This window comes from Pelodiscus sinensis, chromosome 3, assembly GCF_052426305.1.
Source record: "Pelodiscus sinensis isolate ZL-2025 chromosome 3, ASM5242630v1, whole genome shotgun sequence".
In the NCBI taxonomy this organism is placed as follows: Eukaryota; Metazoa; Chordata; order Testudines; family Trionychidae; genus Pelodiscus; species Pelodiscus sinensis.
The window spans coordinates 154,167,732-154,239,820 of NC_143054.1; the positions used below are offsets into that span (position 1 = coordinate 154,167,732).

General features: G+C 41.3%; 1 long non-coding RNA gene across 1 annotated transcript; it reads left to right on the top strand.

Moving 5' to 3' along the window:
* Positions 1–30,902: 30,902 nt before the first annotated feature.
* LOC142827669 (uncharacterized) lies at positions 30,903–37,330 on the top strand. Its single transcript, XR_012902376.2, has 3 exons — positions 30,903–31,053; positions 32,030–32,114; positions 37,188–37,330. It is a non-coding gene; the product is annotated as an uncharacterized LOC142827669 (long non-coding RNA).
* The last annotated feature ends 34,759 nt before the right edge of the window (positions 37,331–72,089 follow it).

Consider the following 72,089-nt stretch of genomic DNA (forward strand, 5'->3'; position numbering starts at 1 on the left):
TTTTCTCCCCTTCTCTCTGTGACACCCTTTTAGGTACCTGAAATCCTCTATTATGTCCCCTCTCAGTCTTCTCTTTTCCAAACTAAACAAGCCCAGTTCCTTCAGCCTTGCCTCATAGCTCATGTTTTCTAGACCTTTAATCATTTTTGTACCTCTTCTCTGGACCTTCTCCAGTTTCTCCACATCCTTCTTGAAATGTGGTGCTCAGAACTGGACAGAATACTCCAACTGAGACCTAATCAGCGTAGAGTAGAGCAGAAGAATGACTTCTCATGTCTTGCTCACAAACTCCTGTTAATGCATCCCAGAAACATGTTTGCTTTTTTTGCAACAGCATCATACTGTTGGCTCATATTTAGCTTGTGGTCCACTATGACCCCTAGATCTTTCTGTAGTACTCCTTCCTAGACAGTAGCTTTCCATTCTTTATGTGTGGAACATATTGTTCCTTCCTAAGTGGTATACTTTGCATTTTTCCTTATTAAACTTCATCTTATTTACCTCAGACCATTTCTCCAGTTTGTCCAGATCATTTTGAATTATGAACCTATCATAATTCATGAACATCCCCCAAAGCAGCTGTAACACCTCCCAGCTTGGTATCATCTACAAACTTAATAAGCATACTCTCTGGGTACATCTAGACTACAGGCTTACGTTGACAGAAGTTTTGTCGATAGATTCTGTCGACAAAACTTCTGTTGATAAAGAGCGTCCAGACTGCGAGACACTCTGTTGACAGAAGAAGGCACCCAAAAGTGCTTCTGGAAGGTCACAGTAGCAGCCTTAAAGCCTAGGCACTGCTGCATGATCTCTGCAGAGACATGTGCTTAAAGGGATCCTCCTGGAGGGCCGTTGCTCTGCTCCTGGCTTGCCTACCTCATTGAGGGAAAGCAAAGCTGCTTTTGTCGACAAAACCCGGTAGTCTAGACACACCTTCTATGCCATCATCTAAATCACTGAAGAAATTGAATAGAAAGCCATCCCAAAACAGACCCGTTTTGCTCTTCCAGCATGACTGTGAACCATTATTAACTACTTTCTGAGAACTGTTATCCAACCAGTTATCCACCTACAATAGAGTAGCCAGATCTAGGTTGTTGTTAAGAAGGTCATGCAAGACCGTATCAAATGTGTTACAGTCTAGATATAACATGTCTATTGCTTCTCCCATATCCACAGGACTTGTTATCCTATTAGAGAAAGCTATCAGATTGGTTTGACATGATTTGTTCTTTACAAATCCATGCTGGCTATTACCCAACACCTTATCTGCCAAATTTGAGACCACTAATAGGGGAACAGATTTAGAGATATTACACAACCATTACTCCCACTCAAGACAATGGGAGATGCAGGTGCTTAGCACTTCCAAAAGTAAGGGACTTTTTTAGATCTAGAGTTCATTGATACCATACCCAGCACCATTTTATTTTAGTGCCTGAGACTCCCGTTTTGAGAATAACAAAAAAAGTCACTGAGAGATTAAAGCATTTTGTAATTTTTTCATTTTAATAAAATATCAGTAAATAGTAAAAAAAAAAAAAAAAAATGGGCTTAAACCAGAAATTGTCTCCAGAATCTACTCTATTCTAGTGATCTCTGCAGTTTGAATAAGAGGGAATTAAATTCAATCCACCCTGACTTTGGCTTTGCACATGAGCACCCTGCCTACACATTTTTAAAAATCAAATCCAAGAGCAACTGTAGAGCTAATTTGGATCATCAAGATTACTATGATATGTAGAATTTCAAGGGGAAAATTTCTGCTTAGGAATTTTCAGTTGACTTAGAAATTATATTGTCTTTTTATTAAAATTCTCTCTTAAGATTAAAATTGAGAGGATAATATTTTCTTAATGAACATTATTTACTGATGTGATTTCTTAAGGCTTTCATAATGACATATGTTACAGTTATTTTTCTAATATGTCTTTGATATGAATGTACCATTGTTTATGAAAGGCACAAAATATTGTGAGAAAACTTGTATTATTCTGAATTCTGCAACACAGTTTGTTAGTAAAACCCACAGTAGTATCTAAAATAGTGTAAATCATCAGTTTTTAATCTGGCAGGAAGTAGATAGTGGCCCATTAAACTTTCATAATTAAATTTCTCCGCACTCCCCCATAGAACCATTATCTTGAGTTTTCTAATTAACACAAGAGGAGGGAGTCAATTCAGAGTGATGGCATCTATAGCCATCCCCTTTCATTTTAATGACCTTTAATAAACTTTTATTACTATTGATATTGATAATTACAATACACCTTTTAATCTGCAATGTGATTCTAAGGGCCTTTACAAAAGTTGAAAAATTCACCCTTAAAGAAAGTTAAAGCAAAACAAACTGTTGTATTGCCAGAGACTCAGAATATGGGGGCTTCAAATGAAAAAGACTGAATACAGGCCAGAGCTGTGCAAACCTGCAGATCTCCATTAATAGACTCTACCATGGTCTTGATCTGCCATGGCCTGGCAACTCTCCAATCTTACAGTGGAACATCCCCCAAACAGACTACCAATAATGCTGAATCATGAGGAGGGTTCATGACAAATAACTAGGAGGAATTATGCAGAGCTCACTAAATGTATTTTACTTTCACCCCACAGAGGTCAGATACTAGAGAAGAGGATTCACCACTGAGACATTTACTCCTTCCCGAGATTTTCCCTCAATGTTTTTAAGAAGCATTTTTACATTAGGGGTATGTCTACACTACAGCGCTATTTCGAATTAATTTATTTCGAATTAGTTAATTCAAATTGAAGAACCTCGCCACACCTCAATGAGGTCCATGATCTCTGCACTAGTCTAGGTGGGTGCATGCCATCTACGGCTCCTGGTTGGTCCGTAGGTGCTAGGGGACTGGGCGGGGGATGGCTGGCTGCCACTGTCTGCCATTGTGCAGCCACTGGGTAAGGGTCTGCGGCTGCTGGCAGGCCTGGCTCTGGCACGTGCCCAGTGGCCAGACTCTACCCCTTTAAGGGCCCCGGGGTTGGAGGAGAGGTGAAGAGTTTTCCTAGTTGTGCCCAGAGTGGCTAACAGGGGAAACTGGGAAGGGCTGGAGGCTCCCTATTTCGAATTAAGTGTCTACACAGCACTTAATTTGAAATAGCTATTTCGAATTTGGCATTATTCCTCATAGAATGAGGTTTACCAAATTCAAAATAAGCGCTCTGCTATTTTGAATTAAATTTGAAATAGCGGTTTGCATGTGTAGACGCTACTGAAGTTAATTTGAAATAACTGCTGTTATTTCGAATTAACTTTGTAGTGTAGACATACCCTGAGTTTTTTTAATACATCCATCAAAACCTTCTCACCTTACAACAGTATGTCTGTGATGCAATTCTGGGCAACACCAGCTGAGCCCATAGCTTGGTCACTGTAGCACCAATGAAACACTGTAGGACAGACCTGGTGTGGTGGGCCCTTCCCGCCTGAGTCCCCAACACCGCTACGATGCAGTTTATAGCTGGCCCTTTAAACAAGGCCTAGGCCCTCTGGCCTGAGTCCACAGCGCAGTCCCAATGCAGTTCAGGAGTTATAGCGGGGCACACCCCCGGGTAGGGGGACCCGGGCCCACCCTACTCCACTGGGTCCCAGCCCAGGGCCCTGTGAGCGACCGGGTAACGGGTCACTTCCTCAGCGGGGCAGTCCGGCTGAAATGCACTGAGGTTCTCTGGGCGGGAGAGGCAGCTCCCGCTCCTGCCCTGGGCCACTTCCTACCCAGTACCTGGGTGTGCCTTCCCCTGTATCTGCCCAGCTGGCTGCGAGCTCCATGCCGGCGTCCCCTCGGTCGGTAGTCCCGGGGTTGCCCCAACTCGCCTCCACATCCTTCTCCGCCTCTCCTGGTGTCCCCAGCAACAGCTGAGAGGGCGCTCCCTGCCCCAGTCCTTCTCCTCCAGCCGTCTCTCCAGACTGAGTCTTTCCCCAGGCTTTTATAGCCCTGCTGCAGCCCGGGCATGCTCGGTAGAGCTGTGAGGGAGGGGCCTCTGCAGCCAGGTAAGCCTGGCTGGGCCCTGTAGGTTCAGTGCGGGGCTGCCTCGCCCCGTCACACCTGGTTAAGCACCCTGACTGGGTACAAAGTTCATATCCATAGCCAAGAAGCTGCAGGGCTCTATCAGAAACTGCAGCAGGCAAAACTAGAAGTACGTTGGGCCACTGATTGAAGGAGCCAGCGATCAGCCTGAACAGCTTTTCTGGCATCACTGTAGCACCCCCAGCCCTGCTCACTGGAGCGGGCACCAAGCTCACCGGAGCTATCCTTGGTCATGGTAGTGTTTGCAAACACTGTACAGGAGACACACGCTGCTAGAAGTGTGTCAAATATCAACCACTTTTTTCATATAATTAATTATGATCCAAGCACTGTTATAGGGATGTGTGTTTCATTGCTTAAGTGGACCACAAGATCTTGGGTCACCCTTTCTTACATTTGTATGTACTTAAACAAAGGTATTCTCCCTTCCTGTATAGGGGAGCCTGTAAAAAAAGGACAAATTCTGCATTCTTTTATACCGTTGTTAACTTCAGGGTAGCTGCACTGGGTAAATGACAGCAGAAATTGGTTCCTTGCTATGAGTTACACATGGGGACAAGGGTGGGGCAGTACTAGTTACAGACTGTATAAAAATGGATGTCTCTACCAAGAAAGAGAAAATTATGTACAGTTACTTGCTTTTGCAAAGAGGTTGTGTACCTAATATAATGCTGCTTGTGGAAATGATCGTGTATGCACACTTCATTTTTCACTAAGTCCTTAGTCCAGCACAGAACTTAAGTATGTGTATGGGTTTATGAATATGCAGCGTCCCAGTGGATATGATGAAGGGATTGCAGCCACAGTGCAGTCTCCATTGGCTGAAGATACAGCCCCACAATTGGTCAATTTTGGCCTTGTCTATATGGGCTTGAAACAAACAGGACTTCATTAACTTGAAAAAGGTACCTTTAGAACAGGTCAGCGGGGTCCGCTAGGGCATGTAGCCTTCATTGTTTAGGCATCTTCGCAACAGAAGTCTCCTGAGCAACACAGTCTGGGAGGAAGCATCAACTATCCTTACTCTGTATACTGGTTTCCCACAAAAATCAAATCAAGTCTAAGGTCTCAGACCTTACCAAAGTTCTCGATGGCCTGAACTTGGGATATCTAAAAACTAAAGCTGCAGGACAAAGACTGTGATGGAGAATTCCAGTCCTCCAAGAACTAAGGTCCATCCATCACAAATCTCACCATCTTTTGCTCCAAATGTCAGGCACACTTCTATCACCAGGCAGGTACATTTATAGTAAACCCCTCCCACATATACTACCAAGAGAAGATGCTCCACTAATGCTCCACAGACTTCCCCAAGATGTGTATTGTAAGGTTGCCAACGTTCTATTTGTACAGAATTGAACACTCCAGCTCCATCTCCGACTGCTCCATCCCCCTCCCTCTGTCACAGGCTGGGGGCAGGGATCTGGAATGTTGGAGGTGAGTGAGGCAGGAGCGCAACCACCAGTGGACCACAGCCAACCCTCTTAGCATCCAGATCTACCCCCAATCCCAGGTTTACTCTGGACCCAGCATTTGCTCCACTCTGCCCATCCACCCCGTGCATTGCTGGGGAGCAAGGTTGGGGACATGCCCTGCTCTTTTAACCCAGTACTCCTGTTGGGTAATGGAGCTGGGGCACAGAGCTTTGCATCGCTCTGCTCAGCTGTCCAGCTGAGGAGAAGGGATGGTGGGATGGCAGCCACTTCTGTTAGGGTATGTCTACTCTACCCTCCTAGTTCGAACTAGGAGGGTAATGTAGGCATACCGCACTTGCAAATGAAGCCCGGGATTTGAATTTCCCGGGCTTCATTTGCATAAGCGGGGCTCCGCCATTTTTAAATCCCCGCTCGTTCGAACCCTGTGCCGCGCGGCTACACGCGGCACAAACTAGGTAGTTCCAACTAGGCTTCCTAGTGGAATGAGGAGTAACGGTAGTTCGAACTAGGAAGCCTAGTTCGAACTACCTAGTTCGTGTCGCGTGTAGCCGTGCGGCACAGGGTTCGAACGAGTGGGGATTTAAAAATGGCGGAGCCCCGCTTATGCAAATGAAGCCCGGGAAATTCAAATCCCGGGCTTCATTTGCAAGTGCGGTATGCCTACATTACCCCGCTAGTTCGAACTAGCGGGGTAGTGTAGACATACCCTTAGAGAGCAGCTTCTCTCCTAGAGCTGAGTGCCATCTGTGGGGAAGTGGGGCTGACCAAAGTGTCCACCCACCGCAAGACTGGCTAGAAGGGGTGGGGGAAGTCAGCCCTAATCTTTTCTGCCCCTCCCCCATCTTCTTGTCATTGCCCATCCACCCAAAGTCATGGCCCACCCAAGTTTCTTGTCCTGGCTATAGCACTGAGGTGAGGGCTCTGGCTGGGTATGTGGGCTCTAGGGTGAGAAGAGGGCTCCAGGCTGGGACAGGAATTTGGGGTAAAGGCTCTAGCTGAAGATATGGGGTGGGGCTGGGAACAAGGAGTTTGGGGAGCAGGAGGAAGCTCAGAGCCGGGGCATGAGTTTGGAGTGTAGGGGCTGGGCTCCGGGAGGGAGTTTGGGTGCAGGAGAGGAACTTGGGCTGGGGGTTGGAGTGTGGGGTCCCAGCAGCGCTTGTCATGGATCCCAGGAAGCAGCCGCCAGGTCCCTGTGGACTTTAGATGCAAAGAGGCTCTGCATGCTGCCCTTGAACCTGCAGGCACCACTTCTACAGCTCACACTGGTGACAGCTCCCAACCAATGGGAGCTGCAAAGATGGTACTCAGGGCAGGAGTAACACATGGGGACCTGATAGCCACATGCAGAGCCAGGGCAGGTAGTGAACCTGCCTCAGCCCTGGACCCCCACTTCTCTGTGAACTTGACTTTTAATGGCCCGGTCAGCAGCCCTAACCAGAGCCACCAGAGTCAAAACCGGATGCCTGGAAAACCTAGTATTGTCATGTATTGGGGGGAGCTCAGATAGTATAGTCTTAAGTGCAGTATAAAAACTTATTGAGTAGAACTGAAGATATGAGCTTCATGTTATGTGCATAGCCCAGGTCTGCCTTATACAAACCTATTTTCATTGGAAATTGCATGTGTGGGGAAGAGGTAGAATGCCCCCACGTATTAAAAAGAGAAGGGTTTTGTCATTCAGAGAGGAGTTGTTAACGGTTCTAAATCCTGCTGGAAAGGGATACCAAGTGGAGTTCCTCAAGGGTCTGTTTTGGGACCTGTACTGTTCAATATCTTCATCAATGATGTAGATATTGGGATAGAGAGTACGCTTATTAAGTTTGCAGATGATACCAAACTGGGTGGGGTTGCAACTTCTTTGGAGGATAGGGACATAATTCAAAATGACCTTAGCAAGTTAGAGAAATGGTCAGAGGTAAACAGGATGAGGTTTAATAAAGAGAAATGCAAAGTGCTCCACTTAGGAAGGAACAATCAGTTCCATACATACAAGATGGGAAGCGACTGTCTAGGAAGGAGCATGGCGGAAAAGGATCTAGGGGTCATAGTGGACCACAAGTTGAATATGAGTCAACAGTGTGATGCTGTTGCAAAAAAAGCAAATATGATTCTAGGTTGTATCAACAGGTGTGTTGTAAGCAAAACTCGTGAAGTCATTCTGCCGCTCTACTCTGCACTAGTTAGGCCTCAGCTGGAGTACTGTGTCCAGTTCTGGGCGCCACATTTCAAGAAAGATGTGGAGAAATTGGAAAGGGTACAGAGAAGAGCGACAAGAATGATTAAAGGTCTAGAGAACATGACCTATAAAGCCAGGCTTCATGAACTGGGCTTGTTTAGTTTGGGAAAAAGAAGATTAAGGGGGGACATGATAGCGGTTTTCAAATATCTAAAAGGGTGTCACAAGGAGGAAGGAGAAAATTTGTTCCTCTTGGTTTCTGAGGACAGGACAAGGAGTAATGGGCTTAAAGTGCAGCAAGGGAGGTTTAAATTGGACATTAGGAAAAAATTCCTAACTGTCAGGGTGGTCAAATATTGGAATAAATTGCCAAGGAAGGTGGTGGAATCTCCCTCTCTGGAGATATTTAAGAACAGGTTAGATAGACATCTGTCAGGGATGGTGTAGACGGAGCTTGGTCCTGCCTTGAGGGCGGGGGGCTGGACTCGATGACCTCTTGAGGTCCCTTCCAGTCCTATTATTCTATGATTCCTGTGCAGGGATGAGATTTGTGTAGATGACTCAAGCTCCAAAGAGAAGTCCCTCTGGTGTCAGAGAATCCACACAAAGGGCTTTCTCCTTCATGGTACTCCTCAGATTCCCCTCTACTTCCATCACAGAAGCTTGGCACCCTTATGAGACCCTTTAGCTCTTCTGCACATTCAGTCTAGGCTGATCCTAGTACATACAGAGCAAGAGTAAATGTTGGAAGAGCACAGTGCAATGTGTGCTATCTTGATCCCCACCTGTAGGGTTAAAGTGTACATCAGATGCATGGTGTTCCAGAGGTAATGGACATGAACCTCATGATTCTCTGTAATAAGCCAAAACCAGAATACTAAAGATGAACGATTTACATATTGAAGAAGTTTGGACATGATCTAATTCTAGAGCTGAGCTTCCTTACTTGTAATTGTCTCCGTTTACTACTAGAATAATTTCTTTATTGCAGATTATGAACATGGAAAAACAACAAACAGTGTTAAATAAAACAAGACTATTTGCCGCCTAGGAAAGTGCAAAGAAGTGCTAGAACATTTATTTATAATTAGCTTATTTTAATTATAATGATGGTCAACATTTTTTGAAGAAATACAGGCAGTCCCCGGGTTACGTACAAGATACGGACTGTAGGTTTGTTCTTAAGTTGAATCTGTATGTAAGTCGGAACTGGCGTCCAGATTCAGCCGCTGCTGAAACTGACCGCCAGTTCTGACTTACATACAGAATCAACTTAAGAAACCCAGGCGTCCCCAAGTCAGCTGCTGCTGAAACTGATCAGCAGCTGATTCCAGGAAGCCGGGGAAGAGCAACTCTGCCTCGGGCTTCCTGTAGTCAGCGCTGGTCAGTTTCAGCAGCAGCTGACTTGGGGACGCCTGGGGCAGAGCAGCTGGGGTGCTGCTGGGTTGCTCCAGTAGCGCCGCTCCTCGGCGCTACTGGACCAACCCAGCAGCACCCCATCTGCTCTGCCTCAGGCGTCCTGATTCAGCCGCTGCTGAAACTGACCAGCAGCGGCTGAATCAGGACGCCTGGGGCAGAGCAGCTGGGGTGCTGCCGGGTTGGTACAGTAGCGCCCAGAGCGGCGCTGCAGGACCAACCGGCAGCGCCCCAGCTGCTCTGCCACAGGCGTCTGGAGAAAAGCCTAGTCTGCTGGAGGGGGGGGGGAACGTACTAGCTGCGCTCCCCCCTCCCCGCCCCCGCCAGACCAGGAAGACGCGGGCGGCGGACCGAGTCGCACCGCGGTCCCGCCACCTGGGTCCTCCGTGGCTTTGCTCCCAGTCTCCCTGGTCTGCCAGGGAGACGGGGAGCAAAGCCTCTGAGGACGCCAGCAGCGGGACAGCCGCGGGGCGTCTGGGCTATCCCACTGCCGGCTTCCCTGAGGCTTTGCAAAGCCGCGGGGGGGCTCGGGCAGCGAGGCAGCCCAGGCATACCTGGGCTGCTCCGCTGTCGGCTTCCCCGCACCTTTGCAAAGCCTCGGGGAAGCCGGCAGCGGAGCAGCCCAGGCGCGCCTGGGCTGCTTCGCTGCCCGAGCCCCCGCTCAGCTTTGCTCCACGTCTTCCTGGTCTGCAGACCAGGGAGACGCGGAGAAAGCCCCGGAGTACACGGGCAGCAGGACCGCGAGGTCCTGCAGTCCGTGTCCTCCGGGGGAGCCCCGTTCGTAACTGCGGATCCGACATAAGTCGGATCCGCGTAAGTCGGGGACTGCCTGTATATATTAAATTTAAGGTGAATACTTGTCTTTTGCACAAAAGCAGTCTTACATTTTATTCAAAGCAAATGCCAGACAAGATATCTTGTTAAAAAAAAAAAAAAGCTTCCTCTCTCACTCTATTAATAGACAAGAGTCACCAGCTGTTAACTGCAAGTAGCTTATGTACTTTATGTTAATATAATTGTAAAATATGATAAGAGTGCATTTGCTGTAAGAGTATCAGCAGAAATCTTTAATTAATAACAACATTCATTCATACCTGGCGGATCTGGCATTTAGATTAGACAAAAGCAGCCATTAAATTGAAGTAGTGATCTTATTAAGGAGCAAAGCTTTTATTTCTGTTGCCTGAATTTACTGGTCTGATGTGCACATTTAAACACAAGAATTCCTAAACACAATAAACAGAATTGGAAACCTTTGCATGCTTATTATTTAATAGTAACTTTACTTCTTTTACTTGATATTTTTGACTGGACTTTGTTTTCCTCTGTGGTATAATAAGGCTAACCAAGTAAATTCCTGGGGTTCAAATCATGAACTCGGATGTGGAAGACATGAACTAGACTAAAGAAAGGGAGAAATTCTCCATGAACAAAGTAGTAAATAAAATTATATTTTGGCATGTGTTGTCAGAGTGATTAAGAATAAGTAAGTTTTGTCTGGCAGGGAAAAGACATGCACAAGAGAGAAAACAGAATCATGGGGCTACGTCTACACTGGCAGTTTCTTGAGCAAGAACTCTTTTGCGGAAGAGTTCCTGTGCAAAAACTGTTCCAGAAGAGAGCGTCTACACTGGCATGTGCTTTTGCACAAGAGATGTGCTTTTGTACAAGAGCATCCTTGCCAGTGTAGATGCTCTCTTGCGCAAAAAAGCTCTGATGGCCATTTTAACCATAGGGCTTTCTTGTGCAAGAAATTTATGTTGCCTGTCTACACTGGCCTCTTGCGCAAGAACAGTTGCGCAAAAGGGCTTATTCCTGAGCAGGACCGTCAGAGTTCTGGCGCAAGAAGCCCTGATTTTATACCTTAGAACGTCAGTTTACTTGCGCAAGAACACGCGGCCAGTGTAGACAGGCAGCAAGTTTTTGTGCAAGAGTGGCCACTTTTGCACAAGATCGTGCCAGTGTAGACACAGCCTTAGTGTAAACACAATACAGGACCCAGTTCCCTGAATTATTGAAAAAATAAACATAATACAAAACACAGGGAGAGATCACCTGTGACTTACAGTGCAGAAGAGTATAACCAGGCATGCTCAAGTGGCCAGAGAATCGTCTGTGAAAGTGCATGTGAAGCTGTTCTGACCAAAGTACTGTCCACTATGTACAGCTCCCATGTAAATTATTGCTATTTGGAGCAGCTTTTTCCAACAGAAAGTAGGGGCAGTCTTAACACTATGCTTCTTTAATGGGTTCAGAAAGAATTTAGCCTAAAAGTAATTAGATACCAATGACTGGTATTATCAAGCAATATTCCAGATGCCCCCATTAAATCCAGTCATGTAGAGCAATGGCAGCACTCCTTCTAACCCAGGACAGAATCACTACCATGATGTTTACTTCAGAATCTGTTTTCTTTATAACCACAAATATTTCTGAGTATGAATAGAGATTTTCAATTTAAAAAGAAATGTCCTGAATTTCCAAAATAGTTGTAATATGGGACATGACACTGTAGAAAAGATTAACAATAGCTCAAATATGGAATGTTCCTTCTAGTAGCTGCCAACACAATACTTCAGAGGAAGACTAAACAAACCCCTCAATTCACTGGGAAGATTAGCTACTATTCAAGCGTGGGCCAACATTTTCCCTTCTGACCCCAACTGATGATCATCCTATGTTCTTAAACATGTACAGTCAGAGTCCTTGATATTTTAATACTCATCTGTTTAATCCCAAAATCTAACATTGTTCAAAGTGTGTAAGATTATTTTTGATTACTCACCCATTTGTTTCAATAGTGTCCTGCAGATTAGAGTTCTGTAGATTACTTTCCTGAACAATTTACTCAATATAGGCAATATCTGATTCAGCCAAACCATGTTTCATGCAAATGAATTAATTTCACCCATTCTGGATACACAAAAGCATTAATCTGCACTTCTGTTTCTGTCTATCTAGCTTAGTCAGTAGTAGTTCTGCAAGGAAAATGCCTCTCTATTAGGGAGATGGAAGAATTTCTTCTCTACCATTGCCTCACTTTTCTTATTCCACAGGGAGAAGATAAAGCAAGAAATCTCCTGGTTTCAGGGCTTTGGAGTCTTAGAATCATAGTGTTGGAAGAGACCTGAGGTCATCAAGTCTAATCCCCTGCTAAAGGCAGGACCAATCCCAACTAAATCATCCCAGCCTGGGCTTTGTCAAGTCAGGTCTTAAAAACCTCAAGGGATGGAGATTTGATCACCTCCCTAGGTAACCCAGTCTTGAAAAGGAATTTTCTAGAAAGAAGACAAGGGTGCAGTACAACCTCTGACATTTCCGTAATATTTTGTGACAGTCTAAGGTGGGTTCTGAATAGGATGTCTGTACTTCCCTATGCTGAATATGGGACACCTGGTAAAATTACTTGTATTCAAGTGAGTTCAATGGCAATCAATCAGAACTATGCAGTACAGATGTTTAAATTAACATCAAGTTGTCTGAGTCCCTGTTATAAAGAAATTCTGCATAGCTGGAGTCTTTTTATTTACTTTCTTCTCTTTAAGGCTTTAGAGCTCAAAAGGGATAGAGCAATACACAGCCCAGGCACACATGAACAGAGGTCGGTCTGTCTGTCTCTCTAACACATGCACTCCTGTATACCTCTCTCACATAGGGGGAAAAGGAAAGGTGGCCAACTGATCTGACCCACCCTGACCAGTGCTCTTCCTCTTCAATGCCTGGCTAGGATCTGCTTCTCTTGGCACCTAGAGCCATGTCTTTTCCCAAAGCAATATGTGGGGTGCACAGAGGGTCATATCCCCACCTACAGATTTCTTCTAGGGTTCAAACCAGAGTATGACCTGCAGCAGCCTTTCAGCATTGTGTGGAAGGAATGGGACATCATCCCCATCATCAGCCACTGGACACCCACACTCACCACTGGTGGGCAAGCAGCTGGTAAACAGGAATCCAGCCAGCAGCAGGTCTTGCCAATTCTGATGGAAGCTTGCAGGGGAGTCAGAAAATGGACAATTTGCCCGTTTTTAAGAAAAAGTTGGACACCTGCAAGAGGGTTTAAATATGTGACTGTTCCTTTAAAAATGGGACATCTGGTCATCTTAGACATTAGGAGCTCAAACAGAATAGGTGACAGCTTGTTATATTTTAGACAATGCAGGGTGTTCTTGTATATAGGTTACATTCTTTAAACATTGGCCAACAAAAATATCTGCAAGCATCTATAGCAGTGTTGATTACTTGCCCGACACAGCTCTAATTTTCCCACCTGATTTTATAGAATATCACCCAAGTTTACCATGACTAAGCAAACATTTTTCCTTATCTCTCACAGGTTACTTCTTTTCTTTGCAGCTTATTCTCTCCCCTACCTCATGCTGGCAGAGAGCTTCAGTCTGCACTAGGGAGTCTGTGGTGATAAATTGCAACTTTACTTGTGTTGCTCAAGAAAAATAAAATGCTTAGCTATTTTATAATATACACATGTGTGTGTACATGGAGGGGGGAGCAATAGGAGGAGGAGCAGGAGGAGAGACAGACACACACAGACATGGAGGAAAGACCCGAAAATCCCATCTTATGACAGGCTATTGGCTAGTTTCAAAATAATAACTCCTGCTTGTGAAGAGGAATAAGCTTATTTTGAAACAGTTATTTTGGGAGTTATTATTTTGAAAAATCAACTAATTGTAACCCCGTTTCCCCCCCCCCCCCCCCCGGGTTACTGGGGAGCAGGTCACACTCACAGGTGTGCCTGGGCGCCTGATGTTTTAACCTAAAAGAGATCCTAAGCACCCCAATGGTGATGGTGTTTAGTTGGGGAAAGCCCTATCCACCCCCTTGCTGCAATCCTTTGCTTGTAATGAATGTAAAATGGCGGTGCCTCCACTTGGCTGGCCTTGTACCCACTCACAGGTGTGCCTTGAGAGCCTCCAGGAACATACTCATTCCAACATAAATCTGGATCTAATTCCAGAACAACTACAAGTCATATACATCTAATAGAATACTTTAAAATAAACAATCTTTACTTAAATAAACAGAGATTAACAGATTTAGCAATGAATAACAAAACACATAACAATAATTGAAGCTTATACAGCTAACATTTGTACTACCAGTGACCCCACCCCAGAGTGTGCACACACCTAGACTCAGTCCCAGACGCTTGCATTGGCGCACTGATGTTGCAGCTGTAGTGAGGATTTGGTTCAGGCTAAACAGCAGCTCTGTCCCAGGCAGCACGTTTCCAACAAGGCCCAAAACTTACTGCCTCATGCTGTGTCTATTGGAAGCAGCCTGCTAACTCCCAGTTTCAACACGCATCTAGTCCTGGTCTGTAGCTACACTCCAACAGCCCCTGGACTGGATCAATGTCCTTGGCAGCAGCCTCGCTCCCCCTTCAGTTCCAAACTCCAAGGCAGAGTCCCAGACTGCTAGGCCTCTTTCCTTCATGCACATGGAGGAAGAGAGAAAGAGTCCTCTCTCACACAAGACTCCTTCCTTCCTGTTTTTCCCATGGGCTCATGGGAATTGTAGTCTGGATTGTAGCACCCAGGGTCTTTTCAGAATAAAACAGAGGCCCCTTTAGTAAGGGGACTACATAATTTTGAAATAACCTGGGAGTGTATATAAAGCCAGAAATAGCTCATATCTCTTGTTTGTGAACTTTTCTATATCAAGAAGTTGGTGTTTTTTTCTTAAAGGTGCACCAACATAAAATTCTGGTGATGTGAATACACGGGGGCTACGTCTACACTGGCCCCAAATTCCAGAAAAGTCATGCAAAGCAGGTAAGTCAGAATAGGGAAATCCGCGGGGGATTTAAATATCCCCCGCGGATTTAAATAAACGTGTCCGCCGCTTTTTTTCCGGCTTGGGGAAAAGTAGGAATAAGAGATCCTCCGGAAAAGGGCTTTATTCCGGAGGATCGCGCCAGTCTAGACGCTTTTTTCCGGCTTTTCCCCAAGCCGGAAAAAAAGCGGCGGACACGTTTATTTAAATCCGCGGGGGATATTTAAATCCCCCGCGGATTTCCCTATTCTGACTTACCTGCTTTGCATGACTTTTCCGGAATTTGGGGCCAGTGTAGACGTAGCCTGGGAGTCATACCATTACGGCCAGGCATAGCCAACTTTCATATTAAACATGGCCTTACCTTTGTAAATCCATGTTAAAAGCCTCTAGCCAGTTAGAAGCTGCCCAAGTATTCTATTTTGTCTCTGATTACAGGCTGAACCTCTCTAGTCTGGCACTCTCTGATCCGTCAACATCCATGGTCCGGCATGATTTTAGTTAGCCGGATGTCCACTTATCATAGAGGTGGCCAAGTTTCCTGCAATCCCGTAAAGTTTGTTTACAGCCACCAGTCCTGACTTACAGGCTACATCTACATTGCGCTTTCTTGTGCAAGAAGATATGCAAATGAGGCGTTGCAATGAATATCGCTGTGCCTCATTTGTATACTTAATGAGTCACCATTTTTGCACAAGGGGCTCTTGCACAAGAAGGAGCAGTTTACACTGATCCTTCTTACGCAAAACCCCTCTCTTGCGCAAGAGCCATTCTGCCTGAAAATAAGCGACAGAACGGCTCTTGCACAAGAGGGGGGGGGGGTTTGCTACACTGCTCCTTCTTGCACAAAAGCCCCTTGCGCAAAATGGCAGCTCATTTGCATTTGTTCTTGCGCAAAAAGTGCAATGTAGATGTAGCCTCAGTGTTCTGTGCTGTTATTTAGCACTAATTTACCACTAAATGTCTCCTAAGAGCCGAGTAAGCAGTGGCAGTATTGGTAATGCTGCCAGATGGTATTGACCTCCCATGGTTTGGCAAATACTCTAGTTTGTCACTGGTTGGGCCCTAAGGGTGCCAGACTAGAAAGGTTCAACCTTAATGGTTCTCTGTCCCATATGGAGGCTATTCTGCTTTGTCCATTTCAAATATTGGTGACATCTTTATTTTCTACTCTCAAAATAACATTCCTGTTTCCTGGTGATCATCTGTGTTTTTCCAAAATTCTGAGCTTTAGTCATAGGCCTCTCCTTGTTTCTAGTTGTTCTAACTCTCATTTACCTGTTATCACCCTTAATTTTCATATTTTTCACCCAGAACACACCCCTTGGTTTCTAGCAGGGTTTTTTTTTGCATTGCACAGTCAATGCTGAAACAAAAATTATGTTAATATCCAGAGATACCAACTTCTCTATTGTAAAGTTCTCTTCATTATTTCTTCATGGACCTCAATCTGCAAGTTGCTCCTCATATATTTATAAAATCATTGTTTGTCTTTGCAATTTTTTTTTTCATTTTCACCTTGGTTTTTTGATCACCTTTTTATTTTAGAGGTCTCTCTCTCTTGCAACAATGCTCCTATGATTTATATGTTTTGTACAGTGTCCTCTTGTCTTTCATTGCTCCCTGTATTTCTTTGGCTACCTGCCTTGTTTTCTCCACTTCTCTTAAAGTGAATTTATTTCTCAGTGGTATACATGCTTGGTTCAACTACCTGCAACTTGTCTTAGCGTATTCCCCATTTTTCTTTATGGTGTTTCTGACTACTTCAGTTTCCCACCATGTTCTGGTCAGCAGTGTATATGTCTTGTAACTATCTGCACGCCAATGTTTTTAGAACTTTTTATATCTTCGATTGTTCCCTGGCTTTTTTTTCCTCTCCTAAGATTCACTTAGGCCTCTACATTCACCCACATCTTCTGGGTTAGTTAATGCAAAGCTGAGGATTTCCACCACTCTCCCATCATGCTTGTTTTGCCTTCCTATAGTAATATGTCTCATGAGTTTTCTGAGCAGGGACTATCCTCTGTCTTACGTGTCTGTACTATACCTAGGACAATTGGGCACTGATCCTTTATAGAGGTTTATAGGTACTATCATATTACAAATAATAAGAGAAAGTCCTCTTCTCTTTCATTCTTGACTCTGACATTGTACCCCTAAAGTCTAGTTAACATGCAGCTATAAAGTCATCTGCTTTATCTCTCACTTATTCACATCACTCCTTTCCGTGAATCTCTAGTGTTGAAATTCCCTTCAGCACCTTTCCACTTAGCTTATCCAAAACACCTTGACCAGTTCTGGGAGAACATTCTACTTCTTTGGAATCCAAAAACTCAGTTGAACTCCATCACTCAACTTACTTTGTTAAGCAAATAAATGTTCATGCTGGGCAGGCACAGATGCTGGGAAATTAGGTAGGTGCAAGATGATACCACAATTCCAAACCATTACATCAACTACCCGTTTCTATATCTTTTTTGATAGCTACTAACATCTAATCTGGATATCGTGTGGATTATGTAAGGATCAGTTGCTTTGCAGATCATGTAAATATTAATTGCTTAAGTCCTTACCTTATCTACATTTCTAGGTTATCATTTCAGGGTCTTTCCACCTATTTCAACTACCTAGAAAACACAGTCTTCAGCACACAGCTGGTCACACCCTTGTTTACAGTTTAACCTTGAACTCTCAAGCTATATATGAGTTTAATTCCTGCCCAACAAGCTCTATGCTTACACCCTGCACTAGCTTTGCATCTTTTGTGTCATGTTCAAAAGTTACATTTTCACTTTTTAGACTTTGGACAGGTCCGCCCCAAGCTACCTCTCATCTCTAGTTGTCCCCTACACATGAGCTCTCGCATTCTGCTCAGCTGGTTTAGGTCACCTCAACACTTCACCTCCTTCTCCCATGAAGAACTCCATGTACCTTTTTAGCTGACCTCCATTTCTGGGACAGACCCTTTCCACCATACAACCTGTCTCTTCTCCTTCAAATCCCTCCTCATTCCCATTTCTACTAGGTAGCATCCTTTTCCGATTTATACAGTCTCCCCAAATTTTAATAGAGTAAGCTATTTTTGAAAAAAAAAAACCATCCAGAAGCTATAACCAGATTTTATATAACAATAAATGCATCTTTTGATGTTTGTTTGGCTGTTGCAATCATCTTTTTCTTATGCCCTTTTGCCTACCTTTTGTTTATTGTCACCACTTGCTTTGTTTAATTTAGAATGTAAGATCCTCTAGGTAGAGACCTGTCATTTCCATTTGCTTAGAGATACTTTGTGCATTAAAGCAGTGTACAAATACTATGTAGTGTAAAGAAGCAAGTAGGTACCATGTCCACAAATGTGCTGCCTGACCTCCTTCTTATTCAGTGTGTTCCAATTTATATCTGACATGTTAGGATCTCTCTATCAATACTATCCTCCTGTTTTCAGAGGCCTTTTAATTTCACTTAATGAGACCACTAAAAAGCACATTAATAACTACCTTTTTCAACCTATGAATGTTACAAGTAACATCCAGGATCACAATAAACAAAAGAAATTAAAGATTTTTTTCAGGTTGTCAAGCCAGTTTTACTATTTCTGCTGAACAACCAATTTCCTATATATTTATGTGGCTCTTTTAAACAGCCAAAGAGGATAGAAAAAAAATTATAAAAAAAGAAAACTCAGCCCACATAGTTTCAACTTTAGTTGTTTGACTATTATGTTATCATGAGTGTAATTTGTCCATTTGTGAATTTGAGACAAGGGTATATGCAAAGAGGTACGGACCTAGGAATCATGATAGGGCACGATTAATTCATTTCAATGGAAGTCCTTTAAAAACTGAAAGCTGTAGCTCATTCTGGATCAGAAACAACTTCAAAACCACAACACATAGTTGTCTATGGAGTATGTCATGAAGCCATATGCCATTTTTGGGAAGGACATATTTCACAGTTCTGTTTCTTTATAACTTTATTACCATTGAAAGGTAATGATGAACACTATAAAATGGGCAGAGCAAACAGCAACCAGACCATGGCATTCCAGGAGCTATGTTCTGCCATTCATTTTTTAGCAGAACTTAAAGATTGCTGGCAATATGGCCTCTGTCGTTAATCTGTGTATTTTTCCATACTAATGGCAACAGGTGAATTTACCATAAAAGTTAATTATGGGTTCAGAAATTATGTTATTTCTTAATAGCATTATTAACTTTCTACATGTGTTCTAGCTATTTATTACCAGGACATATTGCAAGCAGTTGCACACACTGGCTCAAACATCATGCAGCGTGTATTATGTTCTGTGAGAGTTAAATCTGTAGTGAGCAGCAGGTGCCATTCGAATCTGCAAAATTTCTTGATTGATTTTTCATACAAAATTTCCATGGAGAATAAATTTTATCTAAGATGTAGTTGGGCTTCTTTTGAGGAATTTCTAATTTGTGGGCTGCAAACTACTAAGGTTTACTGTCGGGAATTGATGAACATAGTCATTCTGTTTTGAATATACTGCAAGGAGTTTTCAGATTGACCTTGAATAATATATATCCCATACAACTCCATGTCCTTTTGGTGGGTATTTAAAGGTGTATTGATATTTTAGGAACAAGGCACATAATTCTATCATCCAAGTTATTTCTAATTCATACATCACCATGTTATCATTCGATTTTGTAACAGAGGAAATATTAGAAATAAAAGTGTACTTAACAAAGTTTCATAACAAGGTTGATACAACTGCTATATTATTAATATACTTTTATACATGCTATATTTGTCCTTATTAACAAACAGATGAAGAACAAAATCATTTGTTCTAACAGTATCATATAAAAGCATCTGGTTAAATATAATTAATGCGCCTGTACAAAATACCTTTTACTGAGTTATTGATGACTCTATATAGGCACTGGGTAAGTCAAATTACTATATATATATAGAAGCAATAGGTTCCTTCAATCTTTGGTATTATTGTTCTATAAGAACTACCCAGGACCATTAAGAAGCTGCCACCGACACCGCCAAAAAGCCATATGTTATCTAGATGTTAATCACATTAAATATCTCCTATAATTCTGAGACTTACTGTTAACTTACTAACCTAAAAATTAGATCTAGAATTATGGGATTATTACCAGGAAAATGTAAATGTAATCTGGAGAAAAGTCTAAAAGAATGAAACACCTCAAAACATTGCCTTGGCTGCCTGTGAATTTTTATGCTGTTTTTATTATAGGAAATTTCATTCATCCACATTTGTCTCTTACAAAGTGTTATGAATTGAGGACTACAACTCCATAAAATTTATATTTTGTCATCTGGTTTGATTGGTGAAATTGTGTTATTGAGAAGGATTCTGAGATCACATTAGCCAGAAAAGAATAATGCACTAACCCCCTGGAAGAACAATACATGTTCTTATCTACACAGGCAGGCAATCAATTTTCTAGTGCATATATCAATATAGGCTAGTAGTCCACTACTGGCAGGTCAGGTGGATGAGGTCTTGATACTGGCTTTACCAACAATGATTCCATTTACAACCCAGTAGTTCCCATATCACTAGGAGTGAACACTGTAATAAGATAATGGACACTATTCCCTCGAATGTATACAGATTTTTAAATTAAAATCTGAGGGAACATAATTTTAGCACCTTGTACACAATAGAAATAAGGACTGGAAACAAGGAGACAGACTCTCAACTAGGACTTCAATGGAACCATTTATACCAGAGGAGAAACTAGCCCAAAAAGTAGCAGGCATCTCATATGAGACCACATTCCTACTGGCTTTAAAGCCAATTTTGCAAACCCAACCAGGTCTTGAGTATTGCGTACTTGGGTACGATTAACAAAAGAGGTGATACTCCTTCCAGACTCTTACCCTCACCCACCAATGCTCCATATTTGGTCTCTGAAACACATTCCTGTACAGGGGCACAAACCCAGGACGTCAATTAAGTCTCACTGAAGTCCAGGGCTGCAATGCTAGTACCATTGAAATCAATGACAAAACTCCCATTGGTTCCTTGGGGCCAAGATTTCTCTGTATGATTTTGGTGGCACAGAGCCTTGCAGTGGTCCTCTGCAAATTTCACCCTTAGAGCCCAGCTAGTCCTATAGTGCTGACTCAACCTGTTCCCACCGATCAGGTGCAGTTTCTTGTGCTGCTCTTGAGGATATAAAGGAACCTGCAGAGAAACTGGGGAAGCAACCTGGTAATGAGATGCTGTGAAAACTTTGGGGCAAGGCACATTTAACACTGCAATTTTGACCTAAAATCATATTTGATTAGGTGAAAAATATTAATTCACATTCAGTATATATGTCGATATGAACTTACAAATAACTGCACATTAACTTTTACAGTACGTCCATCACTAATTTAGGCAATTTTCAAATGATCAGAGTAAAAATCTCTGCATAATTTGAAGAACAGAGCTAAGTGAACTATTCAATTCAACCCAAAAAATTTATTTGAAATTAGTGCTGGTTCAATTTTGAACTGCATCTGTGAAACAGCAGTGATGTTCTTGAATTTTGTTCATGTTTATGAACAGTTCATAGAACCAAAAAAGCAAAGAAAAATGTCAATATCCATTAACCCTTTTAGGCCATTGATTGTGAAGTTCAAATTTGAAATTGACTCAGTGAGGTGATATGAGCATGTCACACAATGGAAGTCATCTGGGTCCTGATTCTCTGTTACCAGGAAACATGTGGAATCATTTGCACATGTGCAAAATAATTGCAACCTGAGTGTAAAATGCTGCAAAATAATTCCCTATTTGTAGAGCTGATGGCAGTTTACACTTAATTTACACTCACTTTACACATTTGTAAATGACTACACAAGCTTCAGAGAAATGGAGAATTTGACCCATGGCATTTTTCCAGTGTTCTTGATTGGCTAATCTTATTTCAAGTGATCAAAATGGCAGCCTTAGTAGTCATTTACATCTGGCTACTTATTCTTTGTCTACATAAGCAAGTTTTTAAATTGATTTAGTTAAACCCAGTGGAAACCACGGAGAAGACATTCCAGTTTGTGTGTTTTATTTTGGCTTGTCTTGAGTGGATTCCTAACACACTTAAACCATTTTTAAACCAAAATAAGAGTGTCATATAGCCTGTTGTGTTTGACACATCAGTTTAGTTAAAATGGTACAACTTTCTTGTGTGGACAAGACCATAGAAGCTATATTTATTTGAGTTTCCTTATCCAGCTGAAAAAATCTGGAAGGAAAAAAAATATCCTTCTAGCTGCTATGTATTGGCCTGAACATTTATTACTTCATGCAGTTTCTCTGGGTACTGGCCTATTTTCTATTTCTGACAGTATACAGCAAACTTTACTAGTAATACCTTTGATTTTATCTATCATCAAAATGAGGCATTTGATGATATTTGTATGATATTTGGGAACAAAACAACATGATTTTTCTTCAGTTCCCCTAGATAATGAGTATTCAATTTAATATCATTTAATATGCTACCTATCATTGTCAGAGACAGAGGCTTCTGTTCCTAGTCTGTTTTAACATCTGCAGTGCCAGTTACCATACAAGCAAACTTTCACCTCGCTTTTTTGTTTTTGTGTTGGTGAACACCAGATGTATCTGGCTAATCTATATTCAGAAAATAATCTTTACACAGTTGGCTTGGAATGGTTCAATATTCTTGTTTAGCTTCTTTTACTCCATTCTCTGAACTAGCTGTGCCAGCCTTTTATAGAGGCTTGCTTAGCTGCTGCAGCCTATTATTTAATAAAATTTTGATTTGGCTTCTCATTTCCTGTCTTGACTATGTTGTGTACAGTTCAAAGGTTATATTTGTTAACACTTTGGCAACATGGGAACACTGAGAACTCACCGATAATACCTATGAGTTTGCAATGAATGACTACAGCAAAACAAGAGCCCATGTACTCATGAGCACATGCAAGATTTCTGCATTCATTTGAATATGAATGTGGGATTTTGCATGTGTGCAATGTACGCATGTGGTGCAGAGCTATGTGAGCCAGGATGAAAGTCAGTTTGCACAGCTCTAGTGAAGAGTTAACACAAGAGACTAGAATTAAAATGAGGCAATAACAGCAGTGTTTTATTTCTGTCTCATGGGAGATAGCCTAAGGATCAATTTAAATTGATGTAGGTACTATTCAGCCCACTACATCCTAATATGTACTACCAATCCTTGTCAAGGATAAAAATAATAAGAAATTCCATTCAAATATCAATTGCAAGAAAACAGTATCAAATACTTAAATATGGAATTAGGGCAGAGGAACTAGCCTGAGGATATATTTTGTAGTGAAAGTTATTTTTTCAGAATTTATAACAGTTTTAAAAGAAGCCTGCAAAATGCCACAGGAGAGATGAAGTCCTCTTAAGCTTTACCTTGTTTTGCCAATGCTTTCATAATACTTGTTTATGTTTTAAAAGGGGAGGGTGGAATGTACAGTGATGTGGAACGGTTATTGACCAGATTGATCATGGGAACAAATCTGCTGGTGGTAACCTTGTTTAATGATATGTTGCTGGGCTCAGCACCTTGCTGAGGCTGTGATTCCTCACCGGCTGGGCCCGCATGATGGATCACGGTAGGAGGCTGATGGTGCAATCACTCACTGGCAGCCACTGACACCTGCACCAGTCTGACACCAGTCCCCTCTGGATGTATCAGCCAGCCTGTTCAGCCTATTGGGAGACACTACTATTCCACCAAACGGCAAACAAAAGTTCTTTATCTACCTTGCAACTTCTTTTGTAGGACATTTCCTTCTCCTTTTTATTCCATTTTATTCCAGTTCAATTTGCAAATCAGTCATTACCTCCCATCCCCCATTCAAAGTCACAACAAGCTTTACTGTAGAGGCGAACAAGTACAAGAATTAACTCACAAATATATGACAGTAATACTGACTCAGTCTCTGTTTAGCTGTGTTTCCACTAGACACAATGTGAAGGCATTTAATTTTGTATATATCATTATTTTGAGAAAACTATCTCACACACTCACGATCACCTCCCAATTGAAAGTTATTATGAAAAAATGTGCATAACTACCTTGATGTAAACTATTTGCTTTGTTTTACATTCTTAAGAAAAATGGAAAGAAATCTATTGAACATATTTTGGATTCCATGTCTTAACACAGTACGCAGAGATAAAATTGTAACTAAAATAAAATCAGCTATATGGATATGTTACCTATAATATGGAAAGAGTATTTTCAGTGTTTTTCTTCTACAAATTCTTTATGGGCACTTACACAGTTGACATGCTCTTAAAACACTATTGTAGTAAGGCACTCTATTATAAGTACAGAAAATAGGATATAGAATATTTTCATAGCTCATTTTCTAAATCTCAAATTTTATAGAAAGGTGTTTCCATTTGTTCAGATTACAAATCAATTAAGACTGGGAAGTTCAGTTGAACTGGAATGTTTCTTAAGTGTGCATAATGCAGACTCATGATAAAAACTATAGATTACACATATGTCTCTGCAAGTCAATGTAAATTCAAAGCTGTAATTTACAGGACTAGAAGGAGCTGCATTACACATCAGAAGTAGTTGGACTGACCTCTTCACTAACAGATCATGGACTGCTAATCAAATGTCAGGGATGCCTAACACTGACATAGTTTTTCTTCAAAATGAGAACATTATTTTCTATAGTTCACCATATTACTTATGCTAGCTGTCCCCAAGCTGTTCTGAAATCCTTACTCCCATGAACAAAAGAACATAAGAATGACCATACTGGGTCAGACCCAGAGGTCCATCTAGCTCAGTATCCTGTCTTCTCATAGTGGCCAATGCCAGTTGCCCAGAAAGAATAAACAGATCAGCTAACCATCGAGTGATCCCTCCCCTGTCCCCTTTTCCCAGCTTCTGACAAACAGAGGCTAAGAACACTTTTCCTGTCCATTCTGGCTAATAGCCATTGATGGACCTATCCTCCATGAATGTATCTAGCTCTTTTTAAAAATGCTGTTAAAGTTTTGGCCTTCAAAACATCCTCTGGCAAGGAGTTCCACATGTTGACTCTATGTTGTGTGAAAAAATTGTCCCATATAAATATATTACAGGATTCTGGTGAGCCTTTGCCTGTAAATAACTTTATATTAAAGCACCTGATTGTTCTCACTGGTAATTCCATATAGTTTATATATAACTTGTATGTGCACACATTATATCCGAAAAGGGTTTGGAATTAGTAACTAATAGCGCATCAAAACTTGATATGTGGGTCACCACTTGCATTAGCCAACTAAAGGTAAAAATACAAAACTTGTATTTAAAAAATTTTTCTTGACAATTTTTTTAATTCCTTTCATGAGTTATTAGCAATCTCTATATATTTGAGTCACTATTAAAAACAATACTCAGATATACATGTTCTTATAGACATATACACAATCACACACAAAAGTATGATTGGGTATAATTTAACTCAATAACCAAACCCCAACACTTCTTCTCCTTTTAGGACGGCAATCACGGTATGCATCTGCTATGACAATGAAAATGCATTCCCAGCTGAAGCATCTGGCTATTTGGCAGACTCATTTAGTAGTTGTGCTGGCAGCACTGGATTTGCCTCTGGGTATATCATATGTTTATAAAGGCAACGGATTGTCATCCTACACTCATTCTCTGTGTGCGCACCTCATCTTTGTGTTTGGGTCCTTCTCTTGTTTGCATATCTTTATGGAAATATGGAACAAACCTAGGGAGAAAAATCACTTACTCAAGTTTATGATAATCAAAGAAGTTATCACTTACCTAAGAACACAACTGTGTCATCTAAATGTAGTCATCAGTAAACATCTTTTACTTGTAATAAAGATAGTTCACAAGACAAATTTTGTTGTGCAACAAAACTGCATATTTGCATGTGTGTGTGTATATGTCATTTCTCTGTGAATAAAACCCTTAATGCAGCGATAGCATAATAAATAGAAGGGGACATTTTTCATGTTACAGTAATAAATGAGTTGTTAAAGGAATATCCTTATACGTGAGCATTTTGTAACTACTGCTTGTTGTTTTGTGGCAACTCTAAAGCAGGGTTCATATTTAGCTATGCTATACTACTATAAAAAGTGGTGTTGAATGCTTATCACTGTAAATATAGCTTCTTTGCATTGTAACAACTTTTGGTATAACAAACTAGCAAACACAATGTTTAAGCAGCTAAACAGATAGTCTTGAATTACTCTTTAGCAGAAAAGTATTCCAAAATGCTGCAAATTGGGGGGAGGAGGGAAGGGAGATTGTTTTTAAATGATCTTGCCATACTGACCTATATTATAAAGGTAACAGAAAATATTACTTATCTACATAGATATATGCATTAATGTATGCGATGTAATTTGTTACATTTCTCCACCATCGAAAACACCTCTGGGGTAAATTGTCTCTCTCCCCTAAATGCTTTTCATGGAAAAAAATATGCAACTTTCAAAATCACCCAGACCATAAGCATCAATGGGCTTTATTCATGTGTGTTATAGCCTCTCAAATTCATTGCATATAATTTCAGGGTGGAAAAATAATGGAGGGGGAGCCTCAAAGTATGAATGCCATGAACTAAGTTTTAAATCAGTAAGGTTTACTTAATATTGCTTTTTACAAGCAAAAAGTTGCAAAAAAAATCCAAATATAAGAGACAACTATGTTTTGGGAAGGCAGTTTATGGTAGGAATTCTGCAATTAAAAGAAGTAAACTGAACAATTTATTTTCTATATTTTGAGGCAGTCTGGCATACAAAAATAAAATGGGGGTGAAATGAGCATAAATAAGGGACCATTGATTGGTATCTAAGATTTGTCTTTACCAGCAGTACTATCAACCCAATGTAAAGATTAATTCAAAATTAATTTTTAAAACACTTCCTTCCTTGAATTTATATAATTTATTACTGTATTTAAATAAAAACAAGGAACATTTTACCCATAAACACAAACAATATTTATACAATATTTATATGTTCAATTTGATTTTTAATATCTGTAGAATTCACTGAGGGCCACATAACAGTCCCAATGAAAGAAATTTTACAATTTAAAATAAAACTCTTTATGCAAATTATTTTGCCTTTGGCCATTTCAGAATAAAATGAAGGAAATGGAGGATATTATAATTTTACATAACACTAGTGAGATTGTTGTCATCTTTGATCTTACATCAATTAGTCAAAATCTTGAATGATCACAGGCAAAGAAACTTATAATCTGTTTCCCAGCTGAACAAAAATGTGTTAAAGAATCCAACTGCATAAATTATTACATTATATCCTACAGCAATAATATTTCTTTAGGTAGACTTTTTGGTCATCTGTTTACACTGGGAATAAAATCTCAATATATATAAGTTTATGTACAATGATCTATGATAATGTATATTTTAACTGATATTTTCCTCAAGTGACACTGATACAAAATTCATCTTAAATATATGACTTCATATTAAAACTGGGTTTTATTTTTTTAAAACCCTTTATTTTTTATCTCAAATAATTCTGTTGAAGAATCTGGTTAAAATATGCAAGGTAAAACAGCCCATTAATGAAGTCGTCAGTGGGGAAAGCTTGGTAACCTGCAAGCAGCTATACTATAACATTGCACATTTAAATAGGTCCTGTAATGTTCTCCTTCCCATTCCCTTCCCAGCTTGGATTGTTACAATGTAGAGCTAGGAGCTATATTTAACTTTTAGGAAATATGACCTTTACATTATATATGAAGAACTAAAATTTCCAAAAAGCTCTTAACAACCAAACCCCACAAAGTTTTTCTTTTCCCTACAGGTAGTATGAAATGGAGCCAGAATGACAGGGCCCCATCTGAGCTATGCCCAGCTCCCCCAGTCTGCACAAACCTACTCTATCAATCATGGCAGGATAATGCATAGTGGCTGCACCTGTGACAGGAAATGATTGAGTGCTGAACACAGGGCCTGCCTTGCCCGTCGCTTGTGCATTTGTATTTCTCCAGGGCCAGTTGAAGAATTTTCAGAACTTGGGGGGAAAATTATCCTGCAATTTTAGATATATTTTAATTCAGTTTGCTTATTGGATGACAACACAATATACAGACCTAAAACTGGCTTGAAGGCTAACACCACATAAATTCTATCAAGGCAACATAACTATACATGGTGCAATTTTATGAAGGTGCAAACAATTTAGTCTAGGTACAGTAAGTAGACACTGCAGGTTGTTGCCATCCATTTGATTTCTAACTGTTAATACAAGTGACAAGTTTTCATTTTATCATAATATAACAGAGATACAAAAAAGCCAATACTTAATACAGCTGAAATACTCAGAGCCTTAAGATGATGTTCAAAATAAAACATAGGAAATCAGTGAAAGATAACCAAATAACTTGGTTCAAAGCAATCTTTTTTTTTAATAATGTTTAGAGCTTGATTTAACATAGTACTTCTTGAAAGATTTTCATTTAATAGCAATCTATCTTAAGAAACCAGAGTTACTATGGTTGTGTTTGTATACATTTTTACAAAAAGGGAAGAATTAACAAAATGTATTGTAATAGATGCACAGAAAACATTCTATCTGAATTAATGTTTGTAGAGAATACTGTGTGTTTTCCTTTTAGATGCATACAAGGAATCTATATGATTCAGGTAGTAGAACTTAAAGATCATGTATGTTGAGATTCCAGTTTAAAATATATAATTCAATCTAACTCCACAAGTATTTGTTATATGTAAATCTGTGAAAAAAAAACTAAGTAGCTTACCTTAACACACAATGAATATTTAAAATATTGGCAGGAACATAATCTAAACACATCCATGCAAATTTCAAATCTAAAACACGCCAACCTTAAAAATACCAGGCAGAAGGTAATCCCTCTTACATAAACATTAGACAGTGATATCCTCTGTATGTGTGGCATTTATTTGTAAAGTCAATATTATTGCCTGTGCATGCTCAGGAACCATGTGAAGGAGTTCTTAACTATTACAAGCTTTTATTTCCCTAATATATGTATGGCATTTCAAGTGCTCAGGCATTTTGTTGGAAAATTAAAATGCTGAAACAAATGCTCTTCAAGCCCCTTTATCTGAAAAGAAGGAACACAATATTGCTCCCAAGAAGTTCTCAGCTATTCCATTTCAATCGCCAACGTTTACCCCAACGCCCCACTATGCCCCTTTTTTGTTGCTGCTTCGCATTGCTAACAAACGTCTTACAACTGCCCCTTCCACGTCTTTTTCTCCCCCCCCCCCTCACGAAATGGGTCAAGAGATGAGCAGTCAGGTTATGGTGATGGCTGGGCCGTTGTACATGGACCCTGAACGGGCACTGCTACCAGAGGACAAGAGCTCAGGGAAGGAGCGACCCCGCTTTCCCCGGGGGCAGTGTGTGTCAAAGCGCGGCTACTGAAGGAGTGGTGCTAGCTACGGACTCGTCTCCGGGGCGGCACTGCTAGCCCCCATGCTGGCAGAGAGTCAGAAACAATGAACTGGGGGGAGGGGGGCTTGGCATGGGGCAGTCGGTGTGTGCTTGCTGCTTCACACGCGTTCCCCCTCGCCGGTGCGCCTCTCCGAGCCAGCCGCCCCTGCTCCGGGAGGAAGCCCCACGGAGAGGGGACAGCTGCTGCCACAGCTCGGCTCTGTTTCTTGCAGGACTTGGGGGAGGCGGGCGGTTCCTCCTCCGGTGTGTTCCCGCCCGCAGCTGCAGCGCCCTAGCCGCAGCCGGTCCCCGCTCTCGCTGCTGCAGCTGGGTCTCGACTCTTAGCTCGCCGCGGGAATGTGCCTTGGCAGCCGGGTGCTGCGCGGCTGGGAGCAAAGGCAGGGGAAGAGGCGCACCCGGGAGCCTGCTTCCTCCGGGCTCAGCACAGCTCTCCCCGCCCCTCCCTCCGCTTGGTCCGGTTCCTGCGGCTTCCTACGGGCCTGGGTTCTGTGGAGTCTCACAGACGCTGCTGTCGGTGGCTAAAGGGCATCGCGGTGCTTCTCCTCTATACGAGCCCGTCCCCTCACTCAGTATCTGGCCGGAGGCAAAGGTGTCCCCTGGCTCCTAGGTTAACAGGCCTGAGACTTCCCCCAGGCCGGCTGTACAAACCACTACTAGGCTCAGGGAAAGCAGTGACCCCCTCCCCCCCCCCCTCCTACACACGCAGTTGTCAGGGAGGCTATAAAGGGAAAACGCAGCCCAAGCTGCTAGTTAAAGACCCCAAGCAAAACTTGAGGGGGGGAGGGGGGAGAAGAGCCGGGCTTCCCAACTAGCCTTTCTTGGAGGGAGAAGAGCGAGAGAGAAAGACAAACATCTGGGGATTGGACCATATGCTAAAGCTTTGTCTTGTCCTTCAAAGTTAGGCTGCCCTTGAAGTGATTTGTCAGGCGGCCTAACTGTGACAGGGAGAATATGTGGCAGAGGAGGAGAGAAGGGGAGGGTGGGCACAGCACAGATTGAGAGGAGGGGAAGAGAAGGTGAAAGAGGAGTGGGGGGCCAACTGAACAGAGGGAAAGACGAGGCAGGACAGGGAGCACAGGTCAAAAAATGCACAGAAAGGAAAAGCAAGAAACAGGGAACTGCTAAGGGAAAGAAATGGGGCATAAGGGGAAGCCACAAATGCTCCCCACCTCCAAAAATAGTGAGAGGAAAAGCAGAAGCAGGATGCAAAAGAAAATCAGGAAAGGACATGGAAGTGGGACAGCCCACAACACAGGGGAGAGTGAAAAAGCACAGAGAAGGAGACGAAAAGCTGCTGCCTCTGCTGTGGCCTCCTTTATCCCTCTTCCCTTTTGCCTGCAAAGCGCTGAACTGATTAGAGTGTAATTAAGGCCATAAAACCTTCAGCTTATCCACCTGTTTATTCACTAAAGTCGGGGGCTCATCAGGCAAATTAGCTCCTTCCAGGCTGCACATTGGGCCTAGAGCTGGCCTGATTAATGAAGTTTATTGGGAGCTGTTAAAAGCATTAACTGAAGGAAATCTCAGCAATTCGTCATATTTAAGAGATGGAAATTAAATCTCCCTATGCAAATGAGAGGAGACTCCAAAGCAGCTTCTTTTAGAGGTTACTAGAGATGGGGGGGGACTGGCTGAGTTCTGCTCACAAAGCCGTGTCCTACCCTTTGAGCAGACAACCCACAGAAACTGGGCTTGCATTGGTGAGAAATTGACAATGTAAGTTTCTAGTTCTCAGCTATTAAATGAGAAGACGAGTTTTGAAAGCAGTTGCTCCCAAATTACTGAGGTCCAAATACCTGGGGCTAAAACCGGTGACACATATCTAAGGCTATGGTCTAATCTGATTTTGTACTGAGAATCACTAAGTGTCCAAAAACATTTTCAGTATAGTCTAGTCAGCTAGTGACTTCACAAGACAGTTTTATCACACTTGAGTCCTATCTTTTTGGCCAGAAAAGCCATTTTCAAATATTAAGCTTCAAGTATTTTACATTCTCTTTAGAACTGGTTTTGGTAATATGATTTTATTAGAAGAATATATGGGCCTACATTATAATGGAAATATAAAATGCAGTGTGTTTTTTAAAGTAATATTGTTGGTAAGGAGCTTTGCAGAGAGCAGGTACTGCATGTATACAAAGTATTGTTCAGATATGAAAGATGGGCCAAAAAACAAAGCTTGGATTTGGATCTTGATCTGCACTTCAAAAATTTCTGAAAGGCTTAGAACCTGGATTTTGGTTCAGACTCATGTGAATGTGAGTAAGAGTTCCAAGCCCTAAGCTTCATGATTTACAGCATTTCTGATAATTATCTACAGTAGTATGAGGAATTATAGCTGGTCTTTATGAATCAGGTAAATTTGATTCCATAATGAGGAGGGTAAGAAGAGGAGAAAAAAAAGTGTAACTTATTCATCCCTTGAAATATTTGGTTTACAAGTTTACTGGAAAGGGATTTTTTTTAAACTGTTTTTTAATAGCAAGAAAATTGCTTACTTTCATCTCAAATGAAAGGTGATTAAAAAAACCCAATTCAACAAGAGAGAATAAGTTCAGAGGTGGGGGGAAGAATGTGTCCATGTTGAATGTAATTCCTATTCATGGTGCATGAATATCTCATTACTGGAATGCTAATTATTTGTTGGCAATTACTGGATTAATAATTTGTTAATTTTTTTTCTTGTCTGTAGACCATTGACCTATTCTTCCTTCCCACCCCCCGTCCCGTCCCGTCCCGTCCCATCCCGCCTGTAGAACCTGGTACAGTGAAACAAGGTGAAAATCTTGTCTGGATTTTCAAAAGAAAACTAAAATACCATAAACCATTGTGCAGATTTGCCCAGTGCTCTTACTATTTTCTGATAGCACAACATTGTTTGAACATATCCAATTTAGCACCTCTATAGCTGTAGCACAATAGGATATTATCTTCTAAGTTTTTAATTCTGAAGACTACTGTACTTCCCAATAGCAAAAGAAAGATCTTCACCTCTCCTCCTAACACCCCAGTTCCTTATTCAAAATGTTTCAATATGTGGACCACTATGCAAAGCATAGTGAGCAACTCACCTTACAGACAGTGATTTCAGAAAACCAAGAATAGTAGAATGTGTATTTTTAAAAATGTCAATATAAGGATTTCACAGTTTCCTATACAATTCAATTTGCATACACAAATGTTTTGACTCTCAATATCCATGCACACAACTGTTATTATCTACATACTTAAACAAAAAGTAAATGTACTTTGATTACCACTTTAAAAAAAACCTTTCCTGTGACATCTATATTTTAATTTTTCCTTTCTATAACTAAAAAATAGCATTTTTATTATGCAGTGCAAGTCTCTGACTGATATTCTGAAAAACAGACTGTGTTAATTAGCTTGGTGATGGGTTTTTGTTTGTTCTAACTGGATGATAAAAAAAAGCATTTCCTAGGATATAAAGTACTACAGTGTTTTCCAGCTACAGTATCTGATTATGTAAGGGACAAGGAAACTGTTATCTGTGCTCATTTGTGTTTCTGTGTCAAACTTGCTTAAAATATTCTTAAAGTATTTGCTTCTATAGACTAAGAATCTTATTTAGATCTATAATAACATGAGATAATTCAGCTTTTGGTCAATGTACTGCTTAGTTTACAACAGAGTAAGTTGCTTAGTTTTTTTGTTGTTGACAAGCACAGGCCTACAACAAGTCTGTTTGAGACCATGCTTATATCAATTTTGTAGATTTCTTGTGAAGATTCCTTATATTCAGTGAGTAAGGGGAATATACTGCTAAAATACTTATTTTTCTTGCTTACTTGTTCCTTCAATAAATTGATTTGTCAGATTATTTTGGGTCTTTTAGAATGTGCCACTTAGAATTCTCTTCTTTTTCAGAAATAAAAGAAGCAGATTAAAGAGAAATTTTCAGATCAGTCGAACAAAATCTTGCAAATGCCCTATGAACAACATTTTAAGTACAAGATATTTTTAGCAGAAAAATATATTTTGCTCAGCCTTTACTTATAAAGGAGATTGTGAAAAATATCTGGTGAAAACAATGAACTCACAAGCCACTTTTTCTACCCACAACAGCAGTCATTGTGTATATTATAATAATCTAAAAGAGAGGGATTATAATTTTGGTGAGAAATTTTTCTCCAGAATGACAAATTTTATACCAGATCTCTGTTTTGGCTTTGTGTGTGTACCAAAATTGATTTGAAGTTGGTCAAATATGCAAATATAAATGCAAGTTAATATAGTTGTTTCAAATGCTTTTTGTCCAAATGTAGCTCAAATATTTTTAACTGTAAGAACTTAGTTTTGTGTATTAATCCAGAAACAAAATCATACTAAGTTTTGAATACAGACACAGTGAATATACAAAGTAGACAGCAAGTCTAGCAAAACCACTGCTTTCTGTTTCGTCAATAATTTATTAATTGGTTATTGTATCACTGAACTATAGATCATCTGGGCTTATCCAGACTTGATACAATCTTAGTGAAAGTGTAGAGACTTTCCTCCACCTCTTCATTTTTACTACACTGAAAACAAAGGAATTTTAACTGCAACACAAAACTTCATTAAAGAACATTAAGGGTCTAACACCTAAAACAAAAATAATATCACTTAGATTCAAATCATCTTTACTCTTACTGTGTAAAAAGTGTCTAAACTGAAGAGCTAAATTCTACACTTGAATATGTATACAAACACCATGGACTTCCATTGGGGAAACAGGTTTATCTGAAGGCAGAATTGAACCCAGATGATCACACAAACAGTTCTCTGTGTTGCACAACTTAGGAACATCAAGGTTTGTGGAGTATATTATTTCAGCCTTAATTCTGTTTTTCCTGGAGTTTGCTAGTATACTACTCCATCAGTGACAATTTGGGTGCTTAATTAATTATTTTACACTATCTTCTTCCTATTCAGTTATGTGCTGTATTTGAATCTTTTTTATTAACTTTTTACAACATGTTTTTCAACTGTGGATAGAACCACAATGTTAATGAACCACAATTATCTTTATAACTTATCTGGAAAGTTTAATGAAGCTTCATTAAAATTAACTCGATAGGATATTATTGGAAGAGCTGCACAAAATCTTTTTTCATTTATAACCTTTTAATTTTTTTTATTATAACTTATTCCAGTTTGCTAGGCAATAATTAGTGCATTCATTGAGAGCTTTCTTTTCTTAATAGCCTCACAAAAGCAGGACCTACCTACTGTATCTTAGCACTTAGTTAATCCTCTAGTCAAACACACTCAAGAAAATGAAAGCTACATGTCAATGTGAGGAATTGGTTAGATGCTTTTCATTTGATTCTTTTTTTCCACAGAAGACAATGTATAATGGTAGATGCATTATAATATACATATGTGTATTTACACCTAGAACTAAGTTACAAATGGCCATCCATAGTCTTGAAACTTTGCTTTTTCAAAGAAACTGACAATTTAAGTTTTGCAGGACATTTTTGGACAATAGACACAGTATCAAGAAAAACTCCAGTGTATATAATCAGGAAACTGCCAGAGGGTCATAAAATATGTATTCTGTTCATATGTGGATGTTTAAACTTATCAAATAGCACATATAATGTATTTAGTGGTTTTAGATGTTTCAAGTATAACATTTTTAGACTAAAAGTTAAACCATTAGTGTTTTATTTTGACATACAAACTGACCTGTTCCTTTGAATGCTACATATTTCCAGGAGGAAATTATAACTTTTTAAAGAAAATCTAAAATGCAACAGCAAAAACAAAGTACAGTACTGTCATTTTACTGATACCAATAGACTAAGTGTGGAATGAATCAATTATTGTAAGCACAGCCCCAATATAAATCACTAAGCGGCAAACCAACCTCACGCTTGTAAAATGAATCTTTGACAAGTATTCAAGGCTTCAGCATATTCTCAATAATGAGGATTAAGTACCCACAGTCCTGTGAAAGAAAAGTTTTATTCACTTACTAAGGAATATGTGAGTAATCATTGAGAGGTCAAATTAACTGAGGTTCTTTTTAAAAAAGGGCATCCAGTACAACATCTGCTAGAAAAATCAATGATAAATATGTCGATTTTTAGAAAAAGAGACTTAAGAAAAAGGTAGTATAATGGAATAACTTAATGCTGTATTTTTAAAGAATGGTGAAGAATTATGCTATCACAAAATAGTTAAGAAACTTTTTGACATTTTTGTGTCAAGAAACAGACTATTCTTTTCTGAATCAAGAGCAAACAATGATTTATGATAACCATGGGCAATTCAGTCAAGTCCAAATAATTCCTGATTCTACACTGAGGGATTATGTAAAAAAGGCTCTGGACTACTGTCGTTTAAAATAATTGCTTGTTTAATATTTTTGCACTGAAACTGAATTTGAATTTGATGTTTTACATGTATAGCTGAGCGCACTCTGAAAGATGTTCATATTATTTTGATGCCATAAATGCAAGTATCTTTAAAGAAGTCTTTATATTAAAATATAGTATATAACATTTTGGTATTCCAAACATTACTGTTTTGTGTCTTTCAGTTTAGTTTCCATGCAGTAATGTGAAATACAGAACCACTAGTGTGGCAACCGTAGAGCAACATCGTTGACAGAAATAAGGCATTATGTTCTAAGTCATCTGTATTTTAATTATGAATGAAAGCCTCTGCTTTAAATATGAAAATATTTTAATAATATTTCTTATATTTCCATACTCCTTTTATATAGTCCCAATAGAGATGTTTGTTTGTCAGTATATGCATTTGTTTTTATACTGAAAGGTTTGATTTTGCAAGCTGCCTTTAACTATTGGTATCACATGGATCTAAGTGCTTTCTGTTCAGTGAGATGAGGGAATTCAAAATGCCTGCAATAACGCTACATCGCATGATTTAATATATCCTCAAATAACATAACGAAAATTTTAAAAAACACAGCTAAATCCAACATCTATCATAGCTAACACATTTATCTGTTCATTAAACTCTTGCAATTCCTTCATAGTTTGTCCAAAATTAAGTGTATCTTCTATATTAATGGGTTGGTGTGTATCTCTGATTTTGCCACAATATACACTGTTTCTCTGGTCCAAAATGGTTAATTCATGCTTTGATCTGTTCATTCTATACTGAACAATCAATTCATTTACAAATGTGTGAATTATTTATGAATCTACTGAAAATGATTTAGCAAAAAGCCCCACACGTTTTATAGCAAAATCGTCAGCCATCTGAGTACCAAATTGTAATATGTAATTTTTCAGTTTACCAAGTTGTAGAAAATATATCTATCTTAAAAGCCTGTAATTAAAGAATGTTTAATTTAGATAAAAGCCAATGTAAGAGAAATAATTTAAATTAGTTACATTATTAAAAGAGTACTAAAAAGTATTAGAATAAATATTTCCCTTACAGCCCTTCCTCTATATAAGAGCCTAATTTATGATTATCTTGATGTTTAATAAGTTATGGCAGCTAAATTGTTGATTTAAAACATTATGGCAAAATTAAATATAAATATTTTGTTGCTAACATCAGGTGTATGCTCTTCTTTCCCTTGTTTATGTTTAGGTAGGAGTTTTAAAATTTTCATCCTGTGTCATTAAAGGTTCATAGGTGGTAGATTCATAACTGGCTAGCAAGCCAGTTTATAAAGAGGTGTTTGAATAACCATCTACACCTAGTTTACAAATGAGATAAAATTACGAGTTACAGAAAACATGTTGTACAAAAGGCTGAGAGCACGCTGCTGAAAAGACTAACAAATTAAACCGTATAAAAGAAGCAAAAGTGAAGGGCAATATTAAAATGTAGAAAGATAAACATTTGTTTCTGTTGTACAGGTGAAGGAATAGAATTTTGCAGTAAAAGTGTGGCATCTGGTGGTTCACGGAAGACATGGCAACCTTTTCCAGATAATAAACAAGATGGTGTCTGCTTGGAAGATTGTATCAATTTTGAATAAATGATCTTACATTACAGACTATAGCACACCTCTAGACTCCTATTTCACTCCCCGTCTCTCCCAATTTTTCTAAAATGTTTTTGTTTTCAAGTTTTAGAACATCTTTATTCCTCTCAAACAGAGTTTGAAATGGTTGCATGTATCCATCATAAGACTACATTGCCAAGTTCTCAAAAGTTATGGTAATAATGATTCACCTAAACCCTGAATTGGAGATGGAGGATATATGACAGCCTCACTTCTCACCATTATTGTTTCAAAAATAGAGGGGAAGGTGAGAGAGAAGATAATTGTTACTAACTAGAGGGCAGGAGGAAAAAATTTGGGCAGAAGGGGCATATAATCCAGTGTGAGTACTGAACTGTGTTTTATCAAAGAAAAAAAACCATAAACAATTCCTTTTCACCCATGCCTGCAGCTTTGGAGGGCCCCATAGAGTTAAAATAGGATTTTTTAAATTTTCATCCTGTGTCATTAAAGGTTTGTAGGTGGTAGATTCATAACTGGCTAGTAGAAGCCAGATTATAGAGATGTTTGAATAACCATCTACAACTAGTTTACAAATGGAGGTTCACTATGTGGAGTGAAATATTGAGAGGAAGGTACAGAGAGAAACACTACTTGACAGACAGTCATGATGTATATTTGAAACAAAAGACAGAATAATAATAATAAAAAATAATAAACCATCTTGTTAGTCTTTAAAGTGCTACATAGTTCTGTCTTTTGTTTCTGCTAAACCAGACTTACAGGGCTGCATCTCTGTCACTTTTCATGATGTATATTTGTTATTCTGAAAGGCACTTGAATACCATGAAGACGGGTGGGGTATATCAGATTCTGCATGCCATACACGCTACTGATCTCTTCCACAATGGCTCCTACAATTCAATTTTAAGTGGGACGGGAACAAGAGTAGCAATCAAACATATTGTAATATTTGCTGAGGTTATTGTTGATCTGTGGGATGACTACATATTATGCATATAGCAATAGGCTGCGTCTAGACTGGCATGACTTTGCAGAAATACTTTTAACGGAAAAGTTTTTCCGTTAAAAGTATTTCCGCAAAAGCGCGTCTAGATTGGCAAGTGCCTTTGCGCAAAAGATTTGCTTTTGCGCAAAAGCATCCGTGACCAGTCTAGACACAATTTTGCACAAGAAAGCCCCGATCGCCATTTTAGCCATCGGGGCTTTTTTGCGCAAAACAGTTCTTCCCTGTCTAAACTGGCCCTCTTGCGCAAGTATTCTTGCGCAAGAGGGCTTTTTCCCAAGTGGGAGCGTGAAAGTATTTGCGCAAGAAGCAATGATTTTGTACATTACAAAGTCAGTGCTCTTGTGCAAATTCAAGCGGCCAGTGTAGACAGCTGGCAAATTTTTGCACAAAAGTGACCGCAAAAGTGTTTAGCTGCCGCCAACCAAAGACCATGTTCCAATTGTGATAGAGACTCTACGGCTGTGTCTAGACTGCATCCCTTTTCCGTAAAAGGGATGCAAATTAGACACATCGCAATTGCAAATGAAGCGGGGATTTAAATCCCCCCTGCTTCATTTGCATAAACATGGCTGCCGCTTTTTTCTGGCTTGGAGCTTTGCTGGAAAAAAGTGCCAGTCTAGACGTGGATCTTTAGGAAAATCAAGCCTTTTCCGAAAGATCCCTTATTCCTCTTAAAATAAGGAATAAGGGATCTTTCGGAAAAGGCTTTATTTTCCTAAAGATCTGTGTCTAGACTGGTGCTTTTTCTGGCAAAGCTCCGAGCTGGAAAAAAGCGGCAGACATGTTTATGCAAATGAAGTGGGGGGGAATTTAAATCCCCACTTCATTTGCAATTGCGATGTGTCTAATTTGCATCCCTTTTACGGAAAAGGGATGCAGTCTAGACACAGCCTACATGTATACACACCTCTTACAAGCCTTCCCCTTTCTCTAAGGGCTGGAGGTTTCTCTCTCCCCACCCCTACATATCTCCTCAAAACACCACTCTAGTATTTGGGATTTGGACAAGTATCTTGGCTGAAATCACAACATCAAAAGCATAATCTACTGACCAAACAGTACAAAACTAACAACAGCGTCTTTGACTGAAACATCAACAACATAGAACATGTTGCTTAAGCACTAACTGCTACTAAAAGGAAAGAAGCGTGGGGGTGCAAGAGAAAGTGAGAGCTCCAGTATGGAGCTGGGAATGAGGAGTTTGGGGTACAGGAGAGGACTCTGGATTGGGAGTGAGGGGTTCAGAGTGCAGGAAGGGAATTTAGACTGGGGGCAGGAAATTGGGGTGCAGGTTCCAGGAGGGAGTTTGGATGCAAAAGGGAGCTCAGGGCTGGGGCAGGGATATGAGAGGGGGTTCAGGGTAGGGGCTTGAAGCACAGAATAGGATGAGGGTGCAGGCAGCACAGCAATTACCTCAGATGGCTCCTAGAAGCAGCCAGCATATCAGTCTGTCTCCTTGGCTACGTCTATATTGCACCCTTCTTCTGCAAAAGTTTATGAAAATGAAGTGTGGAATAGCATATTGCCAGGCTTCATTTGCATAATTAATTAGGGGGCCATTTTTGCACTAGAGGCTTTTGTGCAGAAAGGAGCTGTGTAGACAGCTCCTTTTTCCACAAAAAACCCCTCTTGTGCAGGAGCCATTCCTCACTTTTTCAGGAAGAACGCCTCTTGCGCAAGCGGGTGTTTTTGCGCAAAAAGGAGCCATCTACCCAACTCCTTTTTGCACAAAAGCCTCTTGTGCAAAAACGGCCCCTAACTAATTATTCAAATGAAGCATGGCAATATGCTACTCCATGCTTCATTTGCATAAACTTTTGCGGAAAAAGGGTGCAGTATAGACGTAGCCCCCAATTCAAGGGCAGTCAGTTGGCTCTGCACATTGCCCCTGCCTGTAGGCACCACCCCCACAACTCTCATTGGCTGTAGTTACCAACCAATGGGAGCTGTGGAGCAAGCGCTCAGAGTGTGGAAAGCATTCAGAGCCACCCCTACATTTGGGACATGAAGGCCACTTTCAGGAACCACGTAGAGTTGGGTCGAGAGTCTGCTTGCACCACTGTGGGCAGCCAGCCTGACCTTTACCAGCCTGGTCAGCACTGCCACCAGGGTCTCTTCCCTATTATTCTGGGGAAAAATTGATACCTAAGAACAGACATACTGGGTCAGACCACAGGTAAATCTAGCCCAGTATTCTGTCTGCCGACAGTGGCCAATACCAGATGTACCAGACTCAGAGAGAGGGATCACAACAAGTAATCCTCACGTGATCCCTTCCCTGTCACCCATCTTCAGAAAAACAGAAGCTAGGGACAGCATTCCTAGCCATCCTGGCTAATAGCCATGGATGAACCTAACTGCCAATAATCTATCTAGCTCTTTTTTGAACCCTGTTGAAGTTCTAGCCTTCACCACATCCTCTGGCAAGGAGTTCCACAGGAGTTCCACTGAGTGAAGTAAAACTTCCTTTTGTTTGTTTTAAACCTGCTGCCTATTAATTTCATTTGGTGACCCTTAGAGTTCTTATATTGTGGGAATAAGTACATAACTTTTCCTTATTCACTTTTTCCATACCAGTCATGATTTTATAGACCTCTATTATATCCCCCCTTTGTCTCCTCTTTTCTAAGATGAAAAGTCCAAGTCTTTTAATCTAATTTCATATGGGACCTGTTCCAAACCCCTAATCATTTTTGTTGCCCTTTTCTGAACCTTTTCCAATGCCAATATATCTTTCTCGAGATGAGGTGACCACATCTGCATGCAGTATTCAAGATGTGGGCGTATCACGGTATTATATAGAGGCAATAAGATATTCTCTGTCTTACTCTCTATGCCCTTTTTAATGACTCCTAACATTCTATTTGCTTTTTTGACTCCCGCTGAACACTGAGTGGATGTTTTCAGAGAACTATCCACAATGACTCCAAGATCTTTTTCTTAAGTAGTTGTCCCCATCATATTGTATATATAGTTGGGATTATTTTTTCCAATATGCATTATTTTACATTTATCAACTTTACATTTTAATTGCCATTTTGTTGTCCAATCACTAAGTTTGGTGAGATCTTTTTGAAGCTCTTCACAGTCTACTTTGGTCTTAATTATCGTCAGCACTTTGGTATCATCTGCAAATTTTTCCACCTCACTGTTTACCCCTTTCTCTACATCATTTATAAATAAGTTGAATAGGATGGGTCCCAGGACAGACCCTTGGGGTTACCTCTCTCTATGCGGAAAACTTACCACTTATTCCTACCCTTTGTTTCCTGTAGAATCATAGAACAATAGAGCTGGAAAAGACCTCAGAAGTTCATAAAGTCCAGCCCCCTGCTCTAGGCAGTACCAATCCCAACTAAATCAACCCAGCCAGGGTTTTGTCAAGCGAGACTTAAACACCGCTAGGGATAGAGACTCCACTACTTCCCTAGGTAACCCATTCCAGTGCTTCACCACTCTCCAAATGAAATAGTTTTTCCTAATATCCAACCTGGACCTCTCCCACCACAACTTGAGACCATTGCTCCTTGTTCTGCCATCTGTCACTACTGAGAACAGCTTTTCTCCATCCTCTTTGGAACCTCCCTTCAGGAAGTTGAAGGCTGCTGTCTTCTAACCATTTCTCAGTGCATGAGAGGACCTTCCCTCTTATCCTATGACAACTTACTTTATTTAACAGTCTTTGGTGAGGGACCTTGTCAAAAGCTTTCTGGAAATCTAAGTATACTATATCCACTGGATCCCCCTTGTCCACCTGTTTGTTGACCCCCTCAGAGAACTCTAGCAGATTAGTAAGGCATGATTTCCCTTTATGGGGAATCCTGAATTATGCATCTAGGCTCTGGCTGTGTCTACACTGGGCCATTTATTCCGGAAAATCAGCCGCTTTTCTGGAATAAGCTGCGAGCTGTCTACACTGGCCCTTGAATTTCCGGAAAAGCAACGACGCTCTACTGTACAAAATCAGCCGATATTCTGGAAAAGCTACGCTGCTCCCGCTCGGGCATAAGTCCTTATTCCGGAACACTGTTCCGGAAAAGGGCCAGTGTAGACAGCCCAGTAGTCTTTTCCGGAAAAAAGCCCCGATCACGAAAATGACAATCGGGGCTCTTTTCCGGAAAAGCGCGTCTACATTGGCCACAGATGCTTTTCCAGAAAAAGGGCTTTTCCGGAAAAGCAGCCTGCCAATGTAGACGCTCTTTTTCCGGAAATACTTATAACGAAAACTATTCTGTTTTAAGCATTTCCGGAAATTCATGCCACTGTAGACACAGCCTCTCTGTATACTGAAGAGAGAGAAGCAACTGAGACTGGAATCCCAAAAAGCCAGCATATTAGCAAGGAAGTCATCTCAGTTAGTCAAAAGTCCATGGAGAGTTGTAAGACAAGTATTTGCAGCTCAGGCTCTTAAAGTGCTTTTATCTACTTGTGAGGTAAATCATTATTTTACTATCACCCTTTTTAGCAATGAGTAATTTGAGGCAATGAAAGGATATGACTTGGTTACAGTCATGTAGTGTTAGGGTATGTCTACACTTGAACCCTCTTTTGAGAGAGGGATGCAAATGAAGACATTAGAAATTGCAAATGAAGCCAGGATTTAAATAGCCTGTGCTTCATTTGCATATTTGTGTTATGGTGCTATTTCGAAATAACAGATGCTGTTAAGATGCGGTTATGTCGAGAGGAAACCTTTCTCTCAAAATAACTGATAAACCTCATTATATAAGGAATAAGGGTTATTTTGAGAGAAGGGTTTTCTCTCAAAATAACTGCATCTTAACAGTGTCTTATTTCAAAATAGTGCTATTTCGAAATAGCACCATAACACAAATATGCAAATGAAGTACAGGCTATTTAAATCCCGGCTTCATTTGAAATTTCGAATGTCTTCATTTTCATCCCTCTCTTAAAAGAGGGTGCAAGTGTAGACATACACTATTAGGCTACATTTAATAGTATAGTAATAAAATCTTTCGAAAGAGGCTTTTTCGAAAGTATCTTTCAAAATAACTTCTTTTGAAAAAAGTGTTTAGGCAACAAGATTTTTCAAAAAAGTGGCTCACTTTTTCGAAAGAGTCTAGATGCTCTCTTTTGAAAAAGCCCTGTTTTCATACAATAGCGCCTTTTTTTAAAAAAGATGACTTTTGAAAAAAGGCATTATTCCTCATAGAATGAGTTTTACTGCCGTCGACAAAACCGCCGCGTTCTTTTGATTTACTGTCAACAGAACACGGTGGTAGTCTAGATGCAGGTAAAGTTTTTTCTGAAAAAAGGCCACTTTTAAAAAAAACAAACCTCTGTAATCTAGACACACCCTAAGTGTCAGGGCTGGGACTAGAACTCAATTGTCCTTAGTCTTCTATATGAGTCTCAAGACCATCCTTCCCTATTTATTCTTGTAATGTTTCCTTTCCTCTGTTCAAAGTCAGACTCTGTGCCTTTTCTTTCCTTCATCATTCACCATGCTCTCCTTCTTGCCATGTGGCCCTTTTCTTGCCCTACTACAAAACTGATCATCTCATCTCCCTTTCCTGCAACAAGAACCAGTAGTGCGACACTCTGTCTCAGTTTCTTCACCACTTCGGATAGCCCTCATTTAAAAGGTAACTTGGCCCTCTGGCCAAGCCTCTTTGAAGAGTTCCATCCTTCCCAGGTTATCAACATCCTAACACAAAGTCTTCACCCTGGCTGAAGCTGAGCCCAGCCCCTCCTTAGCAAAACACCTGTCTTCTCACATCAAGCTCTTCCTGGGTTCCTTTGGAGTGTTTCCTTCTCTTTCTTAAGCTGGCCTTTCCCAGGCTTTTCTTCCAGACACTTCCACAGGCTTCTGCTCTCCCTCAGCCAGCCCATCACTGCTGGGCTTTCCTCCTCACTCCCTAGCTTCTAGTTCAGCTCTTCTTCGTCTCAGTCTCACCAGCATCCTCCTAACCAAGGCCTCTCCATTCTTGAGACCTACTTGCTCTTCTCTCCAGTCAGCCCCCAACTACTGAGCTTTCCTCCTTTGAAGTCCTGACATCCTGCTGTACAGGTAGGCTACGTCTAGACTGGCCACAAATTCCGGAAAAGGGATGCAAATCAGGTAAGTCAGCATAGGGAAATCCGCGGGGGATTTAAATATCCCCCGCGGATTTAAATAAACATGTCCGCCGCTTTTTTTCCGGCTTGGGGAAAAGCCGGAAAAAAAGCATCTAGACTGGCGCGATCCTCTGGAATAAAGCCCTTTTCCTACCTTCAGGGCTTTATTCCAGAGGATTGCGCCAGTCTAGACGCTTTTTTTCCGGCTTTTTCCCAAGCCGGAAAAAAAGTGGCGGACATGTTTATTTAAATCCACGGGGATTTCCCTATGCTGACTTACCTGATTTGCATATACTTTTCCGGAATTTGTGGCCAGTCTAGACGTAGCCGTATAGTGGTGCAGGGCTTGCTGAACTGGGCTGACTAGCAACAAGCCTTTTACCCCTAAAAGCAGCTTCTATTTCATCCCCCTCTTATTATCAGACCTCTCCCTACCGTAGATAACTCTCTTGCTTGTTCTTCCAGCTGCATTGAGTTTCTTTGCAACCTCTCTGTTTCAGTCTCCCTCATAATATGACCATTTCTTGGGGCTGGAATGCATTGTTTCTCAGGTCCAGGAAGAACTACTGCTGGCCAGCTATTCCTCCTTACTTCCTGCCTCATAGTGCTTTACTAAGAGGCACAGTGGTGATTGGATAATAGTGGAGAAGGAAGAGAAAGTTTTCTCTATCTGTGAGAAAACCCTAAAAATAGCCTCTACTAGTACTATCCTTGTGAGTGACACTGACATTTCAGCTGAGGAACAAGAGGGTATCATCAAGGGCAAATATATGACTATCACTCCGCATGACTAGATCTCTGGAGGGCAGGTATAGCTACATGACACAGGGTTTCAGCATGGTTCCTTTTACCCACCACTCTCTGCTTCTTCTTCTTCTTCTTATATTGCTGTAGCCTGTAAGAGGCCCAATTATGGACCAGAACACCATTGTACTATGAATTGTACAAGCACACAACAAAGAGATGATTCATGCCCCAGATAGCCAGTAGCTACTTCTCAGTAGCCATATCTTCATTGCTCCCCTACCTAAGACCACTTCGTGCAGCATAATTTATTGCAAGCAATCTTTCCAGTCTGCCCAGTCAATAACAGCTGACTCTGAAATTACACAAATCTTGCATTGTTAACAGGATTCTTTACTCTCAGTCGGTGGGTTAAAATTTAATACTCCATCCCAATTAAGCACAACAAGAGCTGCTAGAAACAGTAATTGGACCCAACTGTTTTCTCATTTCTGTTAGCTCTCAGGATACAGATTTATCTCAATAGTGTGTGGAGCCTACTTAATGTAAACTTCATCAAGTGAGCTAGCCAACAAACTTGCAGTGCAGAAAGGAAATGGTTAAACATCCATTTAATGGAATTTTATTGTTTGCAGATGCCTGAAGACCTCCTTGTGAGTGACTGAAACCGATTTTTAAAAATAAGCACTATTTAGAGAACAGCCCCTCTAAATAAAAACTTGTAATACCAACAATCATGCAGTGAATGTCACTCTATGTAAATAACACACCTTGTGAAATGAATGTAGGTGCTTTACAATCAACTTATGGCAGCACTACAGACAGTCAAATCTCTGGCAAAATATTAAGCCTATTAAATACAAGGCTTTTTGCCCATTAAGCACTTTATTCTAAACAGTCTGGGCAGCACGAGGTGCAGCAGACTGCTGGCTAAGCACTAACCTGCAGGTGCTAGTAGAGGAGAAATCCTTTCATTGTAGGAGAAGGTTTTATGAATCAGAATGGCTTAATGGATGGTGGGATGGTTTTTGTTATTTCTTTTTTTCAGGTAAAACATGCTCATTGCTACTACCTTGTGTTTGCTGTGGGTGCCAACAGAAGTACTCAGAGGCTTTTGTGCAACCACAACCCTTGTGACCACCGAGTTATATCTTCCACTGCATAAATGAGCATATCTATCAATGGTAACACTGCCAAGTCTCACAATATTTTTTTTTCTTAAAAGATCAATCCCTGGAATTATGCCAGTGCAGGTTTTGGTGTAATCAGTGTGCAAACTCTATTCCTTACGGATGCACAAAAAAATCTTGAAAATATGATCCAGACAAATTTTTGTAGTCTAGCTGAACCCAGAGCAACTAAGAATAATCCTTTCAGCCCTGCATTACATGGGGAAGCCTTTTATAACAGCTGCAGCTGAAACTGAGAATCAGGACCCTTTCTACGTGTGCTCTCAAAGGATACATCTACACTGCATGCTTATTTAGAATAAGCTGTTCTGGAAGAAATACTCCAAAGTAGCTTATTTCAAAATAGCACATCTACACAGCAAATGACCATCAAAATAGCACTGAGCTATTTTGAAATAGAGTATCACACTTATTGGATGCCAAATCACATTTAAGGCTACGTGGAAGCACTTCAGGCAGGGCATCAAGACATCACTCTCTTCCTAGAGCTGCTGCCTGCGGCTAACTGAGGCTCAAGATTAAAGGGACCTCCCTGTACCGCTGTATCTCAGGCTCCTCTCTTTTGCCTACCTCCTTAAGTAACAACAAACCCATTCCACTCCCTTGCGGACACCTCAACTCTCTAGCCATGGAGCCGGAGCTGCCTCCAAGCACTTGATGGCTCTTATCTGTCATGCTGCAGTTCCTGTAGTGGTATCTGCAGGCTGCCTTCCTGTTTCTGCAGGAACACAACCCCCAGCTCTTCATGGAGAACCTCATAATCTCTCTGCGGGCACAGCTCATGCAGCTGGACCCACCATGCACTGCCTCTTCAGATGTCTGGACACCAGTTCTGACTGGTGGGACTGGCTCATTATGGAGCAGTGGGACAACCAGCAATGGCTCCAGAATTTCTGCATGCAGAAGAACATCTTTCTGACCTTTGTGAATGGCTTGCCCCTGCCCTCATGCAATAGGACACTCACATGTGAACCACCATCCCCCTCAAGAAGCAGGTCACCATTGCCATCTGGAAGTTCACCATGCCAGGCTATACATCTGGAACCAGTTCGGCATGGGGAGATCAATGGTCGGGGCCGTAGTCATGCAGGTATGCTGTTGTCCCAGGAGGGCTGTAAAGGAGTACCCTATGGAAAGAGGGGGGAGGTTGTTGGTGGTGGAAGCCCCCTCCCAAGAGGTTTTTCAATCCCTCCCTCATAAAGTCCTGTCGGCGGATGGGATAAGTAAGGGAGTTGCTCCTGGTGTGGGAGGGGAGGGGAAGAGGGAAGGAGAGCTTGATGACTTCCCAGGGGCTCTGGCAACTCTGTGATTCTCTGTTTCTCCCTCTACATGTGGTGACGGCCATCAACCTCAGCCATGTGGACCCCATCGTCACCAGCTTTCGGAATAGGCATTATTCCTCGTGGAACGAGGTTTACAAAATCCAGCATAAGCCACCCATTATTTTGAAATAACGGGCTTGCTGTGTAGACGCTCGCAAAGTTATTTCAGAATAATGTCCGCTATTCTGAAATAATGCTGCTGTGCAGACATACCCAAAGAGTGTCCTCCTGTAAATGAATGGTCACTGTGAATGATAATGAGTAGTCATTGAGCCAGGAAAGGTGAGTGATGACAATTCTATAGTCTGCTGGTTAGAGTACTTTTGAATCTATGGGAAACCCAAGTTTCAATCCCTGCTTCAATGGTTTGTGTAAAGCAGAACAGCCAACAGGAAAGATTGAGAAGACCCACAGCAGATTATCCCATAGTCTAGTGACTAAGACATGCTCCTGCAATGTCAGAAACCCAAGTGCAAATCCTTGCTACAATTCACAAAGACGAAGGAATCGAGCATTGGCCTCCTGCATCCCAGATGAGTTACAAGGAGGTCCCTGTCTCCACCTCCTCCTGTGATAAAAATCTCAAAAGTTAAGTGAAAAATTTCAGGTTGAGTCAAGCAGTTCATTCCTTCAACTAACTCCAACTGTTTGAAAATGTTTGAAAAATTCATCTTTGGTTTGACTAGAAACTACACTTTTAAAAATAGTTTTTGGACTTGCTAGTTAAACCAAAACAGCATTATACACCCAGCTTTAGTCTGTGGGATCCCTGTCTCATTTGCTGCAGAAGTTAGAAGGTGTGTAGTGAATAAGGCAGAGGACTATAGGAATGGATAGGATGGTCTCATCGTTAAGGCCAAATTTGTATGAACAATGCTCAGCCTGCTAAATCACACCTCAGGTTCTATGTTCAGAGTGGGGGTAGGGGAGTGTGCTACTTTGAACAAGTCCTAATGCCTTTGTATTAATTATGGGGTCTGTTTCTGGTATCTCAATGGACAGCGCCTTCCAAGATAATGTCTGAAAGAACAGCTCAGCATAGTCTACATTGGCTTTTGCTAGGTCTCCATTACTTCTATTCTTTGGGCTTTTTTGGAGCTTATCTTGGTTAGGACTGTAGGCAAAACCTTAACTAAGCTCAGAGCAAGAGATATGTAAACTGGTTTAATGCAACAAATATGTCTCCTTGGCTCCCTCACTTAAAGAATAGCCACAGTTACAAAAATATTTAGAAATTTTGAAAAACAGTATGTTAAACCCTATTGGGAACTTAAGTGCGCTAGTATTGAGAGGCTTAATCATCTTTGTCCATGTGCATCTGACCAGGTGGAAAACTCACTGCATGTTCCTGATCTTGTAACCTGTACTGTCACCCAAGAAAGAAATAGTTATCTTCATTCCTGGCCTATATGCCCTTTACAACATCACCTCAGAAATTAGCATACTTGCTTTTTAGTGATAATGTTTAAATTATACATGCTGTCTCCTTATTTGTGTGGTCAGCCATAAAAGTAAAAAAAAAAATAAAAAAAAATAAAGTATGTTAAGGAGAGGCTATTCCTGAGCTAAATGGAATAAAACATTCCTAATATTTTTTACTTTATTCTCATATATTGTTTCAGGAGGTGGTTTTAGGGAAGGGTTCATTTTGTGATTTTCATTTTTAAATCTTGTCTCTGTTTTTTGGAGTTGAAGTCATTTAAATTTTGTATTTGTTTAGTGTATTATGCACAAAGGCCTGTGTCTGAGTGACTAGATTAGTAATCTTCAAACTGCCAAAATGTTTTAGGCAGTTGAATACTAACCTGGAGAACTGGATTCTACCCCCGCTCTGCCACAGAGCTCCTATGTGATGTTAGGCAAATCACTTAAACCAAACTTTTCATAGGTGTTGTGGCACAGGCAATGTTAATCTGTGAATATCCTAACTTTTGACTTTGCAAGCTTAATAATGTTCTTTTAATATTGTTTTTATGAACAATAATACTAACAGGAAACTTAAATACATAAAGAATGTAAAAATATGTACATCCCTTAATCATCATTTTAAAATGTGTACCTATAAAAATAGCAATTAAAGGCCTTTATTCTGCAACTGGAGCTGTGACAGCAGACCCTGGTGCTCTTTCATTTCCTGAATGGGCCCCAATTTCAAATGCATTTTGTAGGTAAACCAAAAGACTTTTTCATGCCAAAGTTTACTTTCAGTATTATGCATTTTTCCTGTCATGGTGGAGGCTATCACAAATATCTAAACAGTTCAAGAAGCCCATATCCATGCACAGCTTTGGGTACTTGTAATATCAATCATACTTTCATGGGAAACAAAGAACCCAGAACTTCTCAGTGAAGCAAAAGGTTTTTGTTGAACTATGTCTTCAGACACGTATCTGCATTTAATTTTAAAGCTACACATGTATCCTGTTAATAATGTAGAGTCTTAAAGGAAATTCTAGAGTGGGAGAAGCTATCATCAACTTCTCAAATAATATCTTAGGGTATGTCTACACTACAAAGTTAATTTGAACTAACAGACATTAGTTCGAATTAACTTTGATAGGCGCTACACATAGAAACCGCTAGTTCGAATTTAATTCAAACTAGTGGAGCGCTTAATTCGAACTAGGTAAACCTCATTCTACGAGGACTAAGCCTAGTTCGAATTAAGTAGTTCGAATTAAGGGCTGTGTAGCCACTTAATTCGAACTAGTGGGAGGCTAGCCCTCCCCAGCTTTCCCTGGTGGCCACTCTGGGTACCACGAGGGAAACTCGTCTGCTCCCCTCCCAGCCCCGGAGCCCTTAAAGGGGCATGGTCTGGCTACGGTGCCTGTGCCAGGTGCAAGCCTGCCAGCACCCAGGCAGCAGACCCAGCACCTGGCACAGCACTAACCAGCCACCCGCTGCCACCCAGCCCTCTGCCTCTTCCTGGGACCAGGCTGACAGCTCCCGGGAGCCTGCCCAGGTCCGCAATAGGCGGGCGCCCACCTGGTCTAGTGCAGAGATCATGGACCTCATCCACAACCTCCGCACTAGGCACAGGAAAGTGGCCATCTAGGGCAGGATAGCTGCCAGCCTGGCCACCCAGGAGCAGGTTTGCATGAAAATCAGGGTGGTCCAGTGAGACCCTGAGCCCTGAGCTTAGAATGGCCGTACTGGGTCAGACCAAAGGTCCATCTAGCCCAGTAGCCTGTCTGCCGACAGCAGCCAACACTAGGTACCCCGGAGGGGATGGACCGATGACAATGACCAAGCCATTTGTCTCGTGCCATCCATCTCCAGCCTTCCACAAACAGAGGCCAGGGACACCACTTCTACCTGGCTAATACCACTCCATGGACCCAACCTCCATGAATTTATCTAACTTCTCTTTAAACTCTGTTATAGTTCTAGCCTTCACAGCCTCCTGCAGCAAGGAGTTCCACAGGTTGACTATTCGCTTTGTGAAGAAGAACTTTCTGTTATTAGTTTGAAGCTTGCGACCCATCCATTTCATTTGGTATCCTCTAGTCCTTCTATTATGGGAACTAATGAAGAACTTTTCTTTATTCACCCTCTCCACACCACTCGTGCTTTTATAGACCTCTATCATATCCCCCCTCAGCCTCTTCTTTTCTAAGCTGAAAAGTCCCAGTCTCTTTAGCCGCTCTTGATATGTGACCTGTTCCAAACCCCTGATCATTTTAGTTGCCCTCCCCTCTCCCACCCTCTCTCTTCCCCTCTCCCACCTCCTTTTCCCAGTCTCCCCGAGTTTTGGTCAATAAAGAGAGTTTCTGTTTTTGAACACAGGTGTCCTTTATTTTGTACATCAGAAAGGGGAGCTAGGGAGGGATAAGTGGAAGGAGGTGAGGAAGGAATGGGGTACGAGCCCCCGATGGGGAGGACTGGGGTGGCTCTGCGGGCTCCTTGGGGTGGAAGCTCTCCTGCAGCCCCCCGATTGATCTCCCCCTGCCCCCGGATTGCAGCCTGAGGCAAGTGCAGCCGGTCTGATGGCCGAGTGCTGTGATGTGCCGAGTGTGGGCACTCAGGGCACTCCAAGCCAGAACTGCTTTGCAAGCGGGGAACCCCTGAGAACTGTCTGTCCGGGGTGGGGGTCGGGTCCCTTTAAGTACAGCCCTCGGCTAGCCTGAGACAGCAGCTCCACGCTCTAAGTCCTAATCTGATGCCCTGCCAGCACTGCTTCCGGCCATCCTTAACCTCAGTTCAGGGTCCATTCAATGTGGATATGCTAGTTCGAATTAGCAAAACGCTAATTCGAACTAGTTTTTAGGTCTAGATGCACTTGTTCGAATTAGCTTAGTTCGAATTAACTAATTCGAATTAAGTTAGTTTGAATTAGTGCTGTAGTGTAGACATACCCATAGAAACAAGAAAATGGCTTTAGAGTGTGTTAGGGAACTTAGCAGTACTCCTTCCTACAAAATGTAGGTTTTTCTGGGACAATGTGTTTCTCCTCTCTACGTACTAATCAGACCCAAACCTGTTTAATTTATAAGATATGATAACATCACAGACTGAAATGATATAAAAGTAGTAAGTGCTTACAAACTTACATTAAAAGCTGATGCATTTAGTGGTGAATACATCTTTTATAATTCTGCCACTTAAAAACTATTCTGAAACATTTAATCAAGCCTTTATACAATCTTCTCAAGTAAGTGTTGAGCCAGAGGGAAAGTTTATTGATCAAAGGTGATATATCCAGAAGCAATATACTGTTTACAGTAAGTTGTCACTCAATTGAATAATGATTTAGCCATTTACAGGGAAAATCCTTACAAGTAGAGGTCTAATATGGTGATACTCAGTCTTCATGATAGAACCACCTTGCCAAGAATAAGTTCCGTAAAGCACTTCACACAAATTTTATTGAAACTCCTATAGAGTACTTTATGTGAAAGATACAGAAGCACATAAAGTATTGTGCAGTAAATTTTGTAATGAAGGGCCGCAAATGGCTTGTTAAAGTTCCCTAGGTGGATGTCAGGTCTCAAAGAAAGTATCATTTCTAGCCTGCTGTATCTTTTCCAATAATTTGTAGCATACCAACATTTTGTCAATGAAGTGTAACTACAGGCAAATGAGTCAATGGTTAGCATAAGCTCTCTAGCTCAGATCAAGAGATACTCATGGATTCTGTCTATCAAATAGTTTAACATCTAGTTGTAAACTAACTATGAATTCTATTAGTTAGCAGCCTGGGCCCTTTATGGCTGTGTCTACAGTACCAGGTTATTTTGAAATTAGTTAGTTATGTTGAGAGTTATTATTTCACAATAAGCCTCTTCCTCTTCACAAGCAGGAGTTATTTTTTCAAAATAACAAGTCCTTTATTTCGAAATAAAAGGCTTGGTAGTGTGGCTATTTGCCTTGCTATTTCAAAATAAGGGGAGTTATTTAGAAATAACTCCCCAGTGTAGACATGCCCTAGGAGTCCAATCCTGTGACATGCTAAATAGAGGTGAGCAAATTTGCTGTGAATAATTTATTCAGTGAGGTTAGCTTCTTTCTTCTCCTACTTGAATGTCATTGAACAGATCATGATTTCTTCCAATGTAGTCATTATTAACAATTGTGGGATGATTTTTGTAATTATGTGGATTGAGTGAAAGTAGTTATCTATGAAGATTTGCTATTAGTCATTTGAAGTATGTTGGTTTATTGAGAGAATTCATATAAGTCACATGCTGTTGATTCTGTTCCTTGACTTATAGTGCTATTACTCATTCAGAGAAATTTAATATTAGATCTGCATGCACAAATGCACATATGACTTTGAAAATCACTTTTGCTAAACATTCATGGTAGTAGAAATGTGTTTACATGAATGTTCATGTCAAGCAAACATTAAAGCAGAGTGAAACATCTTTCTTACCTATCAGTGCTTATCCAGTGCTTATCGCTGTCGTATCTCAATTTGCACAAGGATTAAAAAGCATGGGAAGATCTGACTGGTCACAGCAAATTCATTTTAAAATTCAAGTGAACATTCCACGGTACAGTATTAATTCAGTTCTGATGTTGAGCATCTGCTTCAAGGTGCCATTAATTTCAGTGAGTGGAAGTTTCTCCGTACTTTGCAGGATTGAGCATTATGTGCTGAACACCATGTTCAGCAATGTTTACATTCTTGTAGGGCATATTCATTAATGCATTGGTACATTTAGTGCTCAGGAAGGGTGCCCCATTTACTTCCTTGGTGATTAAAGTTCTCTGTCACAGAACAGCTATCGAATGAGTAGTGGCAGTGCAAAAGCTTCTCACACTCTCCTGCCGACCTGCCTCAGTCCTGACTTGGCAGAACAGTTTCCAAGGTGACAAGATACAGGCAGTCCCCGGGTTACGTACAAGATAGGGACTGTAGGTTTGTTCTTAAGTTGAATCTGTATGTAAGTCGGACCTGGCGTCAGCCGCAGCTGAAACTGATCAGTTTCAACTGCAGCTGAATCTGGACGCCAGTTCTGACTTACATACAGATTCAACTTAGGAAACCCAGGCGTCCCCAAGTCAGCTGCTGCTGAAACTGATCAGCGGCTGATTCCAGGAAGCCTGGGGCAGAGCAACTCTGCGCTACTGGAGCAACCCAGCAGCACCCCAGCTGCGGCTGAAACTGACCAGCAGCGGCTGAATCAGGACACCTGGGGCAGAGCAGCTGGGGTGCTGCCGGGTTGGTCCGGAGCGGCGCTGCGGGACCAACCTGGCAGCCCCCAGCTGCTCTACCCCAGGGGTAGGCAAGAAAAGCCTGGTCTGCTGGGGGGGGGCACTAGCTGCACCCCCGCCCAGGCAGACCAGGGAGACGGGGAGCAAAGCCTTGGAGCACACCCGCAGCGGGACAGCCCTGGGCTGTCCCGCTGCGGGAGTGCTCCGAGGCTTTGCTCCCCATCTCCCTGGTCTACTGGTCGGGAGCTGGGGAGCAAAGCCGCGGAGCACGCCCGCAGGGGGACAGCTCAAGCGCGCCCGGGTTGTCCCGCTGCGGGCGTGCTCCAAGGTTTTGCTCCCCGTCTCCCTGCAGACCAGGGAGATGGGGAGCAGCTTTTCTCGCCTCGGAGGACGGGGGCGGCGGACCTCGGCGCATATGGGCATCCCGCCGCTCCCGTCCTCCGGGGCGAGAAAAGCTCCATTCGTAACTGCGGAAAGTCGGATCCGCGTAACTCGGGGACTGCCTGTATGTCTTCAGTTTCTGAAATCTTCTTGTGGGGGCTATTAGCTTATGATGCCAGGTTTTGCAACATGGATTCTTGCCTCTCAGTAACTGAACCAAAACCACCAGCTTATTTCACATGGGTCATAAAAAGCCACAAGATGGTAGAAACCTTCAGCCCCAGCTGACCTCTGCCATATTTGAACTGGTATTCTATTCCTGCTTCTAAGATCAGTCCTCTGAGCTCTCCCACAGCCTCAGTAAATAGGGCCGGGGGCGAGGGGGGGGTGCAGATCCCATTAAATGTAAGGACCTTTTAGGATAGGTGTGCATACTACAAATATACAGTTTATCAAAGATGCAGCTATTTATATCAGTTTGATTTTTTGTTTAAACCTCAGTTTGTTTGTTTTTAAATCTGTGTTGCTATTATTCACAGAAATGCTGCTGGGACGTGTGTAAGTATGCGTGCATGCTGGCACACATGCATACGTATTGTGCTTTTAACTGTTCAGCTGTCAAAAGCATTTGTAAAGAGATCATGTACAGCTTCTCCCCAGCAGTTTGACACGGAAAATCACCTCAGAGCTGATTGGGCTCTTCATCAATCACCCTGATCATGGTTGCTGTATGGGCAGAGGATTTAAGATCGCTGATCTGGCCTGTCACTCTAGGGCAATGGATAAACATGGTGCTTTTTTTTAAACCTTCCTCTGGCCTACCTGGCATCAATCAACAGGAGTGACAAAACCACTGACACAACCACCACAGGAAGAAGAGTGTTTTTTTCTTCCTTTCTAAACTTTCACAGTGTGATAGAGGGAAAAAACTATGACTATAAAATCAAAGGCACAGAACACGAAGTGGAGTGAGAATCAGTGACCATAGGAGCTCAGACTGGAAGCTATTCTGGATAAGTAAAATAGAAATAGAGTAAAAGAACTTTGCTATGGAATTATTCTTTCACCAGGAAAATAACAATACTTTAACATCAACAATGAAATCCCAGGGAAATGCTTCATCTAAATTATAATACAAAAAACATTTTCAACCGATGCCTGTCTGTGCTACCATGAGACATAGTGAGAGATTACAAGCAAATCTCATGCAACATTGCCGTAATTGTCCTTGGGGACATCCAGTGAGTCTCTGAAGCTCTGGTACCTTGGAGGTCATCTCTTTAACTGAACGTGGAGGTGCCTTATTTTGTCTTTTACATCAGTGAATATGATTAAACTCCTTCTGTTGTGCTAAATTTCAAAGATTGTAAAAAGTCTGGGGAATTAAAAAGGTCAATGCAGTATTTCATTTCAATAGCAAATCTGTGGAATAATGTTGTACAAGTACTTAGGAAACTCCTTGGAAAAGAGAACTAATCTCAAAATTAGTTCTAAGGGGAAATTGTGGCATTCCACATGCTAACTATACATCTAGGAAAGATGCATATTACACTATATTTGTAGAACAATGTGTACTTTCAGACGCATTATGCCCACATATGTGTTACATACATTTTTCATCCATCCATGTTGAAATAGCAAATTCTGCCTTCTTATAGTATACATATGTATGGTAAATTCTATGTGCATGTCGAGAAAGTATCGTCTACATACTGACACATCTAAAAAGTGAGTTCTATCTGGCTCTATGTAGAGGAGATGAATGTTGGATGTGTATAGAAAATGAATATTGTGTTTTGTGCATGTGACTCTTTTCACTAGAACATGTAACCTCCCCTTCCATTGTTTGTACAAACTTTTCTATTAAAGGTGTGTCAGGAAAAATTTTGCTCTTTCTACAGCAGGGGTTCCCAAACTTTTTGACACAGGGACCAGTAGCTTTTGGGGGACCAGTAACATTAATTTGCATATTTGCATATTCATTAAGCCAATGATGAATATTCAAATAAGTTGTTTCTGGTCCTCCCAAAGCCCCCAGTGCTAGCGTTAGCAAAGCTTTTGATACAGTCACACACAATATTCTTGCCAGCAAGTTAAGGGAATATGGATTGGATAAATGGACTGTAAGATGGCTAGAAAGCTGGCTAGATCAGGGTTTCCCAAACTTTTTACTTTAGTTTTTTTAGTACTGTTTTTTGCAGCCCCAAAATATAAACACATATAAAAAAAAGAATGAAAAATGAATACATTTTCAGTTTTCACCTGGCTGCATCCTCCGCCCAGCCTAGGCCAGGGCTTGGGGGACCCTGCGCCGTATGGGCAGTCCAGGAGGTGGAAGCAGGAGCAGACTGTCTAGGAAGGAGGGTGCAAGGAAGGGTAGGGTTGCCAGGTGTCTGGTTTTGTACCAGACAATCTGGTATTTGAGGGTTTTGTCTGAGAAACAAACTGAGAAATTACCAGACATATAAAATGTCTGGTATTTTCTAATTAGGTAAGTTTTATTATAATTAGGTGTATCAGCCCTTAGCTGCGAACTGCCTGGACAGTAGATGTGCTCCAGCTGCCTGAGTGTGTCTACCTGCCATGCAGTTTGCAACTACTGGAGGGAGGATATGTGGGGGAGGGGGGCAAAATGGAATCCCCAGGCAGACTCACTCCTCTGCCAGGGTCTGTAGGGTCTGCATGTGTCCAGGTCAGTCCCGTTCCCCCCCTCTTCTCCTCCTGATCTCCTAGTCAAACCCTGCTGCCCCCGTCCAGCCCTGCTTCCAGCGGCCAGTTCCCCCTGCCTCCCATTGTTCTTAACCATGTGCCTAATTTTGGGCATGTGAATAATCTCATGCAAATGGTCTGACTAGTGCTTAAAGTTTCACATGTGCTTAAGTACTTTGATGAATCAGAACCCAAACTGGGTAGCCCTACTGTCTATGTTTAAAATAGGTAGTACGTAGTATTTCACTCACACAGACATAGCCACACCACTGCATTAAAAGAACATCATGAAGGCTCCAAAGTGAAGAAGTCTGAAGTTAAAATTCCAGAACTAAAACTTCCTTTGAATCAGGCAGCTTCCTTCTCCATATGGCCCTGACTCAGCACAACCTCTGTGCTCTCAGTTCAGGTGCCTTCCTCCAGTTCAGAGAAGTGCAAAGTTGCAGTTTCAGGGAAAGTTCTCAGACCCAAGTTGGAGCACGCCCATTGTGGAAGGAATCTTCAGTGAACATTATCTGTCAATATCTAAATCTCTATTTAGTATTTAGTGATTTTTTTTCAGGGGCTCATTTGGATAAATTTTCACAATGACAGAAAAAGGCATACCTTTGATAAAAAGTCACCACCCTGGCAGGTCTTAAGCCTCTGTCCCAATGCATTGGGATGCGAGAGCTTTTCAAAGAAAATTTCAAAAAAATTTAATAAGGGAAAATCAATGTATTTTTCCTACCTTCATTCTTGAAAACAGCTGAGCAGTTTGGTCTGACATTTTACCAACTTGGCCTGTAATTTACAGTCGATGGGACATATTGTCAGTACAAAAGAAAATGTAATTTAATACCTTCCAAAAGAAGTGTGAATGTGATCTCTAAACATATTAACATTATTATTATTTTTTTAGAAAGACACCAAAAAAGATTTCAGGCCTTTCAACTGGGAAATGGAGAACTTGAAAAAGAACACTTAACAGGCTACTTTGTTGAATAGTCATCAAGTATAGAAAAAATGCAACCTTATTATCACTTCTGCACATCACCCAAATACTTTGATGCCAAAGGATATTGAACTGATGCTATCAGAATCTGTGGAATATATTACTGCTATGGAACACATGCTGATACGGAACAAAAGGGGAGTAAATTAATCTTCCTGCTCTCATGATCATTACATTATCAAGATGTGAAGTGGCTTGTTTAAAATAAAAACTGATCCAAAATTCTGTCCTTTCCCTAAACCAAACCCAAATATTTTTTCAGGATAAAAAATTGCCTCTTTTTCTACAATCCCATCTCCACAGGGCTAACTACAGCGCTGATGTAAGAATGCTGTACATGTTTTCACTAAAGCTGAATTTACCTCTCAATTGCTGAAAGAATAAATACCCCCTTTCTCTCTCACCCCACAACAGGTGACCTCAGCACTCCCATAAGGGTCCAATGGACACCCTGAGTTTTGGTTTGTGTGTCCAGGTACCACTAAACAAACTCTGATGTGTGGCTTTGGAGGGGAAGAGGACGAGCAGCAGTGGGACTTTGGGGAAGGGGTGGAGCAGAGGTGGAATTTGGGGGGAGAGGTAGAGGAAAGTGTGGGGCTTCCAGGATCTGGTTACCAACCATTAGAATGGTGGCAACCCTAAGCATTCACCATCTCTGACATGCCCAAATAGCATTTCCCAACCAACCAACTGGTTCCGATAACAGTATTTTGCACTTATAGGCTACGTCTAGACTGGCCACAAATTCCGGAAAAGGGATGCAAATCAGGTAAGTCAGCATAGGGAAATCCGCGGGGGACTTAAATATCCCCCGCGGATTTAAATAAACATGTCCGCCGCTTTTTTTCCGGCTTGGGGAAAAGCTGGAAAAAAAGCGTCTAGACTGGCGCAATCCTCCGGAATAAAGCCCTTTTCCCGAGGATCTCTTATTGAAAGTAGGAATAAGAGATCCTCCGGAAAAGGGCTTTATTCCGGAGGATCGCGCCAGTCTAGACGCTTTTTTTCCGGCTTTTCCCCAAGCCGGAAAAAAAGCGGCGGACATGTTTATTTAAATCCGCGGGGGATATTTAAGTCCCCCGCGGATTTCCCTATGCTGACTTACCTGATTTGCATCCCTTTTCCGGAATTTGTGGCCAGTCTAGACGTAGCCATATAGTGCTTTTCTGAGTTTTAAAAAAAGCTGCAGGACCATGGTGATCAAGAATAATTTCTACACAAATGTGAGCTACTTCTGTAAGATACTGGGCTTTTGCTTTTCAAAAAGTCTCTTATCCTCATGGTCACAAAGAGAGCCAGGCATGGACCAGGTGTAAACTGAGGTAGTTTAAACATGCAAAGACACCATTCCAGTGTTCCTGACTCTGCCTTTAGGTGTGTGTGGGTTGGTGGTGGTATATGGCTGCTGTTCTTCAGGGAGAAGAAGGAAACTGGCTGCCACATTTCTGCAGCAGGAGCAGGGCCCAGATCGTGTTGCTGTGAAAATTGTAGGGAAGAGGATGCTAATACTTTTAAGAACTGGGAGCCCTGTGGGTCCTATCCTGCTACCTCCAGCCTGCAGGACACAAGGGGAAGGCTGAGCCCCCAGCAAAGGACTCAATCTATGGGGTTAGCATGAATTGATTTACTGGGGACAACTGCCCAGAATATATAAAAGTTATTGCAGTCATGGGTAGATGCTGCCAATGAAATTGATTTACGAGTGTCAGTGTTAATTATTTTGAGGCGTGGAGTGGGTGGCCTAGCAATAATGTATTGGGGTGGAAGTATTAGTTGATTTATTTTGTGAGACAGCAGCATTAATAAATGATTGTGTGGTATCAGGCTGGCATTAAATGAGATTTGAGAATTCAGCCAATGGAAGACTGGTATCTTCGGTCCCAAGTATTAGGGCATAGATGACTACAAGGAGATCAGGGAAGTGTCTGATTTTGGAGGTGGCATAGATTGAATTAGAGGTGTATGCTGGCCTGGTGAACAGACTCAGTCTTTGGGCTGGTTGGTGTTGGAGATATTTTTCAAACCCTGCAACATTTTATCTGAAGTGTTTTAGAAAAGCGTATGGTATTCGCCCCATTTTACAGAAAATAAGGCCCAGAGAAATTAAATGGCTTATGCAAAGTCACACAGTAAGTCTTTGGCAGAAATAGGACTGTGTGTCTGTGAAATTTAGCTATGTTCTATAACTGCTAACCCATGCTCCACCTACGTATAAATATCCAAACTTTTGGTGGATTAAGGATGGAGAAGGTGTTTATCTAAAATGTATTGAAGTTCCTAACCTATTAAATCTTCTGTCATTGCTATTTTAAACCTTCATAATGAAAAATCAGCAATTTCCGTCAAAAGTGAAACAGCTCTCTTATAAAATAAACCTAGAAGATATAATAGAAATTAATAACGTTCCTATGGAATTTTTAAACTATCCTATATAACAGGATAGCAAGGATATCACTGTTCACATAGCATCTGTCTTTAAAACCTAGGCCGGCATAGCTAAGGTGCTCAGGGGTGTGAGAAGAATGCTTTTATCAGCCTAGTTACATTCACTCAGGAAGTGTCCCTACAGTGACAAAAATATCCCTTCTATCATTGTAGTCTGCATCCACCCCATGGGGTTATAATGACATAAGTTCAGCACCATAGATATGCTGTTATGGTACCAGTAATGTAAACTTGGCCTTAGTAGTGACTAACCTAAATAATATGTATGGTCAGCCTTTATTCCCACCTCACTAGTCATTCATTCCTTTAGAGCGATAATGCAGTACATCTATAGAACAGCATTGGTATTAATATTAAATTCAGGATCACTCTACTGTTAACTTCCTTCCCTGTTGAAACCTGCCCATTTATTTCTAACTTTCCTCCCTGTTACCTAATTTCTGAAACCCAACAGGACTCTTTCCCTCTCACCCTGTGATTACCATTGTTTCTAAAAGGCATGTCTACACTGGGAAATTATTTCAAAATAACTAAATTCGACTTAACTCCTGATTTTACAAAATCAAAATAGCATGTCTCCACTGGTGAGGAAGCCTTGAAATTAGTCCTTAAAGCTCTGGCAAGCACTGGGGAGTAATTAGTTCAAATTGCTCTAGGGAGTAGTTATTTCAAAATAGCAGCATCGAAGTGTCCATACTAACGTTATTTTGAAATAACTATTTCATAATTAGCGTTATTCCCTGAGGAAAGCAGGAGTACAGATATTGAAATGAGCGATGTGGATGCTCACTGATAAATTCAATTTAAGCGGGGGTTGTTTTGAAATAATGCCCTAGTGTAGACCAGAGCAAAGAGGCTCAGGGACGAGACAGTATCCAGTCTTTTGCAATACTAAATAAACCTAGGGCATCTCTGGTAAGAGCCAACATCAAACCCTTTATAAGTATGATAAAAACATGTTAAATTCAGGTTTGTAAAGGCCATAGAGAAGACCAAGAGAAAAATCAATGCTGAAATCTTGCTTTTATGCATTTTACTGGTAATGGGGTCATTAGCTATAGTAATACTAGTATTAAAAATTGCACAGGATCATTCTGCACAGGCAGCATTATACAAGGCTGAAAATAATATCTCCACCTTGAACTTAAAGAAGATAATAGATATTTTGACATATACTCTTGGGGTGCTACAAAGTGCATAAGTGAGGTCAGAAGGTAAATTTCTGCTCCAAGGACAGAAAAAGCTAGTATCTCTGAATCAAGTTTATGGTGTGAAATCTTGCATTCAAAATTAACTTTTTGTGAATATTTTCCTAAATGAGCTGAGAAAGCATTTGTTATATGAATGACTTCCCTCTAAACTCCTGCCCTAGAACCTTTGTGGAAAGCAAACAAAAGAGAAATAACTTATTTAGACTGTGTTTAACTTTAAAATTCAAATGAAAATGTGGGACATATGTTTGCAATATCTACCCATTTAAAAGTAAAACCAAATTATAAATCTAGGAGTAGGGCTGTGACTTTTGGAATCTCAGCCGATAGAGCAGTGGTTGAGGCAAATGGATGTTATCCCCTTGGTTTATGCTTTTCAGCATGAACTTTATTAAACCCAAGTATCTTGATTTGAGAGACTTCTCCCAAACTGCTGAATGTGAACTAAATATCTATTATTTGTGATATATAGATTTTTCTTTGGTGAAGTGCTCATAATCGGTTCTTTTTTAAAGTTAGAATAATAAATTGCACTGATGTAGCCCATTTAATCTTAATATTTCCAGTGCTTCACAAATATTAAGGGTCTGATTCTGCCACTCTTTCTCCCACTGTTGACTTCATTGAGGTTATTCAAGGAGTAAATTACTACTTTATAGGTTTCAGAGGGGTAGCCAAGTTAGTCTGTAACAGGAAAAACTTAAAAAACAACAAATAGTCTAGTGGCACCTTAAAGACTAACAAAACATGTAGATGGTATCATGAGCTTTCGTGGGCACAACCCACTTCTTCAGATGACAGGACTGTTTTGTTAGTCTTTAGGGTGCTACTAGATTATTTGTTGTTTTTTAAGTTTTTACTTTATAGGTGAAAGCCATTGTGGTTTAAGCGATATGTAGACCTTGTTTAGACCTTCCGCATGGGAGAATTTCATCCACTATGAATCAGAGTGGCAGCATCTGGCCCTAATTTATCAAGCTTCATAAAAGTCCTGTGGGTACAGCAGACAGGTATTATAATGTGGCTTTACTGGACCACAGACAGATTAAGGATATTACCCAAAGCGAGGTAGCAAATCAGTGGTGGAGCTGGCCAAGGAATATGTCTACATTACAACTATACATTTACGGCTGGCCTGTGTCAGCTGACTCAGGCTCAACAATAGGATTGTTTAATTGCAGTGTAGAAGTTTAGGCTGAAGCTTGGCATCCCATGAGGGGGAAGGGTTCCAGATCACAGACTCCTGTCTGAGCCCACAAATCTGTAACACATTTAGTCCAAACCCTTATGCCTGAGTCAGCCAACAAAGGCCAGCCACCGGTTTTAATTGTAGTGTAGTCATACCATCTGAATCCTACTCCACAAACTTGTGGCCCCACAACTAGTCCACGTGTCTTTCTTTGTTTGATAGTGGAGAAGAGATGCTCATATTTAATCTGAGACAGAGTCAGAATGTGAGAACATGCCAGTGTTTAATAACTTCATGTTGGACCTAAGTTTCCTTGCAACTGAGTAATTTATTAGGCTGCTCTTCCATATATTATATAAGTTACAGAAATGTGATTTGTATAAAAGTAAACATTTTAAAATAACTCCCTAAAACCCCTCATTGTTTCCTGAGATACTAGCCTAGGATGTTTTCTTATTAAAAACTGCCATATGCTTCAGTATAGCCACATTAAAATAGTGAAACCCAGTTCTGTTAATGATGAATTCAGTGTATTGTTAATCATTTGTAATGTGTATCATTAGTTCATCCTTCAGTCTAGCTATGTGAAATGTTTTGCTTAATACAGTCTCCTAGGGGTTACCTATCATGAGTTTTTGTGGGCAAAATCTCCTTCAGATACGTGCCCACCTGATGAAGTGAATGTTGCCTACAAAAGCTCTTGATACACTATATATAATCTCTAAAGGCATGTCAACACTAGGGGTATGTCTACACTACCCCGCTAGTTCGAACTAGCGGGGTAATGTAAGCATACCGCACTTGCAAATGAAGCCTGGGATTTGAATTTCCCGGGCTTCATTTGCATAAGCGGGGCTCCGCCATTTTTAAATCCCCGCTCGTTCGAACCCTGTGCCACGCGGCTACACGCGGCTACACGCGGCACGAACTAGGTAGTTCGAACTAGGAAGCCTAGTTCGAACTACCTAGTTCATGCCGCGTGTAGCCGTGCGGCACAGGGTTCGAACGAGCGGGGATTTAAAAACGGCGGAGCCCCGCTTATGCAAATGAAGCCCGGGAAATTCAAATCCCGGGCTTCATTTGCAAGTGTGGTATGCCTACATTACCCTCCTAGTTCGAACTAGGAAGGTAGTGTAGACATACCCTAGGAAATTATTTCAAAATAATAACTCCCAAAATAGCTATTTCGAACTATCGTATCCACGCTACAGGGAAGCTTCAAAATTAGTCTGAGGCAGGCTCCCTTAATGTGGATGTGTTACCTCAACTTAGAGTCCCAGGAATCATTGGGGAATCAATCAACATTGAATGATTCTGGGAAGTAGTTATTTCAAAATAACAACAGTGGAGCATCTACATTATCACTATTTCGAAATAACTATTTCAAAATAAGCATGATTCTTTATGGAAATTGGGAGTTATTGTTTTGAAGTAACCAGCCCCTTATTTTGAAATAACAGGTTTGGTAGTGTGGACGCTCCACTTGTTATTTCAAAATAACTCCCTAGTGTAGACCAGCTAAGGTGCCACAGGACTACTTGCTGTTTATTACAATTCAACAAACTTAGTGGCTGGTTAGGGAAATGGGATATATTCAGTTTAAAATATTTGATCACAATCAAGGAAGCTCCAGTTTGACATTAGATGAGGAAGAAAGTAGAGACACAACAGCCATTGTTACAAATGTTTATGGACATAACTAAAGTCTTATCTAAAGTTCATCCTGTTAAAGGACATGTTTTATGTTGTACAATTCCTCTTAGAATATCAATCTAATAAGCACCAAATGAGGCTGAAGACAATGCTGTTATAAAAAATGGAGGAAAATGATTAAAATGTGATAATTATACTGACAGCTTATATGCTCAATCTAATCAACCAAGCTTCCAATTTGTCATAGTGCACACTCAGTCATACATTATTGCTTAATTATAGCAACACTTCTATTTTGAAAGGCTGTCAATCATGTGGAGACCCATAATTTCCCCCTATTTGCATTTGAGACATATTTTTAGTTCAGATAAAAAACCCACTATGAGATTGAATTAATCCTAGCTAGTTCTTTTGCTTAAAATGCCTATTGCTATTTATTCTCCTCAGGAGTGGATGAAATATTTGTGGCGGTTTAGGGAGTATGAACTACTGTTTTGAATTGTGCTAGAGAGACCTAGGGATCCCCTCTCTGATCTTGAACCCAGATCTCTCAGGGGAAAAATATAATGTAATCTTGGGAACTGCTGTCTTGAGCATAAACTATTTAATTATCAACTGATTAAAATTCTCAGGCAACATATTCCCATCTTTTTGCTTTTCTTTTTTTTTCTGGGCTTTCCCTATTGGTCCTACAAGAATTGATAAAAAATAGAAAACAAAACTTCTGCTCCGCGGGCATTCCATTCTATTTACATGTTTCTCAGTCTTTCTGCTTTGCACCATATCCTAGGCAAAGTTAAGAGAAAAACTGAACAAAATGTGTAATTTCATTAATTGCATAGGCAACAACACTTGTAACTAATTGAAAACTTAAGGCAAGAAAGATGGCAGGGATATTAAAACATGCAAGTCCATATGGGTATGTCTACAGAGCAAAGTTATTTTGAAATAACAGCTGTTATTTCAAAATAACTTTCCTAGCGTCTGCACAAGCAAACTGCTATTTCCAAATTAAATCGAAATAGCGGAGCGCTTATTTCGAATTTGGTAAACCTCATTCTATGAGGAATAATGCCAAATTCGAAATAGCTAATTCAAAATAAGTACTGTATAGACACTTATTTCAAAATAGGGGGCCTCCAGCCTTCCCAGGGTGTCCTGGTGGCCACTCTAGCCTCAACCAAGAACACTTCTCTCCCTCCTCCCATCCCCAAAGTCCTTAAAGGGGTAGACTCTGGCCACAGTGCCTGTGCCAGCTCCAAGCCTGCCAGCCCAGAGCCAGCAGTCACTGCCCCGACCCAGTGGCCCCAAAACATGAGCCAGCAAGCCACTGGCAGCCAGCCCTCCACCACTCCCCAGGAGCAGTCTGCCAGCTCCCAGGAGGAATGCGGCCATCTATGGCAGGATAGCTGCTAGTCTGGCCACCAAAGGCCACATGCGAATCCAGGATCAGGTTTGCATGAAAATCATGTTGGTCCAGCGATACCCCCAACCCTGAGCCCTGAGCTTCCCCTCCCTCTTCATATCCTTGCTTCCCACTTCCAGCTCCCTCCTTCCAGGTTTTCCCCTCCCCTCTCTCATCCTTTCTTCTCCCCTCTTTCACCTCCTTTCCCCATCTCAGCAGAGTTTCATTCCCTCCCCCCCAGTTTTGTTAAATGAAGAGAGTTTGTGTTCATGAAAATACGTGTATTTTATTTGACATCAGGAAGGGGGGTTAGGGAGGGGTAAGTGGAAGGACGTGAGGGAGGAATGAGGCACAAGCCCCCAGTGGGGCACACTAGGGAAGCTCTTAGTGCTCCTCAGGGTGGAAGCTGTCCCGCAGGGCCTCCTGGATACTGACAGTCCCCCGATGGACCTCCTGGAGGGCAGCCTGCAGAAACTGCAGCCAGGCTCGTAGCAATGTGTCCACAAGAAGCACCAGAGTGCCCAAGGGCAGCTTTGGCTCTATGTTGCAGAGTGCTGTGGTGTGCCAAGTGAGGGCAACCAGAGCACGCAGAGACAAAATGCTTTGCTGTCCCTCATGGAGGTAGACAAGCAAGCAGGGAAACCTGAGAAATGGCTGTCCAGGGGGGTCCCTTTAAGCACAGACCTCAGGCAGCAGCCCCACACAGTAACTCCTGACCTGGTGCCCTGCGGGAACTGGCCAGCCTTAAATGTGATTCAGAGTCCACTCAGCATGGACACACTATTTTGAAGTAGCAAAATGCTATTTTGAAATGCTTTTTGTGTGTAGACGTGTTATTTTGAAATAAGCTATTTCAAAATAATTATTTTGAAATAAGATATTTCTTAATAACCCTGTGGTGTAGCCATACTCTATGTTAGATTCTAAGCTGCACTCAATAGTCAGTTGAAGTAAATGAAGCAGTACAGTACTTTGAAGTGAGAACCTATATTTTATAGAGACTTGTTACCAACCCAAAATACTATACATTCAAAGTCCAAGCAATGATACTGACTTCAAATCTCTCTCTCTCTTCTTTCAGTGTTTTAAGCAATTTAAGCTTGGTTTACACCAAACATTTAGGTTAATCTAGGCATATTGCTTAGGGCTGTGAAAAAATTCATATCCTGTGTGACATAGTTATGTTGACCTAACTCCTTTCCCCCCCACCCTCCCCACACACACACACACATACACACTGTGGAGACCACTAGGTGGTGGATGGATGAAGCAGCTGATGTTCTGCTATACAGCTTGTAGTGTAGACACAACCTAATTGCGTTATACAGGGTGTGAAACTTTTTATACCCCTGTGTGATATAGCTAGTTTGAACTCACTGTTAGGCAGAGACCAGGTCTTATATAGTGAAATACAGAGAAAGGGAGTTGTGTTTATAACCAAGTTGTACAATTAACTGTTCTGCCACTAAGGAGAAAGTGTTAAATAATGGTCTGTTGCATGCATAGGTTATGACTAGCACAATACTAGCCTACATAACACCTTTCAACCAACCCACGAATATTAAAGTGAAGTTCCTTCAGGCATTAACATACAAACAGTTTACAACTAGAACAACTAAAATGTGCTTGAGGTGTAGGAAAATGAACAGGTTTACAATATGCTGATTTCAATTCAAGTAATATTTTCCTTTTCATCTTTTTGCTACTTTACTACAGTAATATTTTAGGCTAAATTTCAATCCAGTATTGTTGTGATATGTCCTGGAGGTGTCAACATGCAGTCTAATGGCATGATGGAGAGACAGGAGCAATCCTTATCCCCTCAAACAATTCAACCAGACCCTGCTGAAATGTGACTGGTTAGCAGGGTATGGGTCTCTTTGTTTTGAGTGATCACCTACTGGTTCCACTGCCCCAAAGTCATTCCTTGCTGCTTTTTCCTTGTCAGTTCTACATTACCAGAGATGCAGCCAGTGAGGTTTCCTACTGCTAGTTGCCACCAATGTAGAATTGGGCCTTTAGCAATTTATTATTAGCATATTCTAGCATCCGATGCCAGGCTTTCACTTAGCCTGATACTACTATCATAGCTAGTCACCAGATGTTGGTCTCCCTATAAAATGTAACAGTACTAACCACTAGTACATATCTTATTTTATATAGGTGGATGCACTATGTAACTAATGCATAAATACATTTAATTGAAAAAAAAGCATTGAAAAACATAATCCCAACAATACAAACAAAATGACAGGGTCTAACTTAGTGATTACCACTCTAGAAAGAGATCTTGGAGTCATGGTGGATAGTTCTCTAAACATATCTGCTCAGTGTGCAGTGCCAGTCAAAAAAGCTAACGAATTATTAGAAATCATTAAGATAAGGGTAATTAAGACAGAAAATATCATAATGTCATTATAAAAATCCATGGTACGGCTACACTATGAATTCTATATGCATTTCTGATCACTCAATTTAATATATATATATATATTAGAATTGGAAATGGTACAGAGAAGAGCAACCGAAATGATTAGTGGTACAAACCAGCTTCCATATGAGGAGAGATTAAAACAAATAGGACTTTTCAGCTTATAAAAAAAAAGACAAAGAGGGGCTATGATAGAGGACTACAAATTGTGACTGGTGTGGAGAAATTGAATAAGGAAGTGTTATTTGCTTCTTCACATTACACAAGAACTGGGAGGTCATCCATTTAAATGATTAGACAGCAAAGAAAAGGAAGTATTTCTTCATACAGTGTATAATCAACCTGTAGAACACATTGCTAGTGGATATTGTGAAGGCCAAACCCATAAGAGTATTCAAAAAAAGAACTAGATAAATTCAAGGAAGTTAGGTGCATCAATGGCTTATTAGCCAAGACGATCAGAGATGAAATCCTTTTATCTGAGTGTCCCTAGCTTCCATACTGTTCTGCCAGTTCTGTTTATTTTCCCTAAAGCATCTGGCATTAGCCACTATTAGAAGACGGGATATTGGGCTAGATGGACCATTGGTCTGATTCAACATGGCTGTTTTTAAGTTCACATTATATTACCCAATAGTTATAAAACCTGTTTGCTCTTTTTTTAAAAAAAGAAAAACTATTAAGATGCTATTTCACCAATGAATTTAATAAAATCCCTACATATATTTTCAGTTTCAAATTATATGTCATATACAACATAAATATTATGTATATTCACTATATGTATATACAAAATAAAGATAAATTATCATAGAGTACAGTAGTTGCAAGTGGAAGAAAAAAAACTAACAAAAACAAGGTATTTGGCTATGAAAAATGTCAAGTTGTTCTTTGAACATAGGCTCCGAAAAATCTCAATATATTTCTAGTAAATGAGGCATGAAACATATTGTAGAAAATATGGTGTCCAGGAGATAGCACTACCCAATATTTTATCTTAATGGCAATGTACAGTACTTAAAAAGGCTTGAACTTTATATCAAACACTAAGTATAGGACACTGCCAATCCATTAGTTTTTTTAACTACAACTGGGCATCAACACAATGACAAGGTGGAGAAATTAACCCATTTTTTGTAAACCCATGTGGTTAAAATATGTAACAATAATGGTAGATCTGACTCTGAGCACACACTGTTTACCCATTAGTTAGTAGTCAAGCAGTAGTGAAGACTAAGGTCCTATCAAACTCACAGTCCATTTTGGTCCTTTTCAAGGACTTAGGATGTTAAAATTTGTAAATGTGGTGATTTTAGCATTTTAAATCTGAAATTTCACTGTGCTGTAATTGTAAGGGTCCCAAAAAGCAGTTATGTGTATTTTGTGGGGATTGCAATATTATTGTAAGAGAGGAGGTATGGTACTGCTACCCTTACTGCTGGGTGGCACTGATTTCAGAGCTCGACAGCTCAAGAGCATTGGTTGCTGGCAGGGAGCTCAGTCCTGAAGGCAAAACTACTGCCACTAGCAGATCAGAAGTAAGGATCATAGAATCATAGAATTCTAGGACTGGAAGGGACCTCGAGAGGTCATCGAGTCCAGTCCTCTGCCCCCATTGCAGGACCAAATACTGTCTAGACCATCCCTGATAGACATTTATCTAACCTACTCTCATATATCTCCAGAGATGGGGATTCCACAATCTCCCTGGGCAATTTATTCCAGTGTTTAACTATCGTGACAGTTAGGAACTTTTTCCTAATGTCCAACATAACCTCCCTTGCTGCAGTTTAAGCCCATTGCTTCTTGTTCTCTCCTCAGAGGCCAAGATGAACAAGTTTTCTCCCTCCTCCTTATGACACCCTTTTAGATATCTGAAAACGGCTATCATGTCCCCCCTCAGTCTTCTCTATTCTAAACTAAACAAACCCAATTCTTTCAGCCTTCCTTCATAGATCATGATCTCTAGACCTTTAATCATTCTTGTTGCTCTTTTCTGGACCCTCTCCAATTTCTCCACATCTTTCTTGAAATGCAGTGCCCAGAACTGGACCAACTGAGGCCTAACCAGCGCAGAGTAGAGCGGAAGAATGACTTATCGTGGCTTGCTCACAACACAACTGTTAATGCATCTCTGACGGGCCAGCGGAGGCCCACGCTAGAGCGGGGGGGTAGCGGCTCCAGCCCCGACAGAAAGCCCAGGAGGCGCTGCCCAGTCGGCGCGCCGCTGGAACGCCGCATCCCCAGAGCCCGGAGCGGAGTTCCACGGCCGCAGCAAACCGCGCCAGTCAACGGGCTGGCCCGGACATGCACACCCCAGGCAGGGAACGCTGGGACGCAACCCCATCTCCTGCAGCCCTGCGTAGTGACTCCAGCAACGCTAGGGGCGGGGCCGAGAAGGGTGGTGTGACCTCCAGCGGGATGTTTAAAAGCCGCGCCGGAACCAGAGCAAGGAGGAGGACACCGGGGCGGTGATTCTTCCCTCCTCGGCTGAGACGGGAAGCCGGGACTCCAGAGGGGCCGTGGGACAGACTCTCGCATATCCCCAACGGTGAGGTAAGAGCTGATGGTCCGGGGCCAAGAACCACTGATTCGGGGGAAGCTAGGAAGCATCCCGGGACAGGGCCATACTGGTGCCCGTGGGCTGGCACATTACGGGGTGGGACCCCGTCAGCCGGGTAAGGGTCGATACCCAAACCCTTAGGGCCCCGGGCTGGGACCTGGTGGAGAGGGAGGGCCCGGATCCCCCAACCATCCCCTTTATCCCTCCATGTAGCACACAACGTTGGAAAGGAGCGAACGGGTGCAAGGTGGTCAGGACCACCACCATGAGAACTGTGGTGACCTCTCAAGGTGCCCTGAGAGGGGGAATCAGGGACGCATGGCTCGCTGGGCACCGATGCCCCTCCCGGGGGTGGCACAGGAGCTCGCACCCATTTAACGGGTGACTTTATAGCATTCAGACGGAGGGCTCGCTGGGCCATAACCCCAGATCGGGGGTTGCGCGCTCGCATTCAGAACTAGATCCATCACAGTATCCCAGAATCATGTTTGGTATTTTTTGCAACAGCATCACACAGCTGACTCGTATTCAGCTTGTGGTCCACTATAACCCCTAGATCCCTTTCTGCTGTACTCCTTCCTAGACAGTCGCTTCCCATTCTGTATGTGTGAAACTGATTGTTCCTTCCTAAGTGGAGCACTTTGCATTTGTCTTTATTAGACTTCATCCTGTTTACCTCAGACCATTTCTCCAATTTGTCCAGATCATTTTGAATTATGACCTTATCCTCCAGAGCAGTCGCAACCCCTCCCAGCTTGGTATCATCTGCAAACTTACTAAGCGTACTTTCTATGCCAATATCTAAATCATTGAT